General features: G+C 41.2%; 3 protein-coding genes across 5 annotated transcripts in view; 2 read left to right on the top strand and 1 right to left on the bottom strand.

Moving 5' to 3' along the window:
* Positions 1-15,438, top strand: part of kcnab1a (potassium voltage-gated channel subfamily A regulatory beta subunit 1a) — a 98,952-nt gene extending 83,514 nt beyond the window's left edge. For all 3 annotated transcript variants that reach the window (XM_063907194.1, XM_063907195.1, XM_063907196.1), the window contains exons 4-14: positions 2,501-2,580; positions 3,744-3,788; positions 5,492-5,536; positions 6,411-6,454; positions 6,594-6,680; positions 7,898-7,983; positions 9,482-9,602; positions 9,924-10,018; positions 11,141-11,261; positions 11,501-11,589; positions 12,096-15,438. In XM_063907194.1, coding sequence (XP_063763264.1) covers positions 2,501-2,580; positions 3,744-3,788; positions 5,492-5,536; positions 6,411-6,454; positions 6,594-6,680; positions 7,898-7,983; positions 9,482-9,602; positions 9,924-10,018; positions 11,141-11,261; positions 11,501-11,589; positions 12,096-12,185 — 903 coding nt within the window. In that variant the 3' untranslated portion in view covers positions 12,186-15,438. The remainder of the gene's footprint in view (positions 1-2,500; positions 2,581-3,743; positions 3,789-5,491; positions 5,537-6,410; positions 6,455-6,593; positions 6,681-7,897; positions 7,984-9,481; positions 9,603-9,923; positions 10,019-11,140; positions 11,262-11,500; positions 11,590-12,095) is intronic.
* A 184-nt stretch (positions 15,439-15,622) lies between these two features.
* Positions 15,623-18,144, bottom strand: ssr3 (signal sequence receptor, gamma). Its single transcript, XM_063907197.1, has 5 exons — positions 17,887-18,144; positions 17,019-17,145; positions 16,626-16,724; positions 16,020-16,151; positions 15,623-15,905 (listed from the first exon to the last, which is right to left on the bottom strand). The coding sequence occupies exons 1-5, from the start codon at positions 18,017-18,019 to the stop codon at positions 15,839-15,841; spliced, it is 558 nt and encodes a 185-aa protein (XP_063763267.1). The 5' UTR covers positions 18,020-18,144; the 3' UTR covers positions 15,623-15,838.
* Positions 18,145-45,103: 26,959 nt separating this feature from the next.
* tiparp (TCDD-inducible poly(ADP-ribose) polymerase) lies at positions 45,104-66,815 on the top strand. The gene is made up of 7 exons (XM_063907181.1): positions 45,104-45,359; positions 46,831-47,869; positions 57,220-57,409; positions 58,335-58,522; positions 61,318-61,623; positions 63,735-63,992; positions 65,605-66,815. Exons 2-7 carry the CDS (start codon positions 46,857-46,859, stop codon positions 65,792-65,794), a joined length of 2,145 nt encoding a protein of 714 aa, XP_063763251.1. The 5' UTR covers positions 45,104-45,359; positions 46,831-46,856; the 3' UTR covers positions 65,795-66,815.
* Positions 66,816-72,089: the final 5,274 nt, after the last annotated feature.

Genomic DNA, 72,089 nt, shown 5'->3' with positions numbered 1-72,089 from the left:
AGATTTCATGCACACATGAACATAAATCCACAGAGAGATTACAGGGAATTCACTTTAGTCCCAAAGTTATAAAACTCCCCACTGGGAAATTGGATCTCGCTCTGATGACTTATAGCCTGCAAAAATATGGGGGGATATCTGCACACACACACACATTTAGCATCAGCACTGATGAATGACTGGACACCATGGTGAGCTTGGAGTGATTTTCACAGACACATAGAGTAAATGTGATCCCACTTTCTAAAAAAAGTCTGCACTTCATCAGATTCACAGCACAAGCTCTGTCTGAGTTGAGTGCGATGCTGCAGTGTTCTCACACAGGACATGCAGCATATTTGAAACTGGACACTGTTGTGGAGCCTTTGTTCTCATCTCTCCTTGATTTTGACATCCGACATGGCTTCTGCACTGCTCTTCCCCTTCTCTACAGCGCTTCCACATTGTCTTATAATGTGCTGGTACTTCCTGTTAAGGCATAGTTGTTATTACTTTGCATAGCGTTGCCAGCTTTATCAACCTTCACTTTCCAAACAAACTACATTTAAGCTTTTTAATTAACTGTTATTAAGTGTAAACACTTTTTCAGGTGACTAACCATTGAGTATTCCAATACCTGCTTAGTTTCTCTCAAAAAATGAACATTTGGGAATTTATGTCAATGTTTAGAGCTGTGAGAGCGGCCGTTCTGCTTGAAAAGCACAACGCTTGTACAACTACTCCTTAGGGTGTTAAATAATAACTCTAATTTAGATAATGAGAGCCACTAATTAAGCCATATAGCTAGCTTGATTGCTCAAATTAGCTAGTTAACTGTTCAGATATGTAGGTGTAAGCTAACCTATTCTACCTCCGTGTACTCCTTGATTTCATTGTTTCATGTACATGTTCTAAATCCTTGAAGGCTTTGACCTGAAATACACTTCGTGTTCCCTGTTTAACTTGTGCTCCGTGCCAGATTGTTGTAGCACTTAGAGCTTCACCCTGTGTATTAGAAGTGCTGTACAAATAAACTGGAAAGTGGTTGTAAATGTCATGCATGTAAGCTTTGTAAAGTTACAAATCAAACAAATCCAAAGTCGAAAGATGTTGGGGAGGAACTTTTCAGGGGATATTTGACTGTCCAATAAGCAGATGTGACGAAATATAATAGAAACTCAAGTTCCTCGAGGGCGGACGTTATTATAGTGACCCCCTCGTTCCCTGTGGTGCTGACTTTGGTGTGTCCTTGTAGAGAGCGAAGAGGTCAGAGCCCAGAAGTCACGTCTGTACATGTTCTGCGGTCACATAATAATGCACTCCACCATAGCTGGCTGACTGAAACAGTGCTTTATACTGAAAAAGCGCCATGAAATGCATTGGCCTGTATGTTATCTGGATTAAGTTTTGGCAAACCACAAAAAAAAATGCAGAAGAAAGTGTGTCCCCTGAAACTAATAAGTGTATCATTTCTGGATTTCTCAATAAAACTGGGTCTGGAAATGGAACTTATTAACTCGGTATGTTTCCTAATTATTATAGTGAGGTTATATTATCCTCTTATTTGGCGCTCTGCAGCTGGGTCATCGTGTTCTGGTGTCATCCAGCATTGGTTTCAATAACGGTGTCAGTGCTGAACTGAAATCTACCTGACTACAAGATATAAGACATACATTCACATTCTGTACTTGACTATTTTAACATTGGATGATGTGCCTTTTATCTTGCAAGTAAACACCGGAAATCATCGATCAGTCTTTTTCTTGAGATTCCAGAAATTATACAGTTATTAGTTTTAAGGGGACCCAACACTCTTTATCCTAGTTTTGAAATCATTTTTGAAATCATGTTTAATTAATTTGTTGATGAATGATGAAGTGTTTAGAAGAAGAAGAAGAAGAAGAAGAAGACATACTTTTATTAATCCCTTACAGGGAAATTGCTTTCTCTACTCTGTTGTGTTGACACCCATTAAACACACAGAGGATATACATGCACAAACACAGAGGAAATACATGCACACACAACCACATGCAGAGGAGAGGTGGCAGAGCAGAGAGGCAGCCAGGTACCCGGCACCAAGGGAGCAGATAGAGGTTAGGTGCCTTGCTCAAGGGTACCTCGGCAGTGGCCTAGGAGGAGAACTGGCACCTCTCCAGCTACCAGCTCACTCCATATTTTTTTTTTGGTCCGATCAGGACGTGAACCGGCGACCCTATGTTCCCTAGAGTTGCTGAGCTCTGCTGTGTTGAATAAAGTCACTGTGTTGATGGTCTTGTGTTTATACAGTGACTTACAGTGAAGCAATATTCACGCTTGAGGGAGGCCTCAGGCTGAAATGCTTTAGCAAAGACATTTTAATAAAATATGAAGCTGCTTTGCTTTAATGGTGTGCCACCTTTGTGTAAAACCTTGGACACTCACCTGTAGGAAAACACATACATATTTATATTTATGATATAAATATGCAACAATGCTACAGCTCTTTAATGGATGTTTCCTGTGTGTCCGGCCCCTGCAGGTTGCAGAGCAGCTGATGACCATCGCCTACGAGAGTGGAGTCAACCTGTTCGACACAGCTGAGGTGTACGCCGGCGGCAGGTAGGTGAACTCGCCCCAAACCTGTGGTGGAAAGTACATTGACTCATGACTGTACAATGTTGAGGTACTTCTACTTCAGTATTTGAATGTTTTGTGACTTTATACTTCTAATTCACATCATTTTGGAAGCCAATATTGTACTTTTTACTCTACTACATTTATACTACTTGTTATATTTACAAAAGCAGGAGTTTTACTCGTAACAAAATAACTACTTCTTCCACCGCTGCCTCTAATGACCTTCTCCTGTTTCGCTGTGATCAGGTGCAGAAGTATGTAGCTTCAGGAAGTTTTTTTTAAATTAATGTTTAGCTGGAAGCTTTCGTACGTGCCGAGAAAATAATTTGTTTTATTGTACCGAAAAACAGCCAGCAGGTCTGGAGTGTTATGCAATATGCAATTATTCATGACTTTAGAAAAAGTGTTTTCACATGCCCTATATATTTAGGCTTGATACGTAACCAACTTAACAGAGAATCACTGAAGGTTTTATGTGGAGTAATAAGATGTGATTATGTTGGCTGTTTGCTTGAAGAAACCTGAGCCGGTGCCTTCGGATATTATTTGAACATGATACAAAATTATAATATCGAATGTAAAACTAATCTGTAAGATTAAAGGAATGTATTTTGGATTTGTATGTAAGCACAAAGTGCATTGCATCTCTCACTAATTAGCAGAATCTGATAGTTATTGTGTTTTATTTATTGACGTCTCATGACTGAGTCTGATGCAAACATGAGGCAAATCAAGCAAAACACCTTTCCTGCTGGCGCCAGCTTTCAGGACAAATGAGAGGATATTTATCATTTTTTTCTTAGCATTCAAAAGTTTGACTTTTTAAAATCACAGCGACAAAACATTTTTTTAAATTGGAGAAATTAAATTGTATTGTCTGAGTTTGATCTTTCTACATTTAATCATCAGAAGGCTTTAGCTTTACGAGAATACATAAACAAAATATGAAACATCTGTCAAAGAAACGCTGCACTTTTTAATGCACCATATATTTGCCTATTTATGGACAAAATGGTTTGCCATCTTTTTGTAATGCACAGGGGTTTGTTTAGTTTGATGGTGAAGAATTGCAAGGGCGATATTGTGGAGGGCGTGTGTCTGTGACTACATTTTAATAACGCTACCTCATTTATATTGCCTTGCAGGGCCGAAGTCATACTAGGAAACATCATCAAGAAGAAATGCTGGAGGTAATGATGACATCAATGTGTGTAATGGCTTCATCAATTTTTGTTGTGAGAGAAATATTTTATTATTTTTATATATGAAGAAGGACGATGTGAACGCATGGTTAATGAAGCAACGAAAGAATAGTTTGAGTTTTATTTTCATTTCTTTAAATAAGACTGCATAATGTATTTACAGTAATTGTGTGTTTCTACACACCCAGACATATTGCATCACAGAACAGCAGCATGAAAAAGTATAAAGATAAGTCTGTAGGCATTTGCAGTTTCATCCAATCTCAAATATTCCCTTTAAGGATTTATAAACTTGCTCAGTCTTTCTTTTTTATAATTGATCAACTCAGTAGGATATGTGGAAGACAGACTTACAGTTACATCAAAGGAAGTAATTGAAAGAAATAGGAAGATGCTAATGAATCCTCTGCATGTCAGTATGAAGCAGCGGCTTTCACATTTCGTAGTCTAATTCATCTTATGCTGCGCACATTGCCTTTTTTGTGTATTGGTATTATGGTTTTAGCGCAATTGCTATTACTTTGCATAGCGTCGCAAGCTCAAAATCAACCTTTATTTACAAAAGAAACTTTGAACAAACTATTATTAACACTTTTCTGTCAAGAAACAAACCATTTAGATTACAAATATGTGAATAGTTACATACATAAATAACACATATTTCAGAATTAACTCTGTAGGGCTGTAGGAGTTGCTAGCTGTATGAGACCAGCTGGTCGGCTTAAATAAAGCATGTCAATTAAAAAAAGTTTTTAGAATGACTGTCATGCCTAAACTGTAGACACAGCAAGTCTAAGGGTGTTAAAAATAATTATAATTTAAACTATGAGAGATTAGGCGACATAAGCTACATAGCTGACTATCGCTAGCTAGCTTTGCAGAAGGATAGCAAACGTCAGCTTTGATGGCTAGATGGCTAGATAGACAGACAGACAGACAGACAGACAGACAGACAGATACATAACTTTCACCATCCAGATTGTTACATAGATAGCTAACATTCGCTAGTTAGCTAGATGGCTAACGTTCCTTAGCTTAATAGCACACTGACAGGTTGATTAAGTTTGTTCTCTAAGTTAACTTGTTTTTATAAATGTCCACACTGTGAGCCTTTGTCTCCCCTTCTGGCAGTGAGAGTTATTATAAACTGTTAACATGAGCTGTAGTATGGAGACTGACTGGCTAGTGTGTTTTGGTACTTTTGTAGCTTCTCATAGCAGAGCAATCTACACCACAAAACACTACAGAATAATAATAAAGAAATGAGATTTTGGGCCTTTTTAATACATCATACTGCCAGCCATAACCAGAGGATGGATATGGTACTGTAAAACCATCCTATCATCAATGCTCTATACATTTTCTCAAATAAAATGATTTTGTTTATAATGCTGCTGCTAGTGCTAAACCGGACGAGCGGTGTTTGAACCGGAAGAGAAAAGGGACGGGGCTACGCTTACTCACATATCAATGCTTAAGACTTCAAATGAATTCACCTCATTGACAGTGAGAATAGCTGATTTTGGTTTTAACTAAACTAAGCAGAGAGCAGGATCAGCACCGCAGGACGTTAACACATAAGATGTGCTAGCAAGGACGAGATGAGATTACACTGACTAGGCACAACGCATGATGTATCACTCATTCTGCTGCCTCTCTTCCTCTGTCTTTCTGTATCCATCTCCTCTCAGGCGATCCAGCTTGGTCATCACGACTAAACTTTACTGGGGAGGAAAGTAAGTCACTTTCTGACCTGTCCTTCAGATACCTGAAGGGAGACTTTCTGATCTTTCTGAAATGTGTCAGTGTGGATTAAGAACTATTACCCTGGATAAACGGCCAGCATTCATATATTCTGTAACTTTCAGCACTTTCTATTTCTAGCAACATCACGTAGAGTCACCATTACAATACAATAAAAAGAGACACACACACACACACACACACACACACACACACACACACACACACACACACACACACACACACACACACACACACACACACACACACACACACACACACACACACAGACTCTGTCCTTGGTGGAGCCTGTGCAGCTGGGTATGGTGATAAGGCTGAAGTTATACCTTCATCCCCGTGAGGAAGATTCACTCGTCCTCCTCCTCTCTCCTACAGAGTTTTGAAGCGTAACGGTTAAAGTGCTCTGAACCATTTACATAAAATAAGCTTGATGTGCACATTCTCATGTCAGGCCCTCCAGCCGGGGTCAAAAAGTGTCTTTAAATGACTTTCAGTCTGCTCAAAGAGATATATGGCTGATGTTTGAAAGGTGATTTGGTAGCAGGAAGTTTAAATAGTATAGAAGATTTTTTTTTTAAATGCACAAACATTGCAGCCTGCATAGTGTAGAATAAAAACTCATACTGTCCATTCATTTATTTACTTGTATTACACTTTGCAACAATGACCTACATTTAAAAATATGGATAATCATTTAAAAAACTGATTAATAATAATAATTAAAATAATAACCAAATAAAATAAATAATAATATTCATAATAAATACATTTAAAATTCATAAACACAATCAAAGGTTTTTAAAAATTACATTGAAGCTTATAGTTGGTTTGTGCTTGTCCCATCAGAGCAGAGACGGAGAGAGGGCTGTCCAGGAAACACATTATTGAAGGTAAGACACACACACACACACAAGCAAAAATGAACACAAGAAGATCTTTTGACTTTTTCAATTACGACATACCTTAAATAAATGTCCTTTTCCTTTATTATCTCTATTATGTATGTCTCTCCCCTCCTGTGTGTCCCAGGTCTGAAGGGCTCTCTACAGAGGATGCAGTTGGAGTATGTGGATGTAGTTTTCGCCAACCGGCCCGACAGCAATACCCCCATGGAGGGTGAGTCAGACAATCAAAATCTGATCATCTTACCACAAACACGATATGAAATCTAATTATAAGGGTATAAAGTTACCTTTTTCTCTACCCTGATTACGTAACTCCAAGTACCCAAGTTTTACACTCTGTTTTATTTTCTGACTTGTTTTATCACCCAGAAGTTCTGGCAAGTAGCATTTAAATGTGAGCGCAGTTCAGCATGTAGCAGGATCTGGAAGACAGCCGAGCAGAGAGAGGGATGTAGAGAAGGACACATAATTATTAACTCTCTGCTTAATGCTGTGTTATTTCCCTCGGCAGGACGGTATTTAGTGAGGCATCTGTGTTACAGGTTGTCCATCGCCTCTACGATTTTAAAGGGGAAAACATTTTTACTTCCCTTCATTGTTTCTCTGACCTTGTATTCCTTCAGAGTCTGTCTTCCTGCCAGGAGCTGGTTAGTGAAATAAGAGAGCACTGCCTCGGTGAAGGATGGCGGTGTAATTGGAGAGAGTGCAGGGCGATGATGAATAACCTTAATGACAGTCCTAATCCAGTTTTTGTTGGCCCTGACTTCTGTTGGCGCACAGTCAGCAGTGTTGGAGCTAATTGCGTCATTAAAAATGCAGCGGCCTGAGTGTGATCTGAGGGGCTTCAGTGTGAGAGCTTGTTAGTGTGTACTGGAGTTGTAAGTGTCGCTGATGAGCCGTCAGCAGGAGGCAGGTGGCCTTTGAGGAGGTTTTTACTTAACTTCATCTGTGCGTTACAAAACTGAAACGAGATTAAGAAGTTTGTTAACTCATACTGTATATCAGACTCCTATTTATGAAATGTTTTTGGGAAAGCTTGCAAACTTCTTTTGTGATCTGTCAAATATACCTAACTCTTTTTTCTCCTCATTGACAAATTGATTGTTTCTTTTCTTAACATTTGTAGTTGTTGATGATGTAAATGGAGCTGCTGTGGTTAAAGAAACATTTCAGACTTAATCCGACCATGAATATCATATTGCATGCCATTGTCACTGACACTGTGTGTGTGTGTGTGTGTGTGTGTGTGTGTGTGTGTGTGTGTGTGTGTGTGTGTGTGTGTGTGTGTGTGTGTGTGTGTGTGTGTGTGTGTGTGTGTGTGTGTGTGTGTGTGTGTGTGTGTGTGTGTGTGTGTGTGTGTGTGTGTGTGTGTGTGTGTGTGTGTGTGTGTGTGTGTGTGTGTGTGTGTGTGTGTGTGTGTCTCTGCAGAGATTGTCCGGGCCATGACTTACGTGATCAACCAGGGCATGGCGATGTACTGGGGGACGTCTCGGTGGACGGCCATGGAGATCATGGTGAGCGGCACGGAGCTAAACTCATACATCACTATGTAACACTCGTGCTTCCATTAGCTAGAGCTCCAACACATTGTAGGCTAAGGGGCGGGACATCTCTAAGCGGTTGACCAATCACAACAGCGATGGCCAGCTAAAAATTGTTTGGTGTGAAAGTTGGAGGAAAGTAAGCGTGTTCTTTTCGGCACAGTGGATTCGTCCATCTTTGTTTCCTCTTCCTGTCAGAAACAATCTACCTTCTGTTTCAACTCCCGCCAAAGTGACGAATACAGAAACATGACGCCTCAGCAGTGTTATGAAATGCACTCGTGCCTGAAGTGACACTCAAGGCCCGTACACCCGTTCTCTCCTCTCTTTTTTCTCTCTCGCTGTGATCTCTTCCTCCCCCTCCATGTGTTGACATCCTCTCTCTGTGATCACAGCTATAAAAAGGGGAGCAGATATCTTTGTAGAACACGAGCCCAGATGAAAGCTGTGTAATTTAGATAGCATCAATAAAGGCGGGGGGTAAACACGGATCCTCAGTGTACGTGACAAGCAGTACAGTACACACACACACACACACACACACACACACACACACACACACACACACACACACACACACACACACACACACCAAGAGGTTGCTGCAAAAATGGGAAACATGTCATTTGTAAGTGGGCTGATTGCACCCACATTATCCTTGCGTCGCTAAATATATTCCCCCGACGCGTTTCACCTGCAAACTGAGAGGGGGAATGTTAAAAGAGCCCAACATCTTCATGTGCGTTTCCTCCTGAAGGACACATGCTAATGCAGATAACAGGGTATAGAGGGGAATTTGAATATGATGCCTCGGAGAGCTGTGATATGGAATATTGATTGGGTTACTTACCGTGAGCCCTGCATTTTGATTTGTGCCATGCGAAGCTCCTTCAAGCTGATTAACACTTTCCTCTTCCCTGGGTTTAACCCATCACTATCTAAAGGTCCTACTATCATCCCGTACTTTAAAATGTATTCAGCTACAATTACTAGTTACCTGGGAAGAAAGCAATCAGTAATCTCATCTGAGTATCACAATATAAATGTAATATAACCTGATTACTTCACATTACTTTTGGATAACCTCAATGTCAAATGCAATGCAGATAAGTGCAAGAGAAATAAACATCTAATATGTATATATATGCAAGACAAGAGAACAATGTGAACCTGCAGAAGAATAAACCAGTGTATTTAGTATTACAGTGGCCATATTATGCTCATTTTTAGGTTCATATTAGTATTTTAAGTCATAATGATATACTTATGTATGTAGCACTTAGCAAAGTAGCACTTACAATGGTTTGGCTAATTGAAACCTAATGTACCTGCAGGATTCTTGTTTTCTCTCTTGATTGAATGCACTTATTGTAAGTCGCTTTGGAAGAAAAGCTAAATGTGTACGTAAAAGGGTAATTCTGCAGTGAGATTCATCTTTTCATGAACTCTCTCTCTCACTTTTTATCTGAAGGAGGCGTATTCTGTGGCACGGCAGTTTAATCTGATCCCTCCGGTGTGTGAGCAGGCAGAGTATCATCTCTTCCAGAGGGAGAAGGTGGAAGTACAACTGCCTGAACTGTACCACAAGATAGGCAAGTATTCTCTGTGTGTGTGTCTAGTCAAGTTTAATAATATATATAGCACAATAATACACATTTATCTGAGGGGGCTTTACAGACTTGTTCAACAAAACATGAATGACAGACTAAAAATGTACGAATAAAACTTCAAGGTAGACAATCCAAATGATAATCAACGATCATGTGAACATACATAATAAAAGCATCAGGGAAGATGTTCGAGGCAAGCTTGGTTAAGAAAAACAGTCTGTCTCCCTGCGGCTGGAGCTGCGGCGACAGCAACATAACTTAAAATGACAGCAGCACTGATCGAGGTTTTCTCCGTGGTGACAGGAGTCGGGGCGATGACGTGGTCCCCGCTGGCGTGTGGCATCATCACAGGAAAATATGAAAACGGCATTCCTGAATCTTCCAGGGCTTCCATGAAGGTATGGAAGATTAATTAACCTTATCCTGATTGTTTTATTCCACATTAACGTGAAGGTTACTCTTTTCCCAAACTAGAATACAAGTAAGACGTTTAAAGCTGAACATATTTGACCTTTAAATCTACTTCAGGTATTGTCAACATCAAGGAGGGCTAGTAAAATCTGAAACCTGGGACTCATGAAGAAATCTTAATAAATGACCCTGTGTTCCCAAGCTGCTGAAGCTGTTAACGTGTTATTGTATCAAGACCTCATAGATAATCAGTGCTCTCTCATAGACCTGGTACAGAGAGTGTTTTATAACCTGGAGAGCCCCAACACTCACTGATATATTGGGCACATGATTACTGCTGTTATCCTTCTTACCAAGTTGTTTTCGACAGTAACTTGTCTTTTTTATTTAGTTTTCCTGCCTCCTGCCTACAGGGCTGTCAGAAGGAGCCACAATAGGTTCCAGAGCACATCAGACATGTTTCTGGAATAGTTTGAGGTGTTTTTGTCACTCTAATGTGTGCAAGTAGTTCCCTCAATTCTCCGCAACCTAACTTGCTACATGCTAATGCTATCTTCATCAGCCACACCAGCTATCTAAACAGTAAAAGAAGAATACAGTGAAGGCAATATTTGTGTGTAAAACACAACATTTTGTGACCTTTAAGACAAGAGAAACAATCTGCCAACGCAGCGGAAAATTATTAAAAGTACATTTGTTTGTTTAAAGTTTAAATCATTTTGCTGGAGAAATTTTAAAGAAAAATATATTTAGGGGAGTTAATTATAGAAAGAAATACAATGAACAACATTGTAATATATATATTTGTTTAACACACAAGAAAGGTTCCTCTCAAATCCTTATATTAAATTCTAAATATCCCTCAAAGTAAACCTCTCCTTACTCAGCCTTGCTCTGTCGAAAAGGGAAAGTAATATGCCGACCGTCCCTTCTTGGGTGCATTTAACAACACGGTAGTTTAATATAAACACATTTCTATTTGTATAGTCAGTCATTTTTAATTTACTCTTAATTACCTTCTGTCTTTCATTATCTCCATACACACCTCCTGGCCCTCTGCTTTTTGTTTCTTCTTCACTCCTGTGTCTCTCCTCTCCTTCCTCCTGCAGTCGTATCAGTGGTTGAAGGAGAAAATAGTGAGTGAAGATGGAAGGAAGCAACAGGCCAAGCTGAAAGAGCTGAACCACATCGCAGAGAAGATGGTGTGCACGCTGCCTCAGCTGGCTGTGGGTAAGACTTCAGCTCCTTACAGCCAATACACTCTTTCTAAATGTTCGAATAACACTGTTATCCTGCTGGTAATCTCCAAGTGTTAGAAATGTACATTTTATCTGTTACTCCCCAAGCCTGTATGGCATGTATAACTGTCTTCTGTAAAACCTGTAATAGATTAATGTAACGAGGTATGAATAATAAGCAGCAGTGCGCCATCAAGTGGCCGCTACATGAATAACATCCTCTCTCTGCAGCGTGGTGTCTAAGAAATGAAGGAGTGAGCTCGGTTCTCCTGGGAACATCCAACCCTGAGCAGCTCACTGAAAACCTCGGAGCCATACAGGTGGGAACACAGCTGTTTAACCTGCCTGCTTAGTTTCTTCAGCAGCATCTCCCACTACCCTCAAGCTAAAATTGATTTATAGATCAATAAGCCCCCCCCCCTCACTTCCTCCCTTCCAGGATTATTAAAGGAGTCCTTCTTACCTGTCATGTAGTGTGCTATATAGGTTTTAGTGCAGGGGTCACCAACCTTTGCTACCTGAAGAAACTCTATGGAAGGCTACTTGTTTGATATAATATTTCTGAAGAATAAATAATAAATAAATAAATGTGCCAACTTTTTTTTTGTACACACTAATTCCCTATTTGTGAAACTGACTGCTCTCTGGTTTCAGACAGAGGGTGAAAACAGGTGCTGCAGCACAGGCAGTATGAGAAAAATAAAGAGCTTTTTGAACAGTAAAGCATGGAGACATGTCCCAATAGAGGCACTAAATACTAATATGAACCTGAAAATGATCATAACATGTCCTCTTTTAATAAAAACGTCTTTATGTTTTTGCTCAGGTCCTTCCTAAGATGACATCTCACGTGGTGTCAGAAATCGACCACATCCTGGGCAACAGGCCGTACAGTAAGAAGGATTACCGCTCTTAGACCAGCCTCCCTTGATCACCTAACTACGTCACCATACTGCTACCATGGACCCGCCGCTGTTCAATGTTCACGGTTCTCTACTTTGGCCACGACTCGGCTCTAGCTCACTTCAGCCTGGAACAGAAAGCCTCGTCCCACTCAGATCCCGGGTTCCTCTCAGGTCCAGCTGAGCCAAGAGACGCTTCACAACCTCAGCTTCTTTGCAGCCTCAAAACTCCCCCCAAAACCCCTTTCAGCGTCCGTCCATTCAAAAATAACTATGCAGAGCTTAGTTTTACCCATACTTATTTATTCCGAGCGTATCCCTTCAGTTTATTTATTTAGAAATGTAATTAAATACATTTTCCAGCTCAAGTCACAAAGCAAGAACAGCTCTCAATAACTTGTGGTAGACATGTGCAGTTGGGATTTCAACTGTAAAGTATTACTAATTGGGATGTTGTCAGTAAAGTATTGAAAAAGTAAGTATTAAGTAAAAGTGCCTTGTTCAAGGGCACCTTGATAGTAGTTGTTGTTATGATATGCTGCTTCCCATCCTCTCAATTACTCATCCTCTGTAAGTAATTTAATTTAAGCACAAAATTCATCCTGAAGAAACCGCTCTACCACAAGCTGAAAACATCAATAAAAGCACCTTTTATTAAATATTAAAGGTATCTTAGCAAAGTACACATGAAGGAGCCTCAGTTGCATGAACACCCCTAGAGTTAGACAGCGCTATCATTAAATTGTTATGCAGCGCAGCAGAAAAATGACCATGCGAGCTCATTACTGTTCACCTCTCGTGTCAGAGGTGCACGCTCGTGTCGAGAGATAAAATGTTTTTCCCAGGAGCTTTAGCAATGACAATGCTCTTGACCTTTTTTGGATGAGGCCTCGACAAAACATTTCCCTATTAGCTTGAATTAGCTTCTACCAAATGTACTCAGTCCTGTATTCAGTATAGCACAGATAGTTATTCAGTAGATGTTCTAGGCTGCAAACCCTGAGTGTTATTAACCAGCAGGTGCATGTTCCTCCTGCGACAGTGTGCCTCTGTTTACTTTTCTACAAAGCACATCAGAAAGGATTTTGAGCAGAAATGCTGCAGGCGTGTCTGCAAGCAACGGATTGTGGGACGTTGTTGTGATGGGAGAGAGTGAAGCATGTCGCCCCCGTGTGGTCTTTCCCAGGAACTGCTGCTCTGCTCCAGTAGATTCTAGAAGAGAGAAATAACGCAAATTATTTTGCGAAAGACGTGGACTACTTTTCTCTCGGTTTGCTTTCATTACAGAGACATGTATCTCCTGTTCTGCCTGTGAACTGAACCTGCACTGCTGAATGAACCCTGCAGAAAAGGATTAAATGTAATGAAAGGATGACTACATCCTGGCCGACATTGGTTATGATAACTGCAAAATATTGCTTGTTTATGGCTCAAAAGACGCATAGGTATGTGACAAAAAAAATAGGACAGTATTTATTGTAGAGTAGATAAATGATAGAACTTTATTTTGACATTTTGTCTTGAGAAAAATGGGGATTTTACGTGTACAAAGCATACCTTGTAACATAAGCAAAACCATGAAGAAGCCTCCCGTGCAGATGAGGACTTCACAGTACTGTATGGCTGATATATAATATATAAATAAGATGTAAATACAGTTATTTTGTTGCTCTTCAGTAGGATTACTGCTTCAGTGTTTCAGTCTCTCTTCATACAGTCCTCCTCCAGCCTAACTTCACACAGTATTCATTTCTGGTGTGTGGACATTATTTATAGTATTTATAAGGATTAAAGGGTCTGTTTTTTTTGTTTTTGTTTCTTGCATTGTCAGCCTAGGAAATCTGTACTAACAGTGGCATTATTTAAAGAAGGCGCACCATCTTTATCTCAGCTTGTGTATTGCCTTCATGCTGTTTCTTTTTCATCCGGAAAACAAGCCATCACAGAGAGCAGAAATGTTGACCATGTTTCCGTTGAGTCACTTTTCCTCTATGTACATTTGTTGACTTGTAGCATAAACACCCTTCAGATTCTGATCAAAGGAAATGCTACCCCATGCAGACTTTAACCAGAAATAATAAATATTGGAACAAAGCATCAAAAAGCAGTGTTTGGCTCACAGCTTAAGAAATCTGGCACTATTTGTTGACAGTGACGGTGTGTTTTCAAATGTGGGCTATATATTAAAATAGCAATGGATGACATCTATCACTCCTGGTGGTAAATTGTGTTGTTTTGGTTTGTTGCAAGTCAACAAGCCTCCTCTCTGTTAGTCAGTGACCATATTTGTGTGGAGACTTCTTCACCCGATATAGTGCCTTGGCATGACTCCCATTTCAGAAAGAAATAAAATCAGCGATGTCTTTCATTGCAAGTTGTTAAACGGTGTTTGGATTCTGTCCTGCAAACAAAGAGATTTCAAAACGATATGTATTCAGATTCTTGTATTACAATTATCAAGATAATTACACGACTACATACTAAATAAATTAAGAAATGTACCTTAAAATTAGGTATAACAAAACAGGAATTAGCACCCCTGTCTTCTCAGTCTGACCCTACAGGTTTTTTTGTTTTTTTTAAGAGTGTACACCATTATCTTTGTTCCATCCTGGCCTTCATTTAAGAACAACACATTTTATGGGGACAGTTATACACCCCATAGGAGACAAAATGAATATTGGAACCAATAAAATGAATTGTAAGGCATTAATACAGTAGAATTGTTAGGGTGTTCGCCTAAATTGGTAACTGAGAAAATAGTAAAGCAGCAACTAAGATGAATAATTGATGAATCAGTGTCTACAACATGCCAGAAAATTGTAAAAAAAAAATGTCCATCCCAGTTTTTTCAGTCCAAGGTGATTTTTTTGACATATTTTACATGAGAAATTTAGTTAAATTAATAATCAAAATGTTGTAAAAATGATTAGCACTTTTTTTTCTGTGCTAATAAGTTGAACTGTTGCAGCTCTAGAAAATATTTACTTGTTTAAAAATGTCACTATGGATGCCAAAATGGAACAAAGCGAAGAAATGAAAACAATATATGGCTTTATTTTCTACTTTAACACAATAGCTTCTGTTTTTGTAGCAAGTCAAGTCATTTATTCCACTGTACTTTGGGGATGGGAACGACTTAACATTTTTTAAATTGTTCTGTTGAACTGACGTGCAAACCATCAGTGTTTCTCTCCTGATCAGTGTTTTCTCTGTAAATAGTCAATATGAAAGTGTGATTATAAATAAATGCATTGCCAACGGAAACAGCAGTGTCTCACTTTTTTGTCAAACTATATTAAAAGGAGCTCTTCAACCCAAAATTAAAACTAAAAAAGATCCTTTATATAAATCATTAAATAGCACTTAGGTAAAATATATATTTTGGATTTGTGGTGAACTGTTCTTTTCATATCCTTGAATGGCACACACACACGAGATCAACACAGAGGAAAGTATACCTGGTGTCTTTATTTGTTACAAAAAACAGACCTGGAGAAGCACCTCCAGACATTTGATCATGAATTTCATGAAGTTGAAATGTGATATTTCGTTCCCTCAAACCCCATTCCTAACTTAAGTGAAAAACAAAATAGTGTACACCCACTTCCTAACCCAATCCCACCCCTTCACCCCTCCAGCTATTATTTCATAATTTGTTCCTCCTTTACTTGGAGCCAGTGGACAGCAGAGCGATGAGTCCTGAGGAGGCACTGATTGACAGGATGTAGTTCCTGGAGAGACGTGGAGTTAAGGTAAAAAACAGTCATGGACAGAGTGATAGTGAAAAGTGTAAGATGCATCCTGCTTATATATACAGATATAATACAGTGTGATTGAAAGGATACACGGTGGGGTTGAAGTTCTTGAGCAGGAAGAAGGAGGCGACGATGACGAGCACCAGGAAGAGGGTGTTGTTGTAGAAGATGGAGAAGGTGGTGGCTTCGTAGTCAGCGACCTCGTTCTTCTTCCACAGGATCCTGGGAACACAGGGAAATCAAAAAGTTCATGGTCAAGTAAAAATAAAGTACAGTCAGCCACAGTCTATATGGCTAGTGTGATTCAAAGTGACATTTATAGTTTGGGTTTGTTTCCTATTCTGTCTGGTTCAGTTTTACAGTGCTCAGATTAAAGTGGATTAACTGCTGAGGGGTGCATAAGAGGCTGGAAGGGAGTTAGCGTCTTTCTTATTGGTCAGAAAATAAATGTTGACTTGTGAGGGTGCCCTCAAACAACAGGCTTTAAATCTGTATCAGAGTAACTACACATGTAGAGAAGTTATGTTTGCGAAGTTAAATCTATTATAATATTTTAAGTGTTGTTGTTTTTCCAAACACTATTTGCTGTGCGCAGCTCTTTGACAACACTTTAAAAAGTCAAAGAGCACAGGTGCAAACGTCCAGCACAACACATTGTATTTGAAGTTTCGCTTAAAAAGATGATTGATATTTCACCTCTCGTCTTTCTCCTTGCGGGACATCTTGCGGTTGTCTGCCTCGGACAACTTCCTTGTCACCTCCTTGGAGACGGCATCCTCTCGCTTCTGGGCGACTCTGGAGGGTGAGGAGAGAAAAATTTGTCAGGCTTCGAAAATACAAAGCAGTGTGGCCCAAAGCCTTTCATGCGAGTTAACAGAGATTGGCTTTTAAGACAGATAAATGCAGATCTATGCAAACAAGATGACCCTTCTTTGATTACATATATACTTTTCTTTAACAAACAGTTGACAGTTATCATTACCAGATTATAACTTAGTTTCAAAGTTTTTTTTCTATTGAAATAACTTTATTAAATCCAAAGAAACTACACAGGAAAGAGATGCTTCAGAGTGTGTTAATGCTTCTTACTTGTGCTTGAGAACAAACTTGACGTTCTTGTAGGCGAAGGCCACCAGGTAGGTGCTGACCAGAGTCATCACAGCGTACAAAACTGCAGACTGGACAAGGTCCATGTGCCAGATCCTCCAGAACAGCCCTAAAAAAGATAAGAGTCGGTCAATAACAGTGAAGTGATCAAGTCAGTAGATATACATCACGCTTGTTAAATACATGTTACAATCCAGATGTTCTCCTGTGTCTTAACTGCTGCAGAGTGAGGATTAGAAGTTAAACCTTGGACGTTTTGTAATGTTTACAAAAAAGTCAAACAATGAGTATTACAAAGACTCGCAGCTAATCATACCGTTTATAACTATAAGGATAGCCTGCATCCTAGGAAGAAGTATTCAGATTCTTTACTTGAGTAAGACTAAGAATACCACACTGCAAAAATACCTAATTTCAAGTTAAAGTACTTTATTAAAAGCATTTTCCAAAGTATTGTGTTTCAAAATCCTAATTTATGAAGAGGCGAGTAAATAAATCTGTAAAATAAATGAAGTGGATTAAAAAGTACAACATTTGCTCAGCAGAAGTATAGTGTAAAGTATACAATGAAAACACTCTGGTAAAGTAAAAGTACCTCAAATGTGTACTTGAGTAAATGTACTGCTTGCATTTAAACCTACAGTAACTTGACATCAGAGTTAGCATTAGCATACCACAGTCAATCATACTGATTATCATGGGTTACTATATTCTTCTGTCTATGAAAGTATATGAGGTATTACATTTAATTGAGGTTATGCATAATTACATAATTTAACTATTTTTCCTATTTCTCTCTCATGGAGTCAGTGTTAGCTTCTGTTAGCTCCTGTTAGCTCCTGATACTCACAGATTGGGATGGCAGAAACGATGAGAGCGTTTCCGTAGAACAGCGCGGTGGATTTGGCGGAGAGGTTTCTGCTGAAGTCCTGGAGGAGAAGGTCTTCCTCGGACTGCTGCTTGCTGCTGCCTTTAGGAGCCATGTTTCTGCGGATTCACCGGTCTGTGTTGCTGCTGAGCACCGGACAGAAGAGGACTACTGACACGTAGAGAGTGAGGAGAAGAGGGACGCGTCAGCATAAACCCGGAAATACAACGTCTCTCTACTTCTTCTTCTTCGTTTCTGATTCAGGCTTTCCCGCTCACTGCTGCCCCCCACCGGAAGACAGCGGGATTGGACACGTTTTCCCATCACTACAGGGTAAGTTTGAGCCCAAAAAACGATATTTCCCCACTATGAAATCAGGCTTATTGGAAACGTTTCTAAAAATGTAATGTGGGTAATGAAGCAATGTCCCACAGTTACATTACATTTGATTTTGCTGACGCTTTTATCCAAAGTGACTTACAACAAGTGCAAAAACCATAGCGATATAACTTAAAACAAAAAGGAAAGCCAGTCATACCAGTGTGTTAAGTGCAGGTGAATGTGTTTCAGGTCCTGAATTTGTTACTAGACATAAGCTAACTCTATAAAGTGTTGGATATTGTGGAAGTCTCCGGTTCACTACAACAATAACTCACAAATAATCTGACTGGCATGTGGTCACCCAACCACATGCCAGTGTGGTCGCCCCTGATGGTGAAAAGAGGAACAACAATTCTTCATCACATTAATCTTTTATAACTGAAATATGGACTGAGTTCATAAAAGGAACTTATATATCCGTTTCCTCTCATTTTTTTGGTTACTCAAGTGCTTTCCAAAGAAAGAGAGCAATCCACAACAATTATTTATTTAGCTAACTGCAGCTAAACTAAATACACAACAATTTATCCAGTGTTTTTGTGGTTTAATCATCTCTGAAAATCTCAAACATTTAATATTCTCTGGGATTGACGGAGGTGGAGGGCTGGAATGATGAGTGCGTTTTGTGTAAACCAATCACTATTCAAAAAGTGTCTTTTGCAATTTAACCTTTATTTTTTCCAATGATTGTGTTGATTTTGTGAACAGTCACACACTTGGTTGTTATTATGATAGAACATGATCACCAAGAGCATTGATAACCCATGGACAACAAAAATATATAAGTATGTACAAGAAAAGTACAAACATCTTACTTTGAACGTCAAACAAAGAGAATTCTTGAAATAAGAATAATGTTTCCTAAAACAAGCTTCATCATCTGACACATCCAGCTCCTGCTTTCTTTTTAAAGTTCAGCTAGAATTTATAGTTGGATATGAGATGTTAAGTCTTAGCACGATAAGGAGTATTTGCAGCGCAGTTCCTTCAATTTTGCGTATTAAAAGTGTTTAAAATATATAATAATAATAATAAATACAGGCAATTTCCTGGACCAATGGGCTCTTCACATTTCACAAAAAAAAAACTTCCTAAATGATACTTCTAATCCTAACTGGACTTCCTTTCAACCTTATCTTCAATCAAGTAAAGAAAATAGATACTCAACAGAATTCCTACTTCTCCATGAATGTATCCAAGGGTCTCTGATACTTTGATTAAAAAATAATACTCTTCTAGCTCTTTAAATCTCCATCTCAGCCTTTCTCTTTGGCAACTATATACCAAATAGTCCTCTCCCTGCATCACTCTTTCATATTTTGCCACGAAACCTTGTGTTTTTCAGATGGTTTGAAGAATTATTTTCCTTCAGCAGAGTATAGTGTTCAAGTACTTGCATGGTTCACATTTAGCCCACTAGAGGTCAACATCTACATGTCTGTGCATATCAGCTGATGCACTCTTCCTGGACTGGCAATGAGAGTGAGAGTAGATCTGCAGGTCTTAAATCAAAAGGATTATGAACAATCAAGGAGAGTGAGGTCATGGCCTCATAGTGCCTCTAGTCCTGATAGAGACAGAGTAAAAGTATTTGTTTTTTTTAAAGAGCAGTTAGGAAGAGTGGAGCGGTGAAATTCCTTCAGGAGTGACAGATTTGATCTAGGTATTGAGAAAAATCATTTTTGGAGAGGCTTTTTTAAGGTTGTTTGGATAAGAATATGACTTAAAAAGCATCACCACTGATACAATCTTCACACACATGTAAGTAAATCCACCCTACAGGCCCTTACAGCTCGGCCTTCCTGCTTTTTATGTGCACCCACATATTCAGGATGCTATTTAAATCTCCTCCTCCACACATCTCATCTGACAAACATGCCACTGTCCATGGTGTGCATGAGAGTGAGACCATGAGGCTACAGATGCACAACCCATTAGCAGAGCACGAGCATCTGCAGCCCCCCCCCCCCTTCTCGTCCTTATCTCGCCCTCCAACCCGTCACATGCCGGGCCCCGGAGACATTTAAGAAGTTCGGGAAAACCAGATGAATATGTTGGCTGCTGCTGTACAGTGCTTAACCCCCTGCTGAGCTCTTCTCTCTCTTTCTCCGTGTTTACAGGAGAGTGTGTGTGACTGAGTTTGCGTGTGCGTGCGTGTGTGTGTGTGTGTGTGTGTGTGTGTGTGTGTGTGTGTGTGTGTGTGTGTGTGTGTGTGTGTGTGTGTGTGTGTGTGTGTGTGTGTGTGTGTGTGTGTGTGTGTGTGTGTGTGTGTGTGTGTGTGTGTGTGTGTGTGTAAGAATGCAGACATGCAGGTTTGCGTGATGTCCCTGTCTTTAAATGGGGATAGAGTTTAAGGATTAACGGCGCACTTCAGGGGTGAAGGAAAAGGGAGGGAGGGTGGGGGTGATGCCAAAAGGCCTGCCAACACAATGCCAGGCAGGGCTGTTGATCTCTCCCTCCCTCCCCCTATCTCCCTTTTATCCTCATGTTTAAATTCTTATGTTTGTGCCAGATTACTTTGGCTTTGGTGGTAAGAGACAAAAACTACAGAGGCCAACACACTTACTGACCAGCCACAGCAAACACGGAAACACACACACACACACACACACACACACACACACACAAACACTCCTGCGGCCATCGTGCCTGGCAGTACTGGTATGTTTGAGCTCACTGTGATCGGACCCCGAGGAGCGTTTATGACAAATCACCTATCATAGTGACAAATTCTTTCTGAGTTATCTCCCCTCACTCGCCCACAGCTAAACTCTGCGAGGCCCTCTTGCGTGTGTGTGTGTGTGTGTGTCAGTGCTGTGTAAAGATAGCACCATTGTGCCACAGGCTTTCTAAGGCTATAAGATCAACATGAGTCTCTTAGCACGTGTTATTTATTTATATTTCTGCAGCTTCAAATAATGGAGGATTTCTGATATCAAAGAAAAAGTAGGCCTGATGAGGAGTGTGTGACATTCATTCAGATGAAATACGGCCTTTTTCTATTTGAAAAGTTTCCAAAAAATAAGTGGTTACTGAAGCAATTTTCCACAGTGTTGGATATTATGGAAGTCCCCCGGGCCACCACCAAAATAATTCACATATAGTCTGAGTGAGCAGGCGTGTGGTCAGACAACATCCTCTGCTTCTGACGGTTAAAAGAGGAACAACAATTATTCATCACATTTATCTTTTATCACTGAAATGTGGCATGAGTTCATAGAAGGCATTTATAGTTCCGTTTCCTCTAAAAAGTTTTGGTTACTCCAGTTCTTTCCACGGGGCGATCCACACAACACAGCTTTATTCTGCTAACTGCTTATCCAGTGTAGAAACGGAACATTTTTTTACAGAATCATCTCAAAATTGTACTTAAAGAGGACATGTTCTGCTCATTTTCATGTTCATATTTGTATTAAGTGCCTCTACTGTGACATGTCTCCATGCTTTAATGTTCAAAAAGGGTCTATTTTTTCTCATACTGCCTGTGCTGCAGCACCTCTTTTCACCCTCTGTCTGAAACCATAATCCAGTCTGCTCTGATTGGTTAGCTGCCTGGCTCTGTTGGGATTTGTCAAGGGCTTAGAGATGTCCCTACCCTTAGCATAACACGTACAATGTGTTGGAGTGTTAGCTACTAATGCGACCATTTACAAAAACCTATTCAACAAACTACAGAGAAGGAAAAAAGAATAATAGGACCTCTTTAAGTAAAATACTTGAATACATGTACTTAGATACTCTCAACAGATACTCATTTTTAAAACTTTTTTTTACTCCCCCCCGCCCCCCCCACCAGGCCTCAGATTGCAGTAGGATGATATCAGACTTGACATAAACATGATATCCTTGAGTCCGGGTGATGAAGGGATCAGGGGATGGCAGAAGGAGCACCTGTGTGACGGCACTGGAGGCGCCATGCAACAGTTTCAGAGTGTGGTGACATCTCTGTCACCCCCCCCCTCCCCCACCTCCTCCATAATGTCTCTCCCTTTCAGACATTTGCTCAAATGGTTGCGTGTGCTTCTCCACTTCTATCTCCTTCGTGTCCTGTGATTTATGTCCCCCCCTTCGGCTAAAAGGCATGGAGGAAAATGTGATATGGTAGAGGTGGATGGTGGAGGAGATGAAGGGAGGGGGAGGGGTCCCTCAGAGAGATGAAGGGAGGGAAAGGAGTGAAATATTTGTCTTTTCAAAGGATGCCAGACATGTGTTTACACTTTCTGCCCACTTTCACCATAAATAGTTTCCTCACCCTCAGGGTTGCACGCTTTGGCGTGAACTTGCATGCAAGCCAATCTGTGAATGTGTGTGTGTGTGTGTGTGTGTGTGTGTGTGTGTGTGTGTGTGTGTGTGTGTGTGTGTGTGTGTGTGTGTGTGTGTGTGTGTGAAAGGGAGAGAGGCAGAGACCCCAGAGACCAGACTTTGATCTTCATTCCCTTTCCTCATTGTTGGTAAAATGTGTTAGCTATAAAATATGCACATGTCACTACACACACACACACACACACACACACACACACACACACACACACACACACGTTCAAAGTGTCATTCTGTGGCCTATTTCTTGAAAATTCCTAAAAAGTCAAACAGTGTGTGTGTGTGTGTGTGTGTGTGTGTGTGTGTGTGTGTGTGTGTGTGTGTGTGTGTGTGTGTGTGTGTGTGTGTGTGTGTGTGTGTGTCTGTGTGTGTCTGTGTGTGAGTGTGGTTAGATCATTACATCTATTTTTTCCATTCCATGTATCCATTGGTAAAATGTGTTGCTAGCCAATCGGAGCTCGAGTGTTACAAAGTGATGTCCCTGTGTTCAGGAATTAAACAAAGGAGTCCAATGAAGGCTTTTCAGGCAGTGGGGGAGTGTGTGGGAGAAGATCTTCTGAAGTAATGTTATGTGCAGATAACTGAATTTATTTCAGTGATTTCACTCAACTAAAGCCCGGTCAAACACTACACACTAGAAGTTGAACTGTGCTGTAGGTGCGGAGGTGTAGCTGCGGTCAGATAAACATTACTTATCTGGTCAGCTAGACCCTGGTGCTGGGATCCTTAACTACCAAGACTGCGATGACACCGGCTCAGCTTCCCTTTGGCAGAGTTATGATGACCCTTCAGGCAGGGCTCAGTCCCAAAACAAGAGCTTCATCCCAACGCTCCGACAACCTCCAGATTTCATCGTGTGCTCGTAAAGAAACACACAGATAAGATTGCACCACTCTGTGTTAATGTGACACAGCGGCCATAGGCATGGTTGTCTATTTTCAGGACTGTTGAGTGTATTACGTGGGGATGGATATCCCTTTGACAAATGAAATAACGAGAACGCTGTGCACAGGACATTGTGTGTGTGTTCAGCCAATGTGCAGAGACGTGAAGGCTAACCTGCTGCCAACTTGGCTCGTCTCTGACGCCGAGAAAGAGCAGAAGATGTTGACATTTTGGCAGCGGAGAGAAGCCGCTGTTCAATCTGCATCTGAAAGGTCACTGCGGTGGGTTTTTTGGAGCACGGTATGTGTGCAATTGTGTTTGTACGTGTGTGTGTGTGTGTGTGTGTGTGTGTGTGTGTGTGTGTGTGTGTGTGTGTGTGTGTGTGTGTGTGTGTGTGTGTGTGTGTGTGTGTGTGTGTGTGTGTGTGTGTGTGTGTGTGTGTGTGTGTGTGTGTCGCTGTCCCAGTGCCTGCCAAAAGCGATGTGTTTAATGTGTGTATCTTTCTCACCAATTCTGTGTGAAAAGAGCAGAGGAGAACTATAAACAACGACGCTGGAAGTGTTGGGCATAGCACAAACAGAATAGTGGGAGTCCACCCCCCGCCTCCCTCACACACACACACCCACACACTCACATACATTCATACACACACATTCTTGCTTTGAAGATGTTTATAAGAACTATCTAGGAGGAACAATCATTTGCAGTTTAGTTTAAAGTAAATACTGCTTTGACATTCTCTCACCAACCAAGTGAGCAAGATCACTTTTTGTGCCAAAAGTTTTAGCCTCTATCAACACATCCAGCTGATTTTAAGCTAGGGTTAGGACTGCCTCGCTGCACCTTAAATAAACCAATGACATATAGCAAAGGTCTTTCACTTAAAAGGAACAGAAGAAGAATGTTAGAAATTGAGTATTTCACTAAGCCGTGTACTAACAAACTTCAACACGTGGTTAATGAATTTAAACAAATCTAATTAGATAAGTTTGGGTTCAACTAAGTTATTCACGTTTGTTTTTATAACTTTAGTTGCATAACTAAGTTCAGTTTGTTATATTAGTTGAGTTAGTATGTTAAAATAAGTCAACATTGACTCCTGAGCTGTGTGCACTTGTAACCTGAAATGTGTTGTTTGTTATTGGCATAACACACACCATTTCAAGGGGTTTAAATGATAAACCTTTGTGGGCACAATCCAGGATGTGCTGGGTATGCCCGGTTTGGAAATAATGTATTTCAACTGTCACCTCATCTTGCCTGAGGTTATTGACGGGAAGCTCTGGCAGTTGATCCGCTGTCATGGAAGCAGCTGCATGGAGTTATGGCCAAAATATATTCAGTGCCTGTCATAGCTGCGACCTGAGGCCGGCTCTGGAGTCTGGTCCGCTGAGTACTTCACAGCTCAGTGGTTAAAGAGCGCTTGTGATCCACACCAAGTGTCGATCGTCAGATGCACAAAGAACAATGCAGATTCCATCCTGGTCATGTAACCTCAGACCAGCTGTACACAGTCTCCGAGATAACACATGAATAATGACAGCTTAGCTAATTGTGTCGGCACGTTTTATAGATTTCTAAAAAGGCAAAGATGTCCTGAGAGAAGTATGTGTGGCGTGTGAGGAGTCGTGGGTTTAGCCGCTCTTTAGAAACTGGCTGTGAGGGCCGCATTCCTGGCAGTAAGTCAACTTCTTCTTAAGCTGGGTGTCAGGTGTGCTGTTTATGATGTTCATGGATGAGGAACAAGATGCCAGAAGGGTACGCAAGTTCAAGTGACATTACGGCAGCGTTGATATTATCCATTTTGGTCTCATAGAGGTGAATGATTTGCTGTTTTCAAATGTGACTTTCACTGAAATATAAAGGACTAGATATTCCTCAGGGGAAATATCAGGAGGAGAGACAGACCCCAGGAAGGCCTTATTTAAATGATTAGGGTCTGAAAATTGTTTAAATGTGCTTAAAGCCAAATCCAGAGTTATTTCCCACTCAATTAATTTGACTGAGCCGAGACCTGCAGATTGGAGGCGGGGCTTAAAGAGGAATATTCTGCACATTTTCAGGTTGATATTTCTATTGTGTGCCTCTACTGTGACATGTCTCCATACTTTAATGTTCTGCCTGTGCTGCAGCACCTCTTTTCACCCTCTGTCTGAAACAAGAGGCCAGTCTGTTCTGATTGGTTAGCTGGCCGGCTCTGTTTTGATTGGTCTACTGCTCAGAGATGTCCCGTCCCTTAGCCTATCACGTACAATGTGTTAGAGTGCTAGAAGCGAGAGTGTTACATAGGGATGTCATTATCTTCCAGGAATAAACAAAGGAGTCCAATGGAGGCGTTTCAGTATTTGTTTTCTACCCCCCTTTTTGGCTTCATGCGCCACTGAGCAACTTTGATTGGAATGAACAAACCCCGCCTCTCATGCGGTATCCAGTTCTGTATATACATCCACAGTGGAGAGTGGGGGGTTTGTCAAAACGATGTACGGGGGTGAAGAAAACAAAGAATATGCATCTTAGTTGATTAAATGTAAACTGAGGAGTGGATGGGGATGGGTTGACTGTGCACAGCTGTGCATACATCCTGCATGTGTGTATATACAAATGCATGCCTCTGTTAACATCCCTGGTGTGTTTGTTTGGGTCTTTGGGTGCGCATGCCCCACCATATGGGGAGCGATCAAACAGTGTAGTTGGCGAACATGTGTGAGATAAGGAATTCTTCATGGATTTACTGCATGTGTCTGACCCTCTCCGTATAAAAAGAGGATCAAAGCTGCCCTGCAGACTGTCTGCTACATTTATCACCAGATTTTGAATTTACAGAAATGCCACACTTAATTTTGAATAACATTTGTGTTTATGAATCAGTTTAGGTGCTTGTACAGTTGATAATTCTACAGTTTGTTTAGGGTTAGGGTTAGGCATACCTCAACTAAACAGAAATGGTATTCACAGAGGTAAAGAAACCACATTTTTAACTAATCCTATTGCTTCCGCTTTGAAAAAAGTAGTCCGATCCACTACGTACGAACGGCTTAAGGTGAGTATGAGTCACACACACTCTGCCCCTTTTGAAAGATGACATTTTAGTCATGCAGAACACTTCTTAAATATACTGTATACTGATGATATCAACATCCATCCATTTATCTATCTTTACTATTTTCCTCTTTCTTCTTTTTCTGTTCTCACTGATATTTAGCACTGTTCCTCAGGTCTGCATCTGTTCATCAATAACTCTATATGTGTGTGAGTCTGCCAACACAAGGTCAAAGATATTCCCCCCACATGACATCCTGGTCATAAGACTGCCACTGACACACACTGTTAGCATGTGTATGTGTGTGGTTTGCATATTAAACACCACCTATGCCTAATGTATTGTATGTGTGTGTCAAGGAGGAGTTGTGTGCCGAGGCTACTGATGGCATGGTAATAAAACGCATATTTGCATGATACCCCGCATGTAAGGCTGTGCATATTGGAGTTCTTTGTTTGCTGGTGTGCGTGCCTCTTTGATCATATGTTCAAGGTGCATGTGTGAATCGCAGTTAATGTCCAACTCCCTGTGAGAGGTTGACACAATCGCATGAGAGAGTGTAATGCGTGTGTGTTTGTGTGCTTCTGGGTGCGGCTGGGGCCAAGGTCTTATGAGAAGAGTGCTGTGCGTGTTCGCATGCAGGGGGGGGGGGGGCGAACGTGTTAGTGAATGGGATGCTAAATGAGGAGTGGACGAGGGTGGGCAGGAATTGTGTGAGCGCTTGTCTGTGCGCGCGCGCGCGTGTGTTTACATGTGTGAACCGCTAGCCTACGGCTCTAATGAAATGTGAAAGCCCTCCAAGTCACCTCTGCCCTCCCCCCCCGCTGTGCTCAATCCCGTCTGCCCCTCTCTCCCACACACACAAATACCGACACACACTCCTATCCCCTCCTTCACACACATCATAAACAGACATGCTCGTGTTAACATGGAAGCGTTAGCGTGGAAAGAGTTCTTCTCTCTGTCTTCCCTGTCCTGTGAGGCAAGGCTCTCCCTGGGCATGTTGGGAGTACAGCTGGCAGTCCGTGAGCCTCCAGACACACACACACCCACACCCACACACACCCACACACACACACACACACACACACACACACACACACACACACACACACACACACACACACACACACACACACACACACACACACACACACACACACAGCCACATGTATATGCATGCAGACAGAGGCACGCTAGGCAGTAGGTCATGAAGCCGCTGGCGTGAAGGATAGACGGGTCTGACACCAGAAGAGCAGACAGCCTCTCTGACATGCATTATAGGATAACAATGGCGTGTTTGTGACTCCGTGTGTAGCGTAACTCCATGTGAGTCTGTGTGTGAGGCGATGTGTTCAGGCAATCTTGTATGACAACAACATGCATGTGTATGTGTGACAGTGGCAAAAAAACAACAACTTAAAAACCACCTAGCTTGGTTGAAATTGTAAATGTAACCCGAGACAAACTGCATTGGATTATTTCTTTCAAAAAACAAGAGCAAAAGTGTAAGGGCGGAAATAAAGAGTCTAGACCATGTTTATATGTTCTAGTATAAGCTAACTTTATTTCTACATACAGGAGCTACTTAATGTTATCAGGTTAGCATTTTATACTGAATTGCTTTGCTCTCCAGTAATCGCTGTAACTCACCTGAGATCTGAGCTAACATTATGTTCAGCAAACACAGTTCTGAGTCCTTGTCCTGTGATGTAAAAAGTCATAGTGAAAACAAACTAAGAAGCTAAAATGTAATGTAATAATGGTGCAGTAACGACCCCTAAACCGGACTGACTTATTATTTTACCATGTTCTGTTCCCTCGTCCGGACAGTTTTTTAAATATGTCTTTGGTTAGAAGCCTAAAATAAGGTCTGAGGTTAATAATAGCTAAATCGATTTTTACGTTTTGTTTACGACATGAAATACGTCAGTAAATACCCCACTGGTGAATTTAAAAGCGGTGGTTGCTAACAAGTGTCTAAATGAGATGACTTAACGTCAGCACGCCCAACATTAGCCTCCTTTAGCTTAGCGTTGGTGACCTGAACACATGTAACCGTGATGCAGTTCCCTTTATAGCCCAACGTTACTTCTTACTTAATTTGATAGTGTAAGAAATTATAATCAATATTAAGAGTAACCACAACACTGTCTTATTTTGAAATAGAATCTTATTTTGAAATTGTTTATTATTGTAACCGGATGTATACAACACTGATGACGCTTGATACCGGACGGAAGAAAACTGCGGGTTTGAGCGTTGGTTTCCTTAGCGGACAGAATCTGGATAAAGAGTGAATAGGGGAATTACTTGTTATACATTAAACACACAATGATTAATTCTCCTTATTGACGCTGTAATACCCTAAGAAGGGAGATGACCCTATGCCACGTATTCACTAAACTGACCGGAAGTACTGTTACGACTTGAGGCGACCAATAGGAAGAGGCGACCACTGCACAAAGAGCAATGCAACTAAGGAATCGATCTCTTTTTGCTCGGACCCTCGGACAGTGAACACCTCGTGACCTCTATTCATGTTTTGGGCCTGTTCAAGGCTACTGGGCCACAGCTGTGAAACTTTTGTAAAACCTACCGCTGCATCCATTTATTAAATACTCCTTTTAAAACTTATGAGAGGAGCTTCACTTCGTTTTCTTTTGAATCGACTCCTGTGCTTCGAATAAAAGAACATTTCCTACAATAGCATTTACGCTTCAAAATCATAAAGTGGTGTAAATATGTGGAGATCATCCTGCTGAACTACAGATGTTAGTATCATAAATGTTTGTTTGTCACAGAGCTTATTTTCAGCAATATTCCAAATCCAATAGTAAAATCCCATTGCTTTTTGTCAAGGTAGTCCATTGGATGCCTGGGTCGGCTTACCAAAACACGTCACCACTGAACCACTCTGTGATGTAAAATCAAACATGATATTTTTTTTTGGCATCTTACCAAAAATACATACACATTTTTTAAAAAGCCAGAAAAATGCTAACTCCCGGGTTCTAGGACTCATTCATGTAATTATTAAAGGAAACTCAATGTAAAGCAGGAATGGAAACAGTACAACAGTAAACTGCCAAACAACACTCATCAATGTGCAATAACAAGATTACATAAACATTTTATATTTTCTTTTGGACCTCGCTGGGAATACTTCTGCATTTGTCAAGAGCTGAGTGACGAGTGATTTGAGTGTGGGAAAAAGCCAGGGTAATGGAGAGATCAACAATGAGCAACCTGTTCTTTATTACTTCTTATTAGGTCGTTTTAAATCGATCAGGATAGAGTGTTTCCTGGCACTTTCCTGAACGTTCCCAGGATGATCCGCGACATTCCTGGAAATCTCGAGGATGCAGGCTGTGCTGGTGGTGAGATCCAGGGCTGCGGGCTCACTGATGCAACATAGAGTGTATGTTTCTTTGTGTGTGTGTGTGTGTGTGTGTGTGTGTGTGTGTGTGTGTGTGTGTGTGTGTGTGTGTGTGTGTGTGTGTGTGTGTGTGTGTGTGTGTGTGTGTTTGTGTGTCTTTGTACTGCAGATGACTTGTGTGGGAGGGTGTGGTGGGATGAATCCTTTCGTTCTCAAGAAAACCCAAAGGTTTTTACATATGTTGGCTTCACATATGCAACACACACACACACACACACACACACACACACACACACACACACACACACACACACACACACACACACACAGACAGACGTCTTCCAGATGGGTCAGTGGTCCTCCAGTGAATCATACAAACTGACTTAACCGTTGCACAGTCAGTAGCAAGCAGCACATTTTCCATATTACCACCTCCTCCCTTCTGCTGTGTTAACTCCCACCCCTGTCTGTGTTTCAGTTTCCCTCGCTCACGTTCACTCTCACTATCTGCTTTTCCTGTCCACCTTTATCTCACTCACTCTGGTTTCTATTATTGAGTCCTTTGTGGTTCTCTCCATCCAATGCTGTGTTCTCATGGTTTTCTATTTCATGTGAAATGAGATGTGTGTGAACAAACCATTTGTTTGCTTTGTGCCAAGAGTGGGATGGGATAATAGATATACCATGTGATAAATATGATGCATGGGACAACTGCGGAATCTACTTTGTCGCACCTATTTTTTATGATGCAAATGTTTGAAAGACTTCACCTGTTAACCTTTAGTTATTACGTAGCAAAATAGTTCATTCTCATTGTTCGATTGGATATTCCAAAGGTCTGATAATTTTCCGTTCGACCATTGCTAGGGAAGGTCAAGCGACTATGTACAGTGTACATATTTCTATATTTGTGGAGAGCAAGACACTTTTAATTCATGATGGCTAAACTGTCCCCAGTGAGAGAAGGAAATACAGAGAGCTGGACGTCAGAGAAATCATCAGAAGAAGACCGACAGGAAGTAAACACTTAGGGAACAACAGATTAGAGGAAAGAGGAGACAGAGCCTATGATGAGTTCGAGGAAATCACATGGCTTATTCAAGGTATAGTCCCGCCCAAAACTCTGTACTACCACAACCATTGCTTTTTTAATTGCAGTTGCAATGGACAGGACAGAAAATAACCACTTCCAAAAGTGTCAAACTATACCTTCAATCCATGTGTTGAAGATGGTCTACTTTACTAAGTTCTAACAAAAGGAAACGACCCAACTGGTCCAGATGATTACTTTGTATAATTTCTTGGAAAGACTCAAAAAGGCTCATACCCACATGTGTATACTACAATCTCCATAGAAGTGTGTGTGTGTGTGTGTGTGTGTGTGTGTGTGTGTGTGTGTGTGTGTGTGTGTGTGTGTGTGTGTGTGTGTGTGTGTGTGTGTGTGTGTGTGTGTGTGTGTGTGTGTGTGTGTGTGTGTGTGTGTGTGTGTTGAACCTTACTTAGCAGGAAATGGCTCACTCCGATCTTTTTTTACACAATCTTTTCCTTGTGTCTCTGCCATGTTAGGACATCAGCAGGCCAGGAGGGGGAGCTCAAGGCCTCATAGTTTCCATTCTTTTTTTAGGACCACAAATGAGTGTAGTAATATGATTAATGAAATTATAGCTGTAGAGAAACTGTATCTTGTTTTGCTTCCTGTGAAGAAGATGTTAGATATCTAGGTCAGATAGAGAGTCTAGCTAAAGGAAACTTCAGCAGGGAGTGTGTTTATCCTCACAAGGCCACAAACTAAACCTCTTCTGCCTGTACTTCCTGGACTTTGCGTCATAAAAAGGAAGATTTATCCTTTCCTTTCTTCTTTAGATTCCTTCTCTCGTCTCGTTCCACTCTTCCCCTTTTTTTGTTCAGGAAATGAGTTGATTGACTCCGTTTGAAAACAACACAAAGGCAACTGCTGTCCACATGCTTCCTGTGAAGGACGCTCGGGATAAAGTTCACTCTCTGTGCGAGTCAGTTGATAATAATAACAACACAATAACACATCGGTGGGTGCATACATGTGTATTTAGTATCTAAAACACACACACACACACACACACACACACACACACACACACACACACACACACACACACACACACACACACACACACACTACACACACCTTTCACCCTTAACTCCATTACTCATCTCTGGCACTTATTGCTGCTTTATTGCATAAGCGGCATGCAGTGGTTGCCATGCAAAGAAAAATGGAAAAAGGTACAGAACAATGCTGGTGTGCATGTATGTGTCAGTAACCCATGGTGCATGCACAGATACTGAGGGGGAAGCAATAAACGAATACTCCTTCCTGGCAACAAGCTGTTTTCCTGTCAACATTGCTGTATCTGTGCATGAGTGTGTATCTGGGAGCATTCAGCCCAAATAGTTTTTCCAGGCAGGAAATGGTGGAGTGTTATTCTTTTATATCATCCTCCAGCACTCCTTCAGTCAATGTACTCGGAATCTTAACGCTAGCCCTCTAGCTACTTTTCTTATAGTTTTTCGTTCTGTTTCTCTCCCCAGTCGTCTGAAGTCTTTGTAAACTTGTCATCGGGGGTGATGGATGGTCAGTGAGGGAGTAGGACGAGGAAACATAATATGACGGATAAGTAGAAGAAAGGGGGTATCACAGATCAGTGGGAGAGACAAGTGAGACAGAGGAAGAGGAGATGAAGTTTGGCTCAGAAAAAAGTAGTTTTCACCAGAGCATGTATCATTTATAGCATAATGTTAAGCTACAAGACACAGCATTTGTATTAATCGTGACACTATAGCGAATGTCATTGGGTTATTACATTTTGAAAGTGTATTTTATGACAGTATATCTTGTGAGGAAAGCATCTGAAGTACCATAACCAAAGGAGTACCTCTGATCTGAGCGTGTAACGTAAGCTTGTAAATTTCAGGACAAAGGTTCAGGTGCTAAATAAGAAGTCAGTGAGTTCTCTAAACTTAAGTAAGCCTTATTATATGGCTATATACTAAATAAACCAGAGACTTGATTTCAAAATGATGTAATAATAATGTTTTCTGATGGATAAAACAAATGTGTTTTCTCCACCACTTCCATTAAATTGACTTCTTTCTGCAGACGATATGACTCCACATAATCCCTTGATCAGATCGTCCTTTTAGCAATGGTGTGTTAGCAAAAAATAACAGACCGCTGGAATGTCCAAATTGACCAATCAGAATCAAGTATTCAATTAAGCTTTGAAATAAATCTTGTGATTATTGGGCCATTAGCATTTGCCCTAGACTAGAGTATTGATCAGGACAGATGACAGGTCAAGGGGTCATCAAAATCATTGGGAATCAGTCTTTTGGGAGTTAGATACTGTATTTATTTCATGGTCCTCAGACGGATGGACAGATGGACGGATGGACAGATGGACCAAACGATTGACACTGAAACCCTTAAGGCCCTCTGCAACTAATCAGGAGCCGATACGGATCAATACTAGGATCTATAGTAGTCGTGGAAGTGTGTGAGGTAGAATAAATGGCGGATCTCTTTTTAACTATTAAATATCTGTTATAGCTTTCCAAATGTAAGAAGATTCTCCATGATACAGTTAGTTAAAATCAGGGCTGGAAGGATATCTTCAAAACGAATCCGGTACAATTACTACTTACCTTTGGAAAAAATGTAATCCTTACCCTTTTTTGTATCCTGATTAGATAATCCCATTTCATGAGATCCAATACTCCCAAAACCTGGTCATAATCACATACTGAGTAATATTTGGCTGACAACACAGTTAAACAGATGCCTCCGCATACCATTTATAAATATGCAAACAAAGCATTCTTTAGCACTTCCTGAAAATAATAAATAGATGTTTTATGTCCTCTTTTTTCTCTCTGTTTCGTGGGTCCTCAAGTGTGTGTGGTTAAATCCTGCACGCCAGGGGCCGTACTGGTCCCCATGGCGATAAAGGCACCCACTTGGTCGAGTTCATTTCCTGGTCAACCTCTGCAGCAACGTCTCAGACACAGCGGTGATGTCCGACTTCATAACTTATATATTTATTTCTAATAAAGAGATTCATAGCTGCATTTTACCCATTGGAATTATTTCCAAGACAATCCCCAACCAGTCGTTTTTTTCTCAAACAAGCAGCTGAAAATCTACTCAAAGATTGTCAACCTCTGGTGATACTCTATGAACCATAACAACAAATTAACATCGTCTCTGATCCCAACTATGTCCTGAACAGCGAATATAAATAGTTTCTATCAAATCAAAGTTACGGGTTATTATGATTTTATAAAGTAAGAATAAAGCACTGTTTTTTGCACCAGTCAATCCTCAAATTAAATACAGATTTTAATCCCAGATCAAATGTACGTTAAAGGGTCCTGGACATGTTGTCTTCAGTGATTGCATTAGTTTGTTAACTGTTGTTTCCTTGTGACCTAATATCTGTCCTTGTTGATGTTGCAAATGGAGCAGCTGTGATGCAAGAAAAATAGTATGAGTAACGTAACAAACTGTTTGTATAGTTTCCTCTCAGACCGTACCGTTGTTTATCGTAAATTAATGTAGCGTATCGTAGCATATCTCAAACATATCATAAACTACTTTGATTCCTGTAAACTGAGCATTTTAATGCATGGTGGGGGACAAAAGTAGATGAAGATAAATTAGGGGATACACTGACTCAATTCTAGCCAATGAGTATATGTTTCAAAACAATGAAGCATTTTAATGACAAGTTAGGTTTATAAAAAACACTTGCGCAATGAACGTGGATAACATGTGCTAAAACCAAACATGGGAACTGAACGGGTACAGGGAATCAAAACCAAAACCCTCCCAACCCTGGGTGTAAAGTCATTATTTGTAGAGAGACAGAGAGACAGAGAGAGAGAGAGAGAGAGAGAGGGAGAGGGAGAGGGAGAGAGAAAGAGAAAGAGAGAGAGAGAGAGAGAGAAAAGCTGATCACACCACTCTGCAGGAATGCGGCGGCTCATAACGCTCAGGTCAAAGTTAGTCTTGGGCCATCAGCTCAGCAGGGATAGGGAAAGGCAACATACGTCAACAGGAACTTAAAGAAATCATTAACTAGCTTTTATTCGTGAATAGAAACAGGGAGTCTTCTTCGAACACACAGAAAGACAAACATAAACAGTATCGAGTGTGTTGATAGCACACAGGTCAGTGTTGGAAAGGAACAGACATGGTCAGTTAAATAATCTGTCAATAGAAAGATAATGGATAGGCATTTTAAAACACTTAAGTCATTTACGTTTTTGTTAATAGTGAGTTTTCTTTTTCATTAAAACATTTTTGGCACTGTCTTTTTTTCCGTGAGAACATTTTGCTCATCATCATTATTTTTACTGATGTAACATGTACACTGGACTTTTGCTTTACAGAGTATTTCTACATTGTGGAATTAACGCCTCCATTGGAGTCCTTTGTTTACCTCCGGAACATAGTGACATCACTATGGATCACTAACACTTCTATTGGCTAGCGCTCCAACACATTGTACATGATTGGCTAAGGGGCCGGACATCTCTAAGTGGTTGACCAATCACATCAGAGCCGGCCAGCTCACCAATCAGAGCAGACTGGGCTCTGGTTTCAGATGGAGGGTGAAAAGAGGTGCTGCAGCACAGGCAGTATGAGAGAAATAAAAAGCTTTTTGAACATGAAAGCATGACAACATGTCGCAGTAGAGACACAAAGTGCAAATATGGCCTCTTTAACAAAGCAAGGAAGAAGAAGATTTAGAGGAGGAAAGTTTCTGAGGCATTCCTCCTCTTTAATCCTGCTGGGCTGGTTTCTGGGTCATTAAAATTCCTCCTTTACTCTCCTCGCGTCTCCTCTCTGAAGCCACAGTTTCTACCCTGTGCGACATGTTGGCTTATGTCCACCTGCTTGGCCTCTCCTCCACCCTCCCTCTCTTTCCTCCTGCGTTATCTCCAGGCTGCAGAGCACACCGACTGAGGAAGATACATTTCTCCACAAGGTTTACTGTTCAGTTGACTTAGGTTCCCCTCTATCCCCTCTGTGCGCATGGTTGGGAGGGTAACTTTTAGTAAAGTAATCCATTGCTCCTCAAGCTGGTATACAGAAGTAATAAATATGTGCAGATCTAGGTAATACCTCATATTTGTCTTCTTTCATTTCCCTTTTCTACACCTCCTCTACTCTTTGTATTGCCACTATGTCAGGCAGTAATCTCTGGATTGTCACTTCTGCTCAAATTCTTGACCACGAAGCAAACAAAGTCAATTTCACACCCCTTATCACTTGTTTGACTACCGCCTGCCAACAACTGCAACCACAACAACAACAGTCATGACCTGATTCAAAATATGTAAAGGCAATGCAACTGCCAAGCATTCTCAAATGTCACCTATGCAACAGAGAGAACAACAACCACAACACAACAACCAATACTAAGTACTACCCTGCCTCTGCAAGAGAAGCAGAGGAGGAAGAACTACTCGGTTATTATTGGCTAGTGCACCACACATTGATAGGCTAAGAGGCCGGACATCTCTAGGCGTTTGACCAATCACAACAGAGCTGCAGCTAACTAATCAGAGCAGACTGGGCTCTGGTTTCAGACAGAGGGTGAAAAGAAGACCTTTTTGAACATTAAGGCATGGGAACATGTCACAGTAGAGGCACAAAATACTAATATGAACCTGAAAATGAGTGGTCACTTTAAAAGTATTTTTGAAATGGCAACCAATCACATGTGACTGCTTAGGTCATGGGGGTCATTTAAACCGGAGACACTGGGGAAACTTTTTGAAATGTTTAAAACCAACAATTATTAACTATAGCAAATAGTAGTTTGTTTTGTTGTCGTCTATTCTAACCTCAGACTGACCCCCCCACTAACATTGCCTAAAATTGTATATTTTGCGGACAATTGTAAAATCCTCTGACCTCCAATGTCCCCAACAGAAAAACTGCCCACAGCTCATTCACGAATAACAGGCACACAAGACCTGCTGACCCACAGCACACACACAAGCTCACACACTCCCTCCTGGGCTAATCTCCTACAAGCCCCCCCCCCACCAAAAGCCAGAGCTAGCCTTTGATCAAAATACATTGTCAAGGCACACTGGGTGACCTGTGTGTGTGTGTGTGTGTGTGTGTGTGTGTGTGTGTGTGTGTGTGTGTGTGTGTGTGTGTGTGTGTGTGTGTGTGTGTGTGTGTGTGTGTGTGTGTGTGTGTGTGTGTGTGTGTGTGTGTGTGTGTGTGAGTGAGTGAGAGGCAGAGAGACAGAGGTTTGGTGGGAGGTCCTAACCTGAAGTGCCGGATATTGTTGCACTACTTCCTGCCCTCTAAGCCCTGACCGGGGGAAGCACGGCCAAAGAGCCTTTTGTTTAGCTGACCCTCAACCTCCCCTCCTCCCCCCGCCTCCCCCTCTTTCTTTCTTCTTGACCTTTTCTCTCTCTCTCTACTTGAACCTCAAACATACACTAATGCCAAACTCTTGGAATTGATCATCAAAGAGACCACCAAAGCTCACACACACACACACACACACACACACACACACACACACACACACACACACACACACACGCACACACACACACACACACACACAAAATGCATTCCTGCTTTGTTGCCATAGCAGCAGAGATCCCTGATACCGAGCTTTGAACCTGTGTGCGAGTAGGTCATTCTCACCTTTAGGGGTCCACTGTGACGGATCAGATGTGACACTGAGACGGTTCTTTCTAAAGGTTAATGTATGGCTAGGAGCTTATAAAGTCTTAGGAGAGGGCGGCATGCATTCATACTCAGTGAAATGTTGTGAAGAACAAGGTGGATGAAGTAGGCATGATGGTTAGCACTAGCGGCGTGGCGTCAGCTATGCTAACTGTCTGTCTGACGATAGCTCAACCCCTTCTGATTCATTAGATGGATTACAGTTCATGGTGGTCCGAGGAGGAATCCTCATGACTTCTGTGGCCTTTTCATTGTAGCACAACCATCAAGTCCAACTTTTTATTTGTCCAATATTTTGATTATAGTTCCTGCAAAACAAACATTTAGTTAAGCCATTTTTTGTTTACCACTTTTTATCGCTGCAAAGGTTTGTCTGTTTCTCTGTCTTTTGGCATGGTTGTGAAAACACTTCTGCTGTGTTTTTCATTCAAGTTGGAGCGAGAGGTTGTAGCAAAGGCCGAGAAGTAAATTGAAGCGATCTAATTCATGAGGCGGATACACATATTGTGTTTTACTTTCTTGAAACATTGCAAGACAGACATGCTTGCAATGTTCAGCATTGGTGGAGGTCTGAACCTTTCTTCTAGTTAGCAAATGTTCGTATGCTAACATGATAAGCAAATGGTGAACATAGTAAACACTATAGCCTACCTGCTTAACATTAGCATGTAGTCATTGTCCAATGGATAGCATTATTACATTTCTTCCTGTGTACATGTATATAAAGCTCAATTGTTGCAGGGGTCAAACCGGGGATGTGTCTGAATCACTACAGTTGATGCAGTTTACAAACATCTGAACTCTTCACTGTAATGGTCCTCCACTGCCTCCCTGGTTTCCAGCACACTCCTCAACAGGCCTCATAGGGCGACACATGCTAGCCTACTCAGTTGTAAGAGGGCACCTACCTCCCTGTGAAAGTACATGTCTGCAATCTGATGCATTGCGTGTATGCATGCAGGAATGCATGTGCACAACCATCTCATGCAAACATACAACCACTAAATCTAGTCGGTATTTTAGGATTCCAATCAGTCTACTTAAACTAGCATGCCTCTCATAGCTCTTCTAGCTATTTCAGGTTACATGCTGTTTTTGAAGTTAGAGACACATTTACAGGTGGGCTGACTGGTTAGATCACAAAGAGAAAGATGCCTGTGTGTATTTCAGAGTGAGAGGATAAAAAGAGTGTTTGTAATAAATCAAAAAATAGGGAGACAGCGGTGTTCAGACTCAGCCAAAGTGTTGAAGGAAGGTTCAATAGATGTGATATATTCATTGTGCCACTTTATTCCACAGCAGGAAGGGAGACTCGAAATGGGTTAGCACCACTACAGAGTGTTTCCTCCGGCGCTGCAGCCCATTAACATCCTATTCAACCATTTTATTCACCTGGTTACATCATCTCATGCCTCTTTCAAAAAAGTGCCCTATGTGCTTTTGACAAATTACATTTTTTGTCTTACAAAGCTAAAATGTGTCTCTACCGGACAATGTCTTGTTCCCTGGTTTTACTTGTTTTATATTTGCAGGTGTGCAATTACAGCAAAATGCACAAAGAGAAGACCACTTCAACTATTTTAGTCACCGATCACCAGTGATGGGCAAGTTACTTCCAAAATGTAATACAGTACATAACTTATTACTGTCTTTTTAAAGTAATAAGTTACATTACATTATTACTGTCTCTGAACTGTAATGCGTTACACTACTTTTGCGTTACTTTCACCAAAAATAACAGCAAAACTATGGCTTTAAATGCTAAAATGTAGATTATTGCAGCTCATTAATTAACGCTATCTATGGCAGTATGCTGAAATTAAACGTATACTCCGTTTAAGTGGGCTGAATAATATGTGATACCGGTAACATTACGTCCCTGTGTGTTATTGATAACATGTTAGTGGAGCCTCTGCACGGCCCTGTGACCTGCTGTATATGAACGAGTCTCTATGGCAACGTTAGCTCACCTTATCATTGGTGTGTTAACGGGGATTTGGCTGACAAACTTTCTTAAAGCCGGCGATTCCACAGCTGATGGAGGCTGCATATCTTCAACACTCTGCCAGAGTCTTTCAACTTCTCGGGGTTCAAGCAGCAGACCCAGAGAAGGTTACCTTCTGTTGCTTCGGCCTGCACACGCTCCTTTCTTTTCCTTTCTCCGAGCCTGCAGCTCTGCATTGCAAATCTGTTTCTGCAGCCCTCTAACCGATAGTAGACAGGCTTACTGAGTTACTATTATACCTGCACAATTATTTCTCTGGTGTTGGAATGTCTCGCGATGTTTGTGATTTCTTAGAAACAAAACACATCATTTCGGGTTAAAATGTGTTGTAACTGCGTTACTGAGAATTGTAACGGGTATTATATTACCCAAAATTCAGAAGAAATTAGTTATATTACTGTGTTACAGCTAAAAGTACTACATTACTGTAACTCCGTTACTTTTGTAATGTGTTACACCCAACTCTGCCGATCACCTCCTATACCACTGGGTGTGTTCCCATTTCAAAGCTGCCCTGCAAAAACTCGGCTTCCTTTTATAATTGGAAGAAAATTGTGTGGCAACATATACACATTCATTGGGAGAGACACAGATTGTACATCAGGTTTGTCTGGGTACATGCATGCTGCAGGTAGCTCTCTGTTAAAGGCTGTTTTGTTAAGACTCATTAATTCAGATTGTTTGACAGTTTGTTGACTGTGAAGATGCAGATACGTTTCACACTGCAAAAAAATAGCAAGAAGGTATTTGGTATTCAGTGCAGTGAAGCAGTGACCTAGAAACTGTTTTTTGCAGATTTGAAGCCACCACTGTAAGAGAAGTACACTCTTGTGTTAAAAAGTTCTGATTACCCCTTTTGTATTGGGTCTCAATGCCATGTATGTCTTTGACTGGAGTAAAAGGTTGCTAGTTAAGCATTACTACTTGGTTTTACTACTTGGAAACTTCATCATTTATTACACCAAATTTAGCGATATAATGGACGGATTGATTTCCCCAAGTACTCATGCAGCTATTTTATACATCGCATGCACTACAAAACAAAACAAGAAAGGTCTTGGCACAGCTCAAAGCTGGTATAAGAGGGTAGCAGAACTAGTTTCAATCTGAAATCACCGGGCAGATATATAAATAACAAAATAATCTTCCCTTTTAGTAAAAATTGCGAGATAGTGTTGCTTCTTCTACTTAGCAACTATTAGCATGCTAGTATGCTAATACAGAGTGTTGCCCCTTGTAGTTACTAATGATTGGCCTCCTAATATGCTAATATTGTGTTGGTCCTTCTAGTTATCAACTATTAGCAGGCTAATATGCTAAGCATTTAGCTCAAAGCACTGCTGCACTCCTTGTCTTGCTTAACCGTGTGTAATTAAAGCACTGTCAGAGTAACATTAATAACTCAGTTCAAACTTAGTGGGTGATTGGAACTTTATCATTTATTAACTACCCTTACTTTAGCAACCTTATTGACAGGATTTCCCTATAACTAATGTGACTATTGTATACAGCCCATGAACACCTTTATTACCATGATGTTTAATCTCTTGCACAAAACAATTAGTAATAAAGAAACGTTCTTGGCACAGCTCAAAGGTGGTATACAGAACCAGTTTTAATCTGGAAGAATGGAACAAGCTCACTTACAAAATGAAGCACCTGTTATGGGCGTTGGAGGTTACACATATCTCGAGCTTTAGTCATAACAAGTCAATAGTCTCGGGTGAATCACACTGCTGTCTGTTATATCAGTGAGGTTTACCAGTAGTGGAGTATTCACAATATGTACTTAAGTACACATACTTAAATACCTGCATTTTAAAAGGTTATTTGAGTAAGGCGTAAGGAAATGAGCAGGAAAATCTATTTAAAGTATTTATGCAGAATGTAACCTGTAAGTAAGACATAAGTGGGAAAAATTCAGAAAACTTTCTGTTAAAAATGAACATGAAAGAGAGAAAACTGACTTCCCATAATGGCAGAAATCATACAGTAAGACTTTAATCTTTGTTTGTGGCACACCAGCCATCCTACACCAATTACCTCAATGAATATTTTTATGTTTCCACGCTGTGAAACCTTTTTAAAGACCTGCCCCAAATGTCCTTTCATGTGCTTTCTGGTTCTTCTTATTTTCACAAGTCTAAGCATGATCCTGTATTTGTGAGATTATCTTAGGTGTGCTAAATAAATACTCCCAGCACAGATACTGATAAGTCTAAGGAACAAGTTGTTATAACCTTTCAGTGATTAGTATTTCTGTAATTTCTCGTTCAGCCTTTTAAACTTAATAGCACTCCTTCTCTATTGTATGAAAGGAGAACTTGTTGTTTCATGTGTTGAGTTCACTCACTGACTTTTTTTGTGACAACAAGCAAGCTGCAGTTGGCAGGCAGGTATCTCTTTTTATAGGGCGTCCTCCGAGACAAGTCAAAACTTGAACAATGGGACATCGTTATGCATGTCAGCCGAGGAGGAATGCTGGAGATCTGCCGGTATGTGAACCAGGGCAATTACTCTCATATACGTCAGCTCTACTGTGTCTTCTGCAGCAAACCTGTAATTTGCCAATTACTAACCCTCATTGAAACTGCTTTGACGGCATTGGTAACACGTATCTGTTCATCTCTGACCTCTTGAACCACAAACCTCTGAACAAGAAGGGAAATAATGATTTAGAAATTTTCCAGAGATCTGTTCTAATGCAAAGAGCTTTGGCGCATAACCTTTGATGTTAAAGTTCAGGGAGGTAATGGTGGTTAGAAGATGCTAAAACAACATTGAGGGGGTTGATTAATAGGTAATGGTTGTTATGAATAACATGTTAAAGTTGGTGTTTCCTCCATACTGACTCCTCCAGGGATCCTGAGTGGGAAATGAGGGTGACTTTAATTTCCTGATGTTTCATTTCCTCAAACAATAAGAATAATTCCTGTCATCTCCCGTCTTTAATGAGAGAAATGCTGCAATAAACATAAGGAAGTTTAAATGATTGATTGAACATTTAGATGTAGGTGTTCCCTTAGCTAGTTTTTAGAAAGTCTGTCTCTATAATAGGAATTATAGCGTAAACTTATAGTATAACCAAAGCAGGCTCTTTTACTTTCACAGATGGACACAGATTGGTTAAAAAGGCCCTATCATGCTTTTGGGGGTTTTCCCTTTCCTGTAGTGTGTTATATAGGTGTTTGTGTCCTCAAAGGCTAAAATCCCAGTTCTGGAACAAAGTGACACTATGTCACACTTGCACTTCTATTGGCTAATGTTCCAACACATCGTACGTGATAGGCAAACGGGTGGGACATCTGGAAGCCGTTGACCAATCACAACAGATCCCGCCAGCTAACCAATCAGAGCAGACTGGACTCTGGTTTCAGACAGAGGGTGGAAAGAGGTGCTGCAAGCACAGGCAGCATGAGAAAAATAAAGAGCTTTTTGAACAGTAAAGCATGGAGACATGTCACAGTAGAGGCACTAAATACTAATATGAACCTGGAAATAAGCATGATAGGGCCCCTTTAAAATGATTCAATATAGAAATCACAATCAATGAAACAAGACTGAAACCAAAATAATTTAGAAACACTTGTGAAAATACTTTTGAACTTTTCACCGTTCACGTTTCACATGCGTATTTGGATTTCAGTTGTGTGTGTAAGACCATTTCATATATGTGTTTGTTAGATATTTTCCCAAATGTTTGTAAATGATTATGGTTTCAGTTGTGTGTCTGAGAGAGTTTCATAAGTGTATGAGAATGGTATTTCTGAATACTTTCCCTAACAGCCCCTCATCTTTAGTCTTACAGTGCAAATAAAAGGCAAAAATAAAACACTTAATAAAGAGGTGGTAAGAAATATGTGTCAGCGTAAAAATAAAGTAAGCAAACATTAGGAGGTAAGAAAGAAACCCTGTATTTTTTTTAATTTGTAACTACTTGGCAGGTTTCTATACTGTCCCAGCCCTTTAGAGAAATCGTCTCTTTAGAAACTGTTTGGTTGAGCAGGCTTGTCTGCACACAGCGAAACTAACGCCGAAGGCAGTGCAGTGCAGCCGGTTTACTGAAAAACTGCTTTTGGTGAAACAGGGAGGAAGAGAGCAACGCTGACTCAACGCACTCAGTCAGTAAACACCACACTCCTGTATGGAAATGTGACTGATCAGCAGCGCAGGACTTCATAGAGTAAATACCTTTAGAGAGCAATAAATTCAGCATTTTTAAAAGATTACTCATTCTCTTTTATATCTGTTTTTTGTTCTGTTAGCCAGTTTAGTGTTTATTCTCACATGAAACAATCTTCTGTGATAAGATATCTGAGTGTTTTCAAAGTAGTTTCAACCTTTTACAGGATCTTAATCAACAAAATATTGAAATTGAACGATTGTGCAATGTTTGAGACAGATTATTACACAAAGTTACACAGTAAAATGTCCTAATTTGCATCTCCTATCTACAGTGTCAAGGCTTATCGCTTCAGAGGATTATTTACTTCTTTATTTTTTCACTACAGTTAAGCGATACATACTGTACTATTCTCTCCACATGTATCTCACAACTGCTAATATATATCTTTACAAAAAAAACACAAGGTCATTATAAATATGTGTCAAATACAAAGTTGGTTTTCGTTGGTTTCTCAGTTCTATTATTTGTAATACTCGTGCAATATTGTTTTTAGGTCAAATTCAGTCAGTCCATCTCCTCTCATTAATGTGACATTTTCCCCACAAATGAAAATAACTGAATAGAAAAACAACAACAAAAAATGACATCTGCACATATTGTACCTACTTTGTTGCACATAAACATGTTTTCCCATGTTCTTCTTTAGTTTCAACAACAACATAAAAAAAGATCCCATCCATGTTCATATATTAAAATCAAATCGAGGCGCAAGTAAGTAAATACAAAAAATATATAACAAATGATAACAAATAAATAAAAACACAATTCACAAAAATGTAAGTAAATACAAACATACATATATTAAGTGAATGAATAGAAACACACGTGGTCATTTGGGGATTGTTTCTCAAAGATTCTTTACAAAGATTAAAAAATAATTAGATTCAAATTAAAATGTTTCATTAAGTCCCATCTCATTAAAGAATCCAATAATTATGGGAGACATCTTGAGAAAAAACGACTCTTGTGAATGTGATATTTTGCCAATATAATCAAATAATAATTTTAAATTCAGTTTTGATTTTGTTCTCCATTTTTATTTTATATAATCACATGTTAATATATAATTTCTTGACATCTGGCCCACTTTTTTTTATTACTTCCGGGGCCCGGCATACATGCCCCTCGAGGGTTTCCAGGCCCCCATGCAGCTCCTTCCGCTCACCAGCAGACGCCTCCCTCCCTCTGAAGCCCCGCCTGTGAGCAGGTTACGGGGCGGGGCCTGGCGCTGCGGAGCCGGGGAGGCAGAGCGTTTCTCCACACAGCTGTGCCTCGCTCTTTGTCGGTCTGCGTTCTTCTCCTGCTCCCTTCTATCCGGTACAAGGATACAAAGAGAGGGACATGTTAGCGAGCAACACGAGGAAGCATTACCGGACAGACCGAGTCCAGACACGGATACTTTAATCTCCAGACTGGATACGGAGCTCCGCCGATGTACGCACTGGATTTTACGCAGCGAAGAGTGTCGAGAGCAGGGGGAGAGGGGCGGACTTTGTTGCGCAGGTAGGGTTTTTGTCGTCTCGTTGTGTCTTGAGAAATGTCGACAAGGGGTCCGGTGGAAAAACTGCGCAAAACAAATCATCCTTCGCACTGCGGGGCTGCTCTATGCGGGTTTTAACGCGGTTAAACTGCGCACAGATTGGCTTAAAAAGTGTTTGTTATCGAGTGTGTTGAAATAAAGCTCCGGGGTGCCCCGTTTATCTTTTGTCGCTGCTCCGCCGCAGTGCCTGGTGTTTGTCTGTGAGTGTGTGTGTGTGGGGGGGGGGGGGGCTACGACTGTAGCCTACGTGCAAACTTGCTCGGGCAGAGCTGTGTAAGCGGCACGTAGACGGCAGGGCCCGCGTATCGGACTCCCGTGATCAAAATATACGGTCCCTGGAGAGGGGGGGTTTCGTTACAGCGATGATTTTATCGCTCGCTCGGAGGCGCAGCTGTAATTACAGGCATGACGTTAGAGAGAGACCAAACACACACCAGAGAGAGTAGCAGCGAAACACCCATCATATATTCCCATTTTTAAATCATTTTAATCTGAAACTGGTGACTCTGTTCTCAAATTCCCTACATCAGGATTAGGTCATATTTATTCCGCTTCAATTACCGGCTGCAAGTATCTTCATGAACCCGTTCCTCTCCGGGACTCATGATACACGAGGACAGCCTGTAATGTGGCTTTAATGTGGCTGATATGAGATGTGGGTCATTACGGGTTCAGTGTTTTGGAAGTACTCAGATCCATGGTTTTAAAATAATCCACTAAAAGTAAAAGTCCTTATTTCAACATTTTACTTCGGCTAAAATAAAAAAGTATTAGAAACCTTTTGTACTTTTAGTACAAAAGTACTCATCCTGCACAATGTCCCATTTCAGAATAATAAAAAGGACAGAAATATTATCATCTGATGTACTCATTATGCAAATTCAATGGTTTTATATTGGTATTATTTCATCCTGTTTTTAAACATGTAAGAGCATTATAGTTTTCTCGATGTGGACCAAGATACTCGAAAGACTGTAGATTAGTACTGCTTTATATCATATCAACATCAGATCATGTGTTTTTGTATGGAGATAGTAACTGAGTGTTAAATAGGTGTAGCGGAGAAAAAAAAGCTATATTCGCCTCTGAAATGTAGTGAAGTGGAAGTATAAAGTAGCATAACATAGAAATACTCAAGTTAAGTACAAATATATCAAAACCGTACTTGAGTTAATGTACTTAGTTACTTCCCACCACTGGGGATCAGTGTTTGTTGTAGCTGGGGGTGTTAAACTGGTTTCGTTTCAGCATTGATAGTGTTTTCCTTTCCAGAAAAGGAAAGATGAGTGTTCACATTTATTTTTACTGCAAACCAACACACCTATTAATCACAGCTTTATGCATCGGGATGACTTCACCCTGGAAACTAAGATTATTAGATTATAGGTGCTATCTTTTTATGACTACCTCTCTTTTTCTTTCTCTTTCCTCCAGGACGGTCAGGGTTTAAGGAGGGCAACATGGATAAAACGTTGCACATTCTCCAGAAATCCGCAGACGGTGTACCGACTGGTATCTCCCTGGATATGAGTATGAACATGGGCGAAGGGGAAGACTTTACGGAACAGCAGATCGTGGGGCTCCCGGACAAAATACCTCTGGTGAAACCTTATTTCAAGAAGAAGCAGAGGAAATTGGATGCAAAATGCCTCCACCGTGCCCTGGAGGATCCCATCCTGACCACATTACTGAGCACGGACGCACTGGTGTCCGGGGACGGGATGTTTGTTCCCCGGAACCAGCCGAGTCGGACTCCGGTAAACCTGTGCACAGCAGCTGTGGTGAAACAGACCTGCATGGGCCAGGTGTGTCTCAAATCCCCGGTTGCTGCTGTGGACACCACATCTGGGGCTGGGTTGATGACCCGGGATGGTGATGTGGAAATAGCCGATACTACTGCAGAGCTGGAGGAGACAGAGCGGCGAGCGGAGCGACCCAAGATCCCAGATCCCACCCCCGCCAGCCCCTGCTTTCAGCCGAAACCTAGCCTCAGAGCAGCAGGGAGCTCAGTGACAATACCGGCCCCCGGCAGGGATATACGCCCCACTGTTGCAGCCCAGGCTCCCCACCAGGAGGGGAGCATCAAAAGCAATGACCTCTTAACCTCTGGGGCTAAAACCCTTCCGGTCAAAGACTGCACCCAGGACCCCCAGGCCCTCCTTCTGCAGCCTGACAAAGGAGTGCTATTTGAGGATAAGAGTGAGGAGGCCTCCCTAGACCTGGTGTTCGAGCTGCTCACTCAGCTCCAGTACCACACACACCAGTCAGACTCGGTGGACATCTGTGTGGATTTCCTCCAAGGACAGTGTGTGTACGGTAATGACTGTGCCCACCACCATACTGTGCTGCCCTACTACTGGCAGATCCGCCGGAGCAGCAACCAGACGTGGCAGAGCATAGCAGACGACTCCCAAGAACAGCTGGAGAGGCTGTACTGCAACCCAGACAATGAGCAAGTCAGACTCAAGTTTCAGTAAGTGTTCCGGTTCACTGAAACCTGTATTACTCTATATTGTGATAATCTATGTTTAGATATAAGATCCTGCTGTGGAGGGAAGCAGCATTTCTGTTTGGTGTTCGTACCTGTGGGCGAGGGGGTTCATTCACTTTCAGTTCAATCAACTCAAAATGGGAACTGAAATCAGAGGTGGAAGAAGTACTTAGACTTTTTACTTTACTTAAGTAAAACAGCAAACGTTTCGGCATCACAATAAACGCTAAGCACAAAAATGAAAAGTACTTATAGTGCATAATAGCCCTTTACAGAATTATATTTATATATGAAATGACCTGATTATCATGCATTCATCATGAGCTCATTTAAACAACTTTATATACTGCTGCAGGATATCTTAACCCCCAAAAATATGCTTAATTATTAGTTGATTTATATTTTCTATAATCTGTTAAAACTATCAGATAAATGAAACGCAATAGAAGAACAAAATAGCATACAATGGTAATACTCCAAAACAGTACAGTAGGTAAGTAAATGTACTTCATTACATCTTAACACTGATGGTTTTTGGCTTTATTTAGAATGGATTTCCGATTCCAAAAAACTAAATGATCAGTTTCAGACAGCAGACAGAAGTTAACACGTCATGTTGAGGAGTAAAGTACAAAGTAGCATCACATGGAAATACTTCAGTAAAATACAAATATGTCAAAAGAGTACTGAATTAAGTACTAGCAACAAAGTATTAGCGTCAACTTCAAGTACAAAAGGTAAGCGTACTCGTTCTGCACAATGACCCATTTCATATATTTCAGTATAAAGTACATCAGCTAAATGTACTACCAGTATCAAGTATTAACTCGTGTTTTTATACATGTAAGCCTATTTTAGTATAGTTGTTTGTCAGTGTGGGCCAAATTGAATAAAACCATATCCGCATGTTTTTATATGTACAAAGTCACCGTGAAATAAATGTAGGAGAGTAAAAGTGCAACAGTTGCAGTGTGAAATGGAAATACTTAAGTACTAATATGGCAGAAATATTTTCGTGAATATACTTTCCACTACTGGTAAATCCTGCTGAAAAGACTACTGTGTTGTAAGTTGATCTAGGGAAATTGTTGCCATGTCACAAGTACCCATGAATTAACTAATATTTGACACTTTTGACACGGCAACAATGGAGCAGAAAGCTGCCTATGAGCGATAAGCACTTCTGGTTGTTGGAAACAGTAGACCTCGGCCAGCTTCCTCTTTGGTTTCGCCAACGCTGACTAACCTCACAGCTGTTCTGCAAACCTGTATGTGGTGTCGTGCAGCCGCATGAATCTGCCTGTCACACTTACCGTAAAAGTGTGTAGCAGTCTATTGACCTCGCGTGCGTGTGTGTGTGTGTGTTTTGGGTTAGGGTTGGCTTTCTTCTAGTTAATGTTTCACTGACATGCATCTTTATTTAACCCACTCGTGTGTAGTCACGCCACTCCACCTCCACATATTTGCCAGTGGTGAAAAGTAACTAAGTACATTTACTGAAGTTCTTTTTAAACATATTTGTACTTTACTTGAGTATTTCCAATTTAAGCTTCTTTATACTTCTTATCAACTACATTTAAGAGGCAACTATTTAACCTTTTACATATGGTTTAATGCAGTACTGTGGTATTAATCCACACTAGTTCAAGTATTTTTATTTTGACCACACTGAGAAACTACAATGTTCTTAAATGATAATAATTAATCATAATAATATAATAGTGTGAAAAGATCCCTCTGCATGACTAGTGCTTTTACTTTTGATGTTTAGTTGTGCCTCTACTCGGACATGTTTACACACTTTCATACTTTAGGAAAGGGAAAAGCATAATAGGGTCTCTTCAAGTATCATTTTTAAATCAGGGCTTAGGCTTATACTGTCATATTTTAAAACCATAGTGTTTGTACTTCAGTAACGGATCAGAGTACTTCTTCCAACACTGCATATTTTTTATCTACTTCCTGTATCTCCCTGTTCCCCGTGTGATTGGCCGAGACTTTGCAGCACTCACGGCAGAAAGCTGTGAACTTCCCTGACCCCTTTGTTGCCTTGTGCGGTCACAGACGCAGTTGGCAGCTTCTCCTCTTCCCTCAGTCATAGACATGCACACTACACACACACACACACACACACTGCTGCTTGGCACGCAGACGCTCGCATGAAGCGGAGCTCAGTGGCTTGCCGTGCTGACACGCACGCCTTTTAGTAGACAGAGATAAACCTCTCTTTCACTCTCACACACACCCACATAGATACACACACATGCATGCGATTGAAGAGCCTAGGTGGGGAGTACATAAAGAAGCATGCACCGCTTCCTGTGAAACTGTTCTGCATGGAGGCACATTCACACACTCTCACACAACATGGGAGCACCTTGTTATGAGCCCCGGCTGCTTCCTTGTTTATTCTGTTTATCAATTTTACTTTATTATTAACCCTATGTTTTACCACGATGTCATGTGAGTATGTTCATGGAAATCTTGCAAGCTGTTGTCAGACATAGGCTAATTGCCTATGTACCGACTAGGGATAACATTCATTAACGATTCATATTCTGAATCATTTCTTTGGTTTATGGCTTTTTTCACAATCCCCCCCTTCAAAATCGTGTGACAATCTCAGAAATATGGCACTTTACTATCCCACTAAATACAAAAAAGTCCTCAACAGATTATGGGCATGTTATAGCATGTTCTTCTAAACAGTATTTGGATGAATCCTTTAAAAAAATCAACCGGCTCACCGTTTCGGGCAGTTGTTTGAGAAGTATTTCAATAGTTATTATAGTTACAGAAAGAGGTTAAACATACACACATTGTCTCGATTAACTCTTTGGTTCGTAGTTTTACAAACTCAAAAAAATATCAGTTTATTATCCGATCAACTACAGCATGTTTTGTTTTGAAAGGTTTACTGTGGAGTAATCCATTATCAGATCGAGTTGTCTCACAGCTTCAGGCGGTCACTTGAGTTTTGCAGTTACAGTGAGCAGTTTAACTGTCATCCCAAAATCAGCAAACATGCAGATAGGTGTTGTTTGATTAAAGTGCAGAAGGTCCGGCTTCAAGTTGTCCATTTTTATGATCCCTAATATACGGCGTTTGCGTCAGTTTTGATAGTGCGTCTTGTTTCTCCTACTGGAAGTGTTTTTCGCCGTTGTAGGCCACCATTCTAATGTAATCAGATAAGGTTTAACCCTCTCATAGTGACTTTATCGTCCGAATCGTGTCAAGTGACAATGACACAGCGTTATCCCTTCATACTCTTTCAAACTGTCATCCAAGTTTTTCAATCAAATTTGATTGATATAACCCAGAGTCACAAATCACACATTTGTTTCAGGTGACTTTATAAGGGGTACAGCATTGCCCGACATCTGTCCTTAGACCTTTGCAGGACAAACTCCCAAATAAACTAGAAAATTAATGGGAGAAAAATGAACATACATTCACATCATATTCAGTCCAAATGTTAGAGAAGGTTGGGTGTGTGTGTGCTTTTGTTTATGTCTGTGTGGACACTACACACACACACACACACACACGCACGTTTGCGTAAGATTTGTATGTCTATGTGACTTGTTGACTCCCTTTTTTTTCAACTGAAACTCTATGCAAAATGTAGATTGCTCCACAAACAGGATATGCACCTGGTGGTGTTAACCCACATTCTTTGCACACCCAGGTGTGACACCCTCACACACTCTTAAAGGAACAGCTGGCATATTCAACTGACACTACAGTAGAAATGCAAGACAGATTTTGTCGTCATTATCACTTTTGGTGTAGGAAACCTGTAATATGCACTATTTAGGACAATCTTTGTGTAGCTATGAAAGCAGTTTGTTTGGTTTTCCTATGTTTCATTTTATGGGTTAAGTCAACCTCTAACATATTCTCTATTAATTGGTTGTCATGAGTCTTGACACAGCCAGAAAATGACACTTACAACATGCCCAAATTTCTCCTGAAACTCTTAAAGAATGTGTTTTTCTTGCGTAAAAACAGGTTTGAAAGTCCAAACAAAACACTTGGCGTGACGTAAAACCTTTTCATTCACACGCACAAATTCTCTGACGAACAACGCTCCCATGTTTGTACATTTTTCGGCGACAGGAAGTCGACACTGGCTAATCCCGGAATGCGTAGTGTTTTTTTTTTCAAAGTGTTGTCGTCTTGTAAACCACAGTTTATTTACACCACAGGATAGGACTTTAAATAGGTGGTGGTGCTGCCTCAGGTGGATGTGAATGTTATTTAAATGGTTTGTTGGGGTGATATGATATAACACTGAAAAACAAAATAACAGTTGATGGAAAAAACAGTTGTCATCACATTACTAGAACATAATACATAATTATGCATTATAGGATTGGTCTCTGGTTTCAGACAGAGGGTGGAAACAGGCAGTATGAGAACAAATACCTTTATTAATCTGAAAATGAGCAGAACAGGGCCCTTTTTGACTTATTACAAACTAATGAAGTAAAAAAAGGATTTGCCCTCCCAGTATCTTTGGAGCAAAATGTGTGCAGAGCGTACACACATTTACTCTTCGCTTTGTGTGTTCCTGGGTGTGTGTGTGAGCTCTTTTGATACTCTTCTTTAGAAACGCAACCCAGCCTATCTTCTCATGCACGCAACTACTCACACACACACACACACACAGGGCGAAGGCATCACCGTGGTTACCACAGCCAAATGATAACATCGTTAGCGATCTAAAGAGCAGCAGATTACTTAACAAGCCCTACTGTCGGTATGGCAACACAGGCCTGTTTTGCCATCTGCCGTGTGTGTGTCTGTGTGTGTGTGTGTGTGTGTTAGGTACAGAGGGAGTGGTTTTTTGTATGGGTCTGCATCTGATCATATGTCCTGTACGGCTCATTGTGTGAGTTTGTGTTCTGCGCCGAGCTGTTCCCATGTGTGTATGACCCATAGTGCAGGTTAATCCCATCCATATGATAAGCAGGTCCGGCTAATCCTCCTTCGTCATGAACTCAGCAGTTAGGAGGAATGTCGCAGTCATCGCTTCTTAAAAGTTGTACCGTGATAATCTTCCGCTCCAGACTTGCTTGTTGTAGCGAGTGTGTGTGTGTGGGGGGGATAGGGAACATGAAATCTGCGCCTATGTCACAGGAAAACACACATTCAGAACCAAATATGTAAGGAGGGCTTGAAAAACTGTGTGTGTGTGTGTGTGTGTGTGTGTGTGTGTGTGTGTGTGTGTGTGTGTGTGTGTGTGTGTGTGTGTGTGTGTGTGTGTGTGTGTGTGTGTGTGTGTGTGTGTGTGTGTGTGTGTGTGTGTGTGTGTGTGTGTGTGTGTGTGTGTGTGTGTGTGTGTGTGTGTGTGTGTGTGTGTGTGTGTGTGTGTGTGTGTAATTGACAGAGTCTCTTTTGTCGGCCAGGTGATAAAAAGCCTTGCTTGTCATTAACTGACATAAAGAGTCACCGAGTTCCAAGGGCAGAGCGACCTGACACCAAGGTGTGTGTGTGTGTTTATATCGCAGGGGGATTCCATGTCACCTCATTGTATAACGAATCAAAGAAAATCAAGGATGGTTGTGTCTACGAGAAGCTTGTTTGCCGGTGGTGATTGTGCGTGTGAAAGGAGGCGGTGGCGAGATAATCAGACTGTGTGTTTGTGTGTGTGTCTCGTGTCAGACCATGCCATGAATCAGTCGGGCGAGGTCTAGGTCGCTCTGCTCCTATTACTCAGAGTCTGCCTTTATTTTTCCACCTCTTCCTCCTTTATGATATTTGTTCATGCACATCTCCTCCCCCTCTTTTACTCCCTTCTCCGTCTTTGTATCTCCCTTTTTTTTAATCCCTCACATGTCCCTCGGGGGCCTTGAGGTGTGTGTGTGTGTGAGTGTGAGTGTGAGATTTGCCTCAGCACTCATCATGCTCATCATCTCTTTTTCAAGTGTCATTAAGTGTTATTTTTAATGTCAAGCTCGGTTGTCTTCCGATGTAACACCACATTTTTCCTGAGCGGAACATTTAATGGGAGGTGAACTATGGGCTAAAAACCACACTCACATTATACACTTGATGACCCGGGACACGCAGGAGACATTTACTCCTGTTCTCTTTGTGTGACTGACTTCATGTTGTTTGCAAAAAAATCAAATGAGCCACATTTGAATAGATAACTGAGGTAGCTCTGACATGAGGAAATAACACTTACGTGAGAGTGAGAGTGTGTGTGTGTGTGTGTGTGTGAGAGTGTGTGAGAGAAACAAGCCTTCGTCAGCAGATTGGGTTGACTTATCAAGGCGTGACTGGGTGAAGTTTGCCCGTGTGTACATGAATCTGTCGAAAAAATATGCGAGTGACTGAGCTCTCGTGTTATTTTTTTTCCTAGCCTGAGACGTTTGCAATAGCATGACTGATGCTGGTATGCGGGTCCTTGTGTGTGTGTGTGTGTGTGAAGCCAGTGTGGGGGAATGGACAGCCATTTGGACAGTGTAGTGAGTTCTGCTTTTTGGAATTTTCCCTTTCCTGTAGTGTGTTATATAGGTTTTAGTGCATGTAAATGGTCTGCAAAGGCTAAAATCCCTATGTTCCCTCCAGAGAAGCAATGTTGTTTGTATTCCGCAAGTTACTGAAGAATAATTAACTAGTAACAAACTGAAGTAAAGAAGGTCATCTTAGAAAGGAGCACAATAGGCCAGGGCCCCTTTTACCTTTTTATTTATCTATGGAAAGCTTTTTTGCTGAACACTCTTTCTCCTGCAACACCTGCAGCAACAGAGCTGGTTTGGTGCGTTTCTAGCACCATGTGCTTTGCCTTAAGGGCCTTTTTTATTTCACCTTTAGCATACAAACACCCCTCCCTAGTCAGGGTTTTCCATTCGCACGTTTCTTTCCTGTAAACCTTCTCTGACGCTTTGCCTTTTCTGTTGACTTTTTCATGTGTGCACAACATTCAAACCACCCGACTTTTTTTCAAGCGTGGTCTTGAAAGTGTCAGCCATGCCAGAGTGGGAGTGCCTCTCCGTGTCTCTGTCCAAGTTTTTGATTGGCTTTCGGCTTTGAAAGTACCGAATCTCAGTGCACTTAATTTAACTGGTGGAATCTTATTTTTAGAAACTAGTCCGGGAGGGAGGGAGGGGACACTGTGAAAGGCTTTGAAAATCATTGACTGACCTCTTTGGAGACGTGTGTGTGTGTGTGTGTGTGTGTGTGTGTGTGTGTGTGTGTGTGTGTGTGTGTGTGTGTGTGTGTGTGTGTGTGTGTGTGTGTGTGTGTGTGTGTGTGTGTGTGTGTGTGTGTGTGTGTGTGTGTGTGTGTGTGTGTGTGTGTGTGTGTGTGTGTGTGTGTGTGTGTGTGTGTGTGTGTGACTAGGTTTTACACACACATAGAAGCTCTTTTCATCACAACACAGCATCGCAGCCAGAAACTGTTCTGTACTGAGAGGCAGAGTAAAAGAGAGAAGCAGGTGCATCTTTCCTTTTCAATACATAGAGAACAGAGAGAAGCTGCGAAACAGGGAACAGAGTAGACAGATGACAGAACAAATTGAAAAAACATTAGGAGAACAAATTGAGCAGCAGAGAACAGGCTGACCAGAGGTGCAAAAAAGGATGTTCTGTTTTCACACACTTGTTTCTTGGAGAACCTTTCCTCCGTCCTTTCTCTTCTGTCTATCTGTTCTCACTCAGTTTCTTTAATACTTGAATGCAGTTTAAAAAAATATCTCCAGGACATCTGCGTTATGTGCCTGTCTTGTTTTTCTGGTAATCTCTTCATCTGACTCACTCCCCGTGTAGTTACTGTTTTGTTTCAGCTTGTGCTTGGTGAACACATTTCTATTTCACTTCCTCTTCAACGAGATGCAGCCAAAGTGTGACTTAGCAGAACCCCAGACTCCTGAAACTGTCTATATAATTATTATTCATATCGGTTTGTTTTCGGACAATGACTAAGCACTTCTTATCACAAGAGTGACTGACCTCAGTGACCAGTAATTGCACTTAAAGTAGATGAAGCTGAATATTTATATTACAGTTCCCATTATGAGATGAGGTTTCACTTCTTCATGCCATTGAAATATATTACTCAGCAGGTCCATACACACACTCAGCTTTTCTGAGTATTACATCGTTAATTTACATGCTTTTTTGGAGCAAACCTAAAGGCACACACATCACGGAAACAAAACTCTGACACACACATTTCCAGACGGACACACTCCCCGATGCCTAACCTTTGGTGTGACATCCAATTAGTTTCCCGGCAAAGATCAATGAGCCCATTAACACTGTCAAGCTGTGTGTTTTTGTGTGCTTTGTAAAGTTTGCATGTGGCTGTGTAGTGTAGATGCATATGTGTGTGTTAACTTGGAAGTGTGTGTTTGTGTCTGCATCTCTGTCTGGCGGATGTCCATGGCATAGCGTGCCAGTCTGCGATGCCCACATTTATGCGAGTGGTACGTCTGACCCAGAAAGGATTTGCCAGAGGCCCTATGGAGAGCTAATGTAGAGCGACTGATGCACACACATACATGCACATTCAGAACATACAGACCCAACGGGGGTATGACCCACGCTTTTTGAGAGGGGTTAAGGGAGGTTTAGCATTTAGCAAAGATGTTGCTTTTTATCTGATCTTGACTTGGCTACTAGTATCCCAAAATAAGAGGGACAAATGTGGCCATACCAGGACATTTTGGGAAGATATGCTCTCTCACGTTTTTGCAGAGAGATATGGGAGAAGAACAATACCACTCTCATGGCTGCAAGCTAATGTGACGCTACAGTTAGCAACATGTTATATTGACAAAATGTAAGCTAAGCTAACCAGTTACTTATTTTATCTGCTGGTTAGCTTAGCTTATAGCTGATAGCCTTATATTTACATGAGAAAAGTCTCAGTGTTGTCATCTCAGATATTCCTACAGCTATCATGCTAAACCGTAAAATAGCATAAATGACATATTCCTTATGCAGTATTTCATCTGATTTGAATCCTGACTGCATGTCTTATGTTCTGGTCAATCTAAAAACTAAATTAGGATCATTATGTTCATCCATTTTGTGTGTGTGTGTGTGTGCTTCCTTCTATTTTCTGCATTTTTACATGTTAGTCATGTGGTTGATGTTGTCATGCTGTGACTCACTGTGACTGAGCAATTAGAGGTTTTGGTCGTCTTGCCTCAGGGCACTCAGGTCAAATTAAGGTTTCATGGAATTACAATCTTTCAAATACAAGGTCACCATGACACGGCCACATGTTAGCTAACAGTGTCACTGCACGTTATGCTTTTTCCCCACTGACTGCAGGAGTTCTGTTTTTAACCATGATTTTAAACTTTTGTGTTTCAGGGGTCGTGTGTTTTCCCTAGACTTTAGTGCGATGCGTGTGTGTGACCTGGAATTTGACCGCGTTCGGCGACTCACCACTCCTGCCAGCCCTCACCCCGTGCCCACAACAAACCCCAACCCCACCCCCAGCTGTCACACAGTGTGGAAGTACTACTGCAGAGACAACTTTGGCTGGAGGGAATACTCCGAGGTAAGCAATGATGTGTGTGTGTTTGTATGTACGCTCTATGAACGCAAGGGCAGACACGGATTGATTGTCTAGCCACTGTGATGGGATTGATTTAGACACACAGACGCGTATATACACATCCCTTGTGGCACAGATATAGTGTTGCCAACTCAGTTTACATCTAATCACAACCACTTGTACGTGATGAAAGCATCAAGTAGGTCCGTGCAACTCCGTGATGGATGTATAAACTGAATGTCTATTCCTAGCTCTATTTGGTTGATTTAGTGTTTATCGGACCTCAAATAATTAGCTCACCTCTCCCTCACTTCCTGCCGCTTACAGACAACTTCACTGAGGGGTGAGCAAAATGCGCGATATTAGCTGCTGTAGCAACTTGCATTGCAGACAGTGCAAGTGCTCGCCATGCTCCAACTCCATATTTGTGTTTTATGTCTCTACTGGGACATGTCCCCATGCTTTAATGTTCAAAAAGCTCTTTATTTTTCTCATACTGCCTGTGCTGCAGCACCTCTTTTCACCCTCTGTCTGAAACCAGAGCCAAGTCTGCTCTGATTGGTTAGGTAGCCGGCTCTGTTCTGATTGGTAAACCGCTTAGAGATGTCCCGCTCCTTAGCCTATCACGTAGAATGTGTTACTATCCGTACTATCCGATACAAGCACAAGTGTTAGATAGTGATGTCAGTTTGTTCCGGAAGATATTTATTTCACCAAACAAGTAATGATCGACTGTTTCCATCGACGTTAAGTATGTCCCATGATGATGTTGTTATCAGATCTGCTATTTGTTATCTGAACATCGCCCCACGCATCACAGACATTTCTCTCTTCCTCCTTCCACGGTTGAATGAAAATTGCACAATAGTCAACATGATAAACAAAAGAGTCTAATCTCTTCTTCCCCTTCTACCTTTCCCCTCCACAGCCGGTGGTGAAGCTCATAGAGGAGGCGAGTACTAGGGGTCTTAAGGAGGTGCGCTTCATTACGCTGCAGAACCAGTACATCCTCAACATCAGGGAGGGCTTCCAGCAGAACGCCGTGTTCGGGTTCAGGCGGCAGATCAAGAAGAGGCCCATGTTCATGTCCTCTGTGATGCTTACACCACACCTACAGTAAGTACATTTAACACCTGATTTTCTTCCACCTGTGCCTAAAGTTAGAAGATATGGTCATGTAGAGGTCGAGCCTGGAGGCTACTGAGTGTTTTTTTTAAACTTTTTTCTTTAAGGATGATAGTGGTTCTGCCCATCATTGCTCAACTATTGTATGGATTGCTCTAAAAGTTTGTAGAGACATTCATATTTCCCTCCAAATGACTCTGATTTGAGCTAGGTCTAATTTAATATCATATCAGAATTTAAGTTGAGACTTTCAGCGGCCCTGCAGATATCTGGTAGTTTGCTACAGATATTTGGAGCATAGAAACAGAACGCTGCTTCTCCATGTTTAGTTATTTCCTATTAAAACCTCGATGTTCCTTTAGCGTTCGGATGTTAACCTGGTTAGAGAACGTTGCGTATTTTGGATATGACGCCACGTGGAGCATTACAACAAAGTCCTCAACTTTGCATCTAGTTCCTGGCCACACACTCGCACACACACTCTTACACACTCTTTAGTATGGAAAACACTGTCTCCCTGTGGCTCTCTTTGTTCAGTGACTCCCTGTTTGGAGACACGCAGGCACACTGAGGTCTGTACACATTGCTAATGTCGAATTGACTCATAGTCGGCTGAATACACCGTCTGAACACCACGTTCACCTTTTAATCCGTTCCAATGCGGCTGCACAAAGGTTTTTATTTGGTGCATTGAAGAGACCTGCCCTGTGCAGAATGAAGGGTGAAGTCTGACCCTGAATAATTACATAATGAGGCAAATGAGACCAGAGGTACACAGAGAGAGGAGAGCAATACGTTAAAGGAAGAGTAAAACATCTTTTCGATTCATATTGAATCTTATTTGTTTCATAACTAGTGATAAAAGTCAGTTTTTGTTGAGGACATTTCAAGTTTCCTCTTTCAGCCTTTTTTTATTCCTGAAACACCAGATTGGAAACAAGTAGAGTCATCTCACCCGGTTTGCAGAGTGTTTCACTTCCTGTGTGCCTGAATTGGCAACTGCAGTAGTGTCCCAGCACGATCTGTTCCCGCAGGGCCAGTGACGGCCCAGAGAGGAGACAAAATGGAGAACAGTAGAGATGGAAACAGAAACTTAGATGGTAGAAATGAGAGAGAGAATAAATGATTTCCAGACTGGGTCGAGAGCTGCTGAGTGAAGCGGTGTTATCATGTAACTGTGAGGAGTTGGAATTTGGAGGGATTTGTTCCTGGGACTTCTTAATTTGTTTGTTTGTTATTAATCATTTTGCAGATCATACACTTTAGAAACAAAAATGCAATGATGCTTCAAGTTGCTTTTCCAAAGCAGTGTCCTCACAAGTGACCAGAATAAGTGTGTATGTGTGTGTGTATCAGGAACACTGTGTGCTAGGCTTTGAGGTTGAGGTCATTAGCTTGATTGGCACCCTCCCTTCCTCTCTCCCGATCCTTCTGTCGTCCCTCTCCCCCCCGACGTTGTTATTTTCAGCCATCTCTCCCTCCCCCCTGTTCACCGCACCATACCTTCTCCCTCTCACTCTTTTCTCTCTCTGCGTCTCCATCACTCTCTTGTTATCTGTCCCTTTCTCATTTCACACTTGTTTTTCTGCTGCAGTCTGTGCTGTGATCTCTCTCGCGGGGGGAATAGAGACATCGATTTTGGGGGACAGATGGAGGCCGGACAGACGAGATAAAAGAGAGAAAGAGAGATGAGAAAACTGTCTTAGAGAGTCTCTGATCACAGTCTCCTGGCGACACACACACACACACACACACACACACACACACACACACACACACACACACACACACACACACACACACACACACACACACACACACACACACACACACACACTCATGGCTGATAGGGCTAACAGCATTTACACTTAGAGAGCGATAACGTGACAGCTAAACCACTGTTATCGACTGCTACAATAGCTTTTTGTCACTTTCATGACAGCTCCGCAATTGGCTTTTTCATTCTGTCCTCTCTGTTCTCCCTCGCCTCCCTGTAGTCTTGTTGGGGGTCTGCGTTTCATTCCCTGCTGTTTTTGTTTGGTCGGCGGCGGCTGCTTTGGAGCGGTGATGTCATTGTTGAGAGTTGGAGCAATATGATTTTGGACGTGTTGCAGCACACGGCGGTGAAGTTGAACGTAGCGCTGCAGCTTTGATCAGAAACACATGGGAGTGAAGAAAGGAGTGTTGATGAGACTGTGATGACTAGTTTATAGTAGGAGATTAAAGGGGACAGGTTCAGCTCAATTTCAGGTTCAGATTTGTATGCTGTGTCTCTACTGGGACATGTCTCCATGCTCTAATGTTCAAAAAGGTCTTTATTTTTCTCATACTGCCTGTGCTGCAGCGCTGCTTTTCACCCTCTGTCTGAAACCAGAGCCCAGTCTGCTCTGATTGGTCAACTTGATTGGTTATAGTTATTTTGAGGTTGAAAATCCTCAGAAAATTAACTGCTAGACATAAAATATTGTATAATAGTTCAAAATTATTTATTATCTATAATTAATGCTATATTTTCCTACATTTGAATAAAAAGTAATGAAAGTAAAACCAAGCTGTTCTGACTTCTTGATTGCAAGTTATTTAAATGTAATAATATATGTATATGCTCTCCACATTTAAGGCTCTCCCTTTCCCATCATAAGCACAACATTTGTAGATATATTTTTTAAAAGCATTACCACATTCAAGTGGAAAAAGCAAAGAAAGATGTATTAATGTGTGTGTCCCAAACCTTTAAAGAGTCTGTACATTTTTTATTTGAACACATTCTCTCTCTTTTTCTCTAGGACTTTGGGTGGCCTCTCTTCATCTCCCCTCACCTCCTCCTCCTCTTTATCCTCATCTTCCTCGTCCATGGAACTCTCCGTGTCGCACCCCCTCTCGCCGACCACCACAAACCCCCCCAGCCTTTTTCCGGAAACGTGGTTGCCCATGACTATGAGCCAGGACTTCTTGCAGGTGCCGGTGTCCCGCGAGGACCGGAGCTACAGGACGGTTTACAGCCTTTTCCACAAGACGGTGTCGGAGACCAAGTTCAGGATCCTGAAGATCCAGCGAGTACAGAACCCCTTCCTCTGGGAGAAATACAAGAGGTGAGTCCGGGACCATTTGACTTTTTATACTGCCCCACTCTTCAGAACACAGAGTAAAACAGAAGTTATAAAACAGGAATAAAAATAACATGAAAGCAATTTCTTTTAAGAGTTTTTTATGAGAACAGACAATGTTTGCAGCCCTGATCTCCCCGGGCAGTAGCGGTAAGGGATATAAGGCAATACAAAGGTTGGATAAATAGCTCGGAGCAAGGGAACAGGTAGGACGGTGAGGAAGCATGAACTGGTGGTGTGTGGCCTGAGTGATAGCAGCGGCGTTTTGAACGAGCTGCAGGCAGGAGACTTAACTGATCATCTCTTAATCTAAACTCAGAATCCTGCAGCGTTTCCATCGATCATAACCAAGGACACCCTGTTTCAGAACATTACAAAGTTCACTGTGGTCCGGTTTTAGTATCTTCAATGCTTTTGCATGCACACTTCTACAATGTGCTGTGTTGCAACTGTGGCGTGTGACTTATTGTTGTTTTTATTAAAGGTTACTCTGCTTTACTGCTGAAGCTCTGATGTCATGAGCATGCTATGATTATAAGTGGTGGACAAGCACAGAGATATGCTTGTTATGTTGATGTCTATGGGATGTTATTATTGCCCAAAGTGGTGCTAACGTTGTAACAAAATGTCATAGCAGTGTTGTTACACCTTGCTTCCTCTGCCACTGTGGCAAAAACATGTTTCGTTAAGCTTTTGATCCAGATTTCTGTTGATCTCGAAACATTTCTGAACCATCTGCATATTAACTTGCAGAATTTGTAGATGACAAACACCAGGTGCATGAAGAACAATGTGAGGAGAGGGGGGACAGAGAAATAGTGTGTGTGTGTGTGTGTGTGTGTGTGTGTACGTGTACGTGTACGTGTACGTGTGTACGTGTACAGAGGGAGATGTTTGGAGAGGATGATGCTCCTGTCGCAACCGCTGCGGTTACAACGATCTGCCTCCATCAGCTGTGACAGTTACACGCTCACACACTGCTTGGTACCATAGGCTTTCACAATGACTAGCCGTGTGTGTGTGAGAATCAGTTGATTTCCTCTTCCCCTACTTATGAAAGGGAAGCTATAAAGCTTGTTTGCGTGTGTTTGCTTTTTAGAAGAAAGGAAGTTGAGCAGCGTCAACACAAAAATCGATCGCATGACATTGAAAATGTGCGTTTGTGTATTAATGCGTGTGTGTCTGCGTCTGGTCAAAAGCTTCCAGGGTCACAGGAGGTCACGCCAGGGTCACAGCCTTACTGCTCAGACAAGCTTTTAACCTCCACATGGTGTGTGTGTGTGTGTGTGGTTGTGTGGGTGGGTGGCTGAAGAAACAGATTAAGCCAAAAAGTGGAGAGTCACCAAGGCTGTGGTCACAACTTTTGAATAGATCTGGGAAGGTAAAAGCTGTTTGCTAATTCATCACCTGAGTGATGATCTGTCTATGAGCCGAGTCTCATAAAGAAGAACAGTACAGAACGTTTAATATTTAAATTTTTATTGTCAAGGGGGAAAGAAAATATCCAAACACTGGAGATTAATTTTCCAAATAACTTTCCTTGCAAAAATTGCAGGAGCTTTTTTTTCCTGTTAAATAAGGAAGATTTTTCTGATTTATCTCAAAGAATAGAAACACTGGAGATATTGTGATTTAATTTGTGTGGAATTAATATATATATGTATACGTATGGATTTAACTTATTGCAATTCAAACTTTCTTTAAAAAGTCTTTTTTTTAATTCCGAATTTTATTTTCAAAATAGTAAAATGTATCACCTTTCTTGGGATATGAAATTGATATTAAAAGTGTCCATGCAAAGATTTTAAGCACATTACACAGAGTTAAATTATTGCAAATACATATTTTTTAATTGCATGAAAAAAGGAATTTTTTCAACTAAGATGAATGATTTAAAAAATATAATATTAATATTATAAATATAATAAAATATCAGAATAAATGTCCCCCTCCTCACAATATATTCAATTGTAACCCTGGTGTCTTGATACATATTTTGTTTCCAAATACACAGGCTTAATTTTGTGTTGTTAAAGTTAAGAAATGGTAATAATAAAATGAACTAATCTCCCTCTCTGTCCCGCTCTGCCCCACAGGAAGAAGGAGTACATGTCTAGGCGTCTGTCCGAGATGGACCGACTGCTGAGCGAGCGTCACCTCTTCCACGGCACCTCCGCCGACGTGGTGGAGGGGATCTGCAAACACAACTTCGACCCCCGAGTGTGTGGAAAACACGCCACCATGTTCGGACAGGGCTCCTACTTCGCCCGCAAAGCTGTGTACTCGCACAACTTCTCCAAGCGTTCGCCCAAAGGAGTCCACTGCATGTTCCTGGCCAAAGTCCTCACTGGAAGGTGTGTATGCGATATTTATGACCCTCAATTAGGAAAATTCAGCTGACAGACAAAACAAGACATTATCTTTGAGAAACAAGGATCATTTTATTTTAATTTATCTGAAAATAAGTTGTTGTGATGGGGAATTGTTGTTTTATCTCAGTATTTGTAATTTATATAATATCATTATTTAGATTAGTCTGCAAAATGTAGTTGAATTATTTTGAATTTCAAAAATGTGGAAAATATATTGGAAGTAATCTTTCAGACAACAATGGCAGAAAATGCTGCTTATTTTATTATTGTTGACACTTTATTATAATCTGTATAAGCATTAGTGGTTGGTTCCAGCCTGATCACTAACTTTAAGTATTCTTGACATAGTTTATTTTCTCTATTTCTCTCCAAGCTTTGTAATTATTGGCTTCAAACTGACCCTGCCCTCACATTACATTAACTAGAGTTTTGAATGCTTTATTGAGGCTTTATGTATCCTGGTTTTATGAGGGGTTACAAGTGTCCCTAATTCTATGTATTTATATAAATATGTTCCCTCTAGTACATAGTTTTATCAAGATTCATGTACAGAACACACGACTATTTATTTGGATCATGGAAATCCGGAGCTTCTTTTCCATAAACCATCAGTCAGTCATGCTAAGGCTCACGCTACTCCCTTAAAACGCAAGTCAAATCTCCACACATGTAAAACAGCTGATTTGGCTGCACCCATCCAACCTCCCCAGCTCTGTGATGGTGCAGCAGACAGTCTGCAGTGCACCTCCCCCTCCCTGAACACCAGACGTGCAATAAAGAAGTTATCTGCACAGCGAGGGTTAACTGTAACAGTATCTGGCACTCAACCCGCCCCGCCTTCTGTCTGTAGCTTAAAATGTTCTTATTTTAATATGTTTTATGTATGACCCAGAGAGAGTGGAACAAAGACAGAGATTTATGGAAGTCTTTAGGGTTTGTCATTAATATTTAAGAAGGAGAAAAACAATCTGGTTTACAATGCGCCGTCCTCATATCATATACTACATTTGTTTCGTGCACTTACGGCATATGCTTGTATTATTTAAGGTGCCCTCAAACACACAGACAAGCAGCAGCCTTGTAATCATTACATTTAAACAACTCTTCTTTAAGAGTTATTCTTCAGTAACTCTCAGACTGCTGGTTATATAATCAACAAATAAATCAAAAAACGAATTCCTTACAAGTTATAACTTAAAGAGGACATATTCTGCTCATTTAGATTAATATTAGTATTTAGTGTCTCTACTGGGACATGTCTCCATGCTTTAATGTTCAAAAAGCTCTTTATTTTTCTCATACTGCCGCTGCTGCAGCACCTCTTTTACCCTCTGTCTGAAACCAGAGCCCAGTCTGCTCTGATTGGATAGCTGGCCGGCTATGTTCTGATCGTTCAACTGCTTAGAGATGTCCCGCCTCTTAGCCTATCACGTACAATGTGTCAAAGTGCTAGCCAATCGGCGTGTTACATAGTGATGTCACTATGTTCTGGAACTTTGGGATTTTAGCCATTGCAGACCATTTACATGTACAGAAACCTATATAACACACCCCAAGGCCTCTTTAACTTACTCTCCTCTTCTATGTTTTACAGGTTTACTGTAGGAAATCCCTCCATGCGAAGACCTCCACCCATCAACCTTCGCGACCCCTCCAGTGACCTTTATGACTCCTGCGTGGACAACTGGGTGGACCCGCAGATCTACGTCATCTTCAACGACGACCAGAGCTACCCTTACTTCATCATCCACTACGAGGAGGTACCCGGCACCGTCGCTGTGTGAGCCTCAGACCTGGGACTGTGTGTATCTGGAAATCCTCACCCTACAATTCGTCACGGTGACAGGCGGGTGGAGTCTCCCGCCTAAGATGAAAAAGGAACAGTTTCACAAGGTCATATTTAGAGTACTGTTGCTGAAACAGACTCTATTGGAATCTCTTTGTCGGACTGGGCTTCACACATCTGCTGGATCCGACCAAACTGAACTGTAAGGAAGTGGATTAAACTGGACAAAACTGGACGTACAAAAGGACGACACCATCCAGTGTTCAGAGGTGAGCGGCCACAACGGACCAGACTTTGCTCCACAGGAGTTTAGCGGTGATCACGACAGGATTTGATCTACCTACCATTTTTTTGGAGCAGAAGCAGGAAAAACCAAACGGAGTCCTCTTACCGTGTTTTGACTTTAGTCGTATGGCTGTATCTGAACTCCCCATTAGGACAGTTAGCGTCCTGCCAGTACTGTGAAACCGGCCGCATTATCCCGAGGAGGCAGCAACCAACCACACAACATTAACCCCTCCACCCCGTCATTGTCTTACTCTCGTTTACCCAGCCTCCGGACCCTGTTTTTTTTTGTTTGTGCTGCGTGTTTTTTAATTTAGTGTAAATGGATCTTGTGGCCTCAGACGGACATTGGACGCGAGTTTCAGCGGGATGACATATCCGTAGAAAAAGAAAACCTCCCGGCAGAGGTTTCACACGACACCAGTGCTGTGCCTGGTCAGCGTTTATGCCTTTGCGCCCTCCGTTTTAGCTCCTGGCGGGGGGGCTGAAGAGTGAACAGTTTCCCGCTGAGACTCGGCGGCGCTGTAGCGTCTCCTCAGCAAATAACGCCCCCGCCCCCGAAACTCATCTCTTTTGGACCGCTCTCTCTCTCAGAGACAGTAGACATGTTTTATTGAAACTGTACAGACGTCCTCTTTGTTTATATTTGAACTGTGTGCCTTTTGTTCATAAAAAAATTATTTATGTTAGTTTAATGTAACCTTGATTTAATAAAGAATCTAAAAGAAAAACTATTTAATGACTTTGTGCTTTATTCTATTCATGTCAGATGTATTTGTTAATTTAGCAGTAATGGTGTTTCCAAAATTTCTCAATCTGTTTAGGTAATTTGATTGGGCAAATGCAAAATTAACATTACGCTAACTTCAATTATTAGAAACCGATTTAGAAAATGTATAAAAGCAGCTTTACTTGTAAGTTTGTTGTTCGTATTGCTTCTGCTAACAAAAAGGAGTCTGTTCCACCGCTTACCGACAGCGGGAACTGCAGCGACAGCAACGTAACTTAAAATTCCTGTAAATGTTCACTTCCTGTCTGTCTTCTTCCTCTAACGTCCAGCTTTCTGTCTTTTAACCTTTTTCCTTCTCTTGTACTCGTACTTTCTTTTATTTGCTGGGGATATTGTAGCCATCATGAATCCAGAGTTTGTCCTCTCACGGAGTAAAACTAATGTTTGTTGTCCTTGGCTGACGTTTAATCGACCAGACTTCTTTCTGCGGATGGATATGTCTGCACATAGATCAGAACGTCCTGCACATAAATATCAGACCACAGAATGTCCAAATTGAATAAGCCTTGTGATGAGTGTTTTTACCCAAATGTGGGATAATTATGTCAAATAACTTCTGGCCGATACGACAACCGTTGAGAGAAGTGTGTGTGTGTGTGTGCGTAGTGTGTTGTGAAACTGTGAGCCACATGCTGCCGGCTGCTCTGAATGTGAGCTACGTGATGTTTTGCAGTCAGCGGTTTAGAGTCTGATTATTTGTTCTTGTCTTGGTCCAGTGGTATTAAAGTCAGGGAAAAATGTGCCCGTGATCAGCCCTCTACATCCCCAGCAGTGTATTATCTGAGCGCCATGTCTAATGCGGTCCAGAGGGAGGGAGGCCGAGGGGAGCAGCATACCCAGCCCAGAGACTCACACATGGGGCACAGCAGACTCTCTCCTCTACCCTCCTTCTTCCTCCTCCTCTGAAGCTCATTCACTTCTCATTCCTCACACACATTTCTCCCTTCTGTCCTCAAGTTGAATAGGTCTCTGATCGTAAAAGAAGCTTGACTAGAGCGTAAAAACACCCTGTTATGAGTTAAAGTCCTGCATTCAATTGAATTAGAAGTACTAGAGTATTTAGTTTTGCAAGTATGAGTGGGTTTGCATTATGAGGTGATTACAACCTTTTTCCATCCCTCTGTTTCTTTAATTAATTAATTTATTATTTGCATATATTTTGATTATTATCATTATACATGACGTACCAAAAGTACTCATTGTATAGCATGGCCCTTCTTTGAATAATAGATCATTATTTTATTATTATTATTGATGCATTTATGTTTTCAGCACCTCTGTGTTGGGTATTTGGGTATTTGAGTAGGGTGTTTATCTGAATTACTTTAGATGCTGAAGGGTAGCTTAACCTATAATATTATTACCTACTTCATTAGTTGATTATTACTTTGTAATAATAATCTACATTTAAAAAATGACCCCAAAATGTAACATAATATGAAATAATAATATTATTTTAGTCCCTCAATATTGTACTACCACTGAGTATTAATATCAAAATATAACAGAATGATGAGTATATAACGCATGGTCAAAGATGAGGCTTATTTTAATGACTTTAATGACTTTTAAATAATGCTGGCTAGCTTAACATATAATAATTTGACATACGTTATTACTTATCATTATTATTATTATTATTATCGTTGTATTATTCTTAATCTGTAAAGTAATTTAAGCTGTAAAATAAATAAAGTGGAGTAAAAAGTACATTTGATGACACAATGTAGTCGAGTATAAAGCAGCATAATGTGAAAAATACTGAAGAAAAATTAGCTCAAATATTTAGAATGAGAAAAAACCAAACCTTTTTGAACATTAAACCAAGGAAACATCTCACAGTAAAGGCACTAAATACTAATATGAACTTGAAAATGAGCAGAGTATGTCCTCTTTAAGCTTCACTCTCTGTATGTGTGTGTGACAACCACATTAAAATCCTCCATTTCTTCATTATCCTCATGTGGGACTCCTCGTCTCTCAGCTTTTTTTGTCCTTTATTCCCAATTCCGTTCTTGTCCCCTGCCTCCAGTTGCTCTCTGCTGGGTCGTTGTGTCCTGCAGGACAGTCGTGCTGTGTTTTTGGCAGAGGGGAGGTGAAGTAGGGAGAATGAGGGAAGCGAAGGGAGGTGGGGGAGATGGAGAGAGATATAGAGAGGGAGGAGGACGGGGAGTTATTTTGCTCTCTTCGTGCCTCCTCTCTGAGCTGCGTGCCTGTCTGCTCTTCTGGTGTGCATGCAAACATCGCGCAGGTTGCCCTCCATTTGCCCCCATCCCTCTCTATCTCCCAGTCTCTCTCTCCTACCCTCTTAATCTCTCTTACAGCCTCTCCACTTTTTTTTTCAATCTCCTTTTTCCAACCTGCCCCCTCTCATCAGCTCTTACCAGCTTAAAATTCTTTTGCCCTCTCATCTCAATGTTTCTACCTCCGTCTCCCTCTCTCTGTCTCCCTCTCTGTCTGTGTGAGTCATGCAGCGGGCGCTGGCTGGGTTTGTTTGCCTGACTGCCCTCCAGGAATTGCTGCTGGCACACAGTGAAGCTTTACTCTGTAGACCTGCTGGCTGGGGTTAGCTGAGGAGGAGGGTTAGGGGTTAGGAGAGCAGGAGAAGGATGGAGGAGAGAGGGGAGAGGAGGTTGCAGAAATAAGGATGTGATATATAAATAAAGACAGAGTGAAGTGCAGCCTTCAAAAGAGCAACCACAGAACTTTGAATTATTCAAAGGGGTAAATATTATTGAGTGATGTTTTTTTGTAGTCACAAAGAGACTATTTGTGTCCTCGTATGTTTTTAAGTTACACTGGCCTACAGGTGCAAATGCGCAAACATGGCCCAAAATATTTCCATTAGGACAAATGCGCTGCAGTTTTAAAAATGATGCAAACATAAAAACACAAATGTGACAAAACACATGCAAATGAAGAAAGATTTTCACCAACCTGACAACACAAGTGCAGCATTTACTAAAAGTGCTTAATAATCAGTGTTGCCACAGTTACTTCGAAAAAGTAATCTGATTATTGATTACTCCTTTCAAAAGTAACTAAGTTAGATAACAAGTTACTTTATAATATTTTCACTAAGGAAAATGACAAAAATAGAAATGCACAGTGACTTGGATAAGCAACTTTAATCTGATTACTGGTTTGGAAATAGTAACGTGTTAGATTACTCTTTGCTGAAAAAACTGGTCAGATTAGAGTAACCAACATCACTGTTAGTAATTGTAACTTCTTCAGTACATTAACAAGGTCAATTGACTAAGCTAGCTAGTTTAGCTCGCTAGCTTACAGCAGATCTGCAATAACATCGGAAGAAATCATGCTAAACGTACCTAACATGTTTTATAAAATAAAACATGTTAGGTACGTTTTCAACAACAACAGTGACAGCTGGCCAACTTCTTAATCCCCAAACATCAACAAGCACTCTGGTCCCATCTGTGTGCCTCCCCTGGTTTCCGTTGTGTTTTGAGCTTCATGCAGCGTTTTGTATTACATTGTATGTCCCGTCAAGTTGGTGAAGATGTTTCTTCATTTGTGTTTTATATTTGCATCATTTTTTAAACTGGAGCATGTTTTTACCAATATAAATGTTTTGGGCCATTGTAGCGCGTTCGCACCTGTTTTTTTTGGGGAGTGCCTCCATTTAAAGTAAGACTATGAATGAATACAAGGCTCCTCTAACAGATTCAACATCATTTATTATTCATTTGGGTCTCATCAAGTTCAAATGTGCTCCTACACACGCAAACACACACATCAATTTGAAATAAGCTTATTACATCTGAATTGTTCCTTGTGTAAAAAGGGGGTTTTCTTTGCAGATAAATTAGGCAGTTTAACACCCCCACTCTGAGAAACATGCAGCTTTGCAATGATCTGCAAGATTGCCTTTTTCTGATCATTTTTCAATCAAGGTTTGTAACAGACGTCTGTGTTATTTTCACTTCTTCCAATCTCTTAGAAACAGTTACTGGTGTTACTGGGCTGACATTTGCCACTAAATTTCAGTACTTTTAACTGAAAGTGAATCTTTAAGTATTTAAAAACTGCTGAGGATATAATGTCACTTTGTGTTAGTGTGTCATTTTGAAAGTTTTTTCCCACAGAAAGTGCTGCTAAATGCTTTCAGAATGTATTTCCTATCTATTTTGATGTTCATTTTGAAAAGATGTGATCCCTTCTGTAGTTTAAGACGCCCTCTCTGCTTCTCTGCTCCCCACACACACTGGTTTCATCCTGTAGCCCCATGCTTCCGGCTTAAGCTTTTTCATATTGCTCTAATATCTCCGTCAGTCACACACATGCCGGCATGCATGCAGACACGCACGCAGGTCAAAGGCTTGCATGCACGTGTTTATTTTTCAGACTCACACCCTGCACAGACACATGAATCTGGAAACGTCTGCGCTTTTGGTCCATATTAACACAATATCTCGTTCCTCTTCCCTCACACGCATGCACGGATAAACACACTGACATGCATGCACATGTGTATGCACACACACACACACACACACACACACACACACACACACACACACACACACACACACACACACACACACACACACACACACACACACACACACACACACACACACACACACACACACACACACTTCCTGCATTAAGCCCAGGTCCATATTGCTCCAACGATGCCCAGCTGCAACCAATGAACATTCCAGTTACTGTTTTTTCTCCCTCCCTCCCTCTTCATCATTTCAAATTTCAGCTCTAAGCCTTTAAGAGAGCCAGCAGCCGAATATGGTCAGGCTTGTGTCATGAACTTTGCGTGACCTTCTAAAGCCGCGTGGAGATCGTGACCTTTAAGACCCTGCCTGAGGCTGGGCTTTAGGCTCCGTTTTGCATGCCCACAGAAAGATGTGTGTGAGTGAGTGAGTGAGTGAGTGAGTGAGTGAGTGAGTGAGTGAGTGAGTGAGTGAGTGAGTGAGTGAGTGAGTGAGTGAGTGAGTGAGTGAGTGAGTGAGTGAGTGTGTGTATGCACGCAGTCCGAGAAAGAGTTCATGACCTGTGACTTAACAGAATGTTCCTGATCGTTTAGTTGCTCGTTTCACTGCAACCTTGGTTTATGGTGCACTAATCATCTCCAGCATGTGTTTTTGTGTTCTCCTTTTTGGCTCTCTGACATTGCTTCCCCTTAATGCTGTAAATGATTTAGGAAACAGAACTGTACAATATGAAGTGGAAATAAATT

This window comes from Eleginops maclovinus, chromosome 18, assembly GCF_036324505.1.
Source record: "Eleginops maclovinus isolate JMC-PN-2008 ecotype Puerto Natales chromosome 18, JC_Emac_rtc_rv5, whole genome shotgun sequence".
NCBI lineage: Eukaryota > Metazoa > Chordata > Actinopteri > Perciformes > Eleginopidae > Eleginops > Eleginops maclovinus.
This window is presented reverse-complemented; position numbering and strand designations above follow the sequence as displayed.

Coding starts and splice junctions, on each gene's coding strand:
- tiparp (XM_063907181.1), top strand. CDS start 46,857: ATGGATAAAACGTTGCACATTCTCCAGAAATCCGCAGACGGTGTACCG. Junction 47,870..57,219: donor CAAGTCAGACTCAAGTTTCA/GTAAGTGTTCCG, acceptor TTTGTGTTTCAG/GGGTCGTGTGTTTTCCCTAG. Junction 57,410..58,334: donor GCTGGAGGGAATACTCCGAG/GTAAGCAATGAT, acceptor TCCCCTCCACAG/CCGGTGGTGAAGCTCATAGA.
- ssr3 (XM_063907197.1), bottom strand. CDS start 18,019: ATGGCTCCTAAAGGCAGCAGCAAGCAGCAGTCCGAGGAAGACCTTCTC. Junction 16,725..17,018: donor AAGTTTGTTCTCAAGCACAA/GTAAGAAGCATT, acceptor CTCACCCTCCAG/AGTCGCCCAGAAGCGAGAGG. Junction 16,152..16,625: donor CGCAAGGAGAAAGACGAGAG/GTGAAATATCAA, acceptor CTGTGTTCCCAG/GATCCTGTGGAAGAAGAACG.